The 72089-nt window shown below is 36.6% G+C and overlaps 3 protein-coding genes across 4 annotated transcripts; 1 reads left to right on the top strand and 2 right to left on the bottom strand.

Annotated features, from left to right (window-relative positions):
- Positions 1-27450: 27450 nt before the first annotated feature.
- LOC132270005 (uncharacterized) lies at positions 27451-29082 on the bottom strand. The gene is made up of 4 exons (XM_059771229.1): positions 28975-29082; positions 28786-28890; positions 28087-28701; positions 27451-27849 (listed from the first exon to the last, which is right to left on the bottom strand). Exons 1-4 carry the CDS (start codon positions 29080-29082, stop codon positions 27451-27453), a joined length of 1227 nt encoding a protein of 408 aa, XP_059627212.1.
- Positions 29083-38090: 9008 nt separating this feature from the next.
- Positions 38091-39984, top strand: LOC132271156 (serine/threonine-protein kinase D6PKL2-like). The gene is made up of 2 exons (XM_059772444.1): positions 38091-38705; positions 39157-39984. The coding sequence occupies exons 1-2, from the start codon at positions 38152-38154 to the stop codon at positions 39953-39955; spliced, it is 1353 nt and encodes a 450-aa protein (XP_059628427.1). The 5' UTR covers positions 38091-38151; the 3' UTR covers positions 39956-39984.
- Positions 39985-47003: 7019 nt separating this feature from the next.
- Positions 47004-55704, bottom strand: LOC132271155 (uncharacterized). 2 transcript variants are annotated; one of them, XM_059772443.1, is made up of 5 exons: positions 55176-55704; positions 50430-51159; positions 48932-49301; positions 47405-47793; positions 47004-47287 (listed from the first exon to the last, which is right to left on the bottom strand). In XM_059772443.1, the coding sequence occupies exons 1-4, from the start codon at positions 55459-55461 to the stop codon at positions 47743-47745; spliced, it is 1437 nt and encodes a 478-aa protein (XP_059628426.1). In that variant the 5' UTR covers positions 55462-55704; the 3' UTR covers positions 47004-47287; positions 47405-47742. The 2 variants fall into 2 exon arrangements, with proteins under 2 accessions (XP_059628426.1, XP_059628425.1); XM_059772442.1 differs by having other exon boundaries at positions 47004-47259.
- Between the last annotated feature and the right edge of the window lie 16385 nt (positions 55705-72089).

The following is a 72089-nucleotide window of genomic DNA, read 5'->3' as shown; positions in this document are numbered from 1 at the left end:
AGTACTACATCGTGAGACAAAAGGAGCAATGTCCCTCTTCATACCTGCCCACCAAAATTGCCGCTTCATATCCTGATACATTTTATCGCCTCCTGGATGAACAGAGAACTCAGAGTGGTGAGTTTCAGTCATCACATCCTTCCTCAAATCATTAGCAGAAGGTACCACTAACCGTCCCTTGTACCTCAAACCTCCATCAGCCCCAACATAGTAGAATAGAACCTCTCCGAAAGCTATCTCTGTAACCTTATTAATGCATTGCTGATCGGTGAGTTGTGCTTGCAAAACCTTGCGAACGATGGAAGGTGTAACCACCATGCAAGCCATAAAAGCATCCGACAACTCATCCACATTCTTCAAAGCCTTCCACTCAGCGGTGAATAGAACAGAAAGACTACCAACAGGTCAGCAACTGAGTGCATCTGCCACCACATTCGCTTTCCCTGGATGATACTAGATAGAGAAATGATAGTCTTTCACAAACTCCAACCATCGGCGCTGTCTCATATTCAGCTCCCGTTGAGTGAACAAATACTGCAGACTCTTGTGATCACTGAATAGTCTGAAGGACTCACCCAACAGATAATACCTCCAGATCCGTAAGGCAAAGACCACTGCTGCCAACTCCAAATCATGTGTTGGGTAATTAAGCTCGTGAGGCTTAAGCTTCCAAGACCCATAAGAAATCGATCGCTCCTCCTGCATCAAAACACATCTAAGACCCTGCAACGAAGCATCCGTGTAGATAAGATACTCTATCCCTCTCTGTGGAGTAGCCAGAACCGGTGTAGAAGTTAACTTCCTTTTCAGCTCATCAAAAGCTCGTTGACAGTGCTCATCCCACACGAACTGTACACCCTTCTTAGTCAGATGAGTGAATGGTCCTGCTATCTTGGAGAACCCCTAGATGAACCGATAATAATATCCTGCCAAACCGAGAAAACTCCGAATCTCGGTAGGTGAAGTAGGCTGTCCCCATTCTACCACAACTGAAACCTTGGCTGGATCAACCGCTATCCCCCTTTCTGACACCACGTAACCCAGAAACTTCACTTCACGCTGCCAAAATTCACACTTCTCGAACTTGGCATATAACTTGTGCTCACGAAGCGTCTGCAAGACTATACGAAGATGTCTAGCATGGTCGTCCTCAGACTTAGAATAGATCAAGATATCATCAATAAAGACAATGACAAACTGATCCAAATAAGCCTGAAAGACTCTGTTCATTAAATCCATGAATACTGCAAGTCCATTAGTCGTCCCAAACGGCATGATACGAAACTTATAAGAACCATATCTCGTGAGAAACGTTGTCTTAGGAACATCCTACTCCCTAACCCTCAGTTGATGATACCCAGAACACAGATCAATCTTAGAAAAGTATGTGGCTCCCCACAACTGATCAAACAAATCATTGATCCTGGGTAGAGGGTACTTGTTACGAATAGTAACCTTGTTCAACTCCCTGTAATCTATACACAGGCGAAGCGAACCATCCTTCTTCTTCACAAATAGAACCGGTGCTCCCCAAGGTGATGTACTCCTATGTATAAAACCCTGACTGAGTAACTACTGAATCTGATCCCTCAGCTCTCTCATCTCCACTGGTGCTATCCTATAGGGTGCCTTAGCAATAGGCGCAGTGCCTGGATCTAAGTCTATCACAAAATCGATCTCGCGACTAGGTGGCAACCCTAGAATCTCCTAAAATACATCTGGGAATTCTTGTACAATCGGTATGTTATCCAATGGCACAGTAGTCCCCTCCTCCGTTTCCTCCTCCACATGGAACAAATAGGTGTTAATGCCTCCGCTAGAACGCGATATAACGATAACATACATGTCCTAACCAGGTATGGTAAACACAATAGACCTATCAAAACAATTAACTTGGGTATGGTAGTGAGACAACTAATCCATCCCAAGTATCACATCATAAGTGTGCATGTCCAGGACCAATAGGTTGGCTAGAAATCTGAGTCTACCAATATCTAGTGTCACAGGCCCATCACTCTCATGTATAAAAGCTGTATCGCCCAATGGTGTAGAAATACCCTGAGGTTTAGTGCATACCATCGTCCTCATCCTAGATAGAACAACAAAAGTCCTAACTACAAATGAGTGTGTAACACCCGTATCAAATAAAACACGTCCATGAAAACCATGTATAGGAAACTTACCCTCAACAGCCTAAGGTGCCTGCATATCCTGTGGTTTAGGGTTGTACACCCTGCCATAATGTAGCTGCTGCGGTGCCTGTTCCTGAAGCTGCGGTGGTGCCGGTAATGCCGGATAAGTCTGTCCTTGAATCCGAGGAACCTGTGGAGCTGGTAGAGGCACTGGCGCCCTTTACCCCTGCTGCACATGCTGTCCCTGCCCCTATCTTTGTCCCTGTCCTTGTCTAAATGTAGGACACTGCCTAGAAGTGTGATACCCCCGGATTTCCGGATACAAGTTGGCCAGGCCCACGCCCGACTACCCGAGGATATCAAACAAATTAGCAATAAACAAACACAGAATACAATTAAGGAAACAGGAATAAATAAAAAAAAAATTGCTGAAAAGAAACTAGAATGATAAACCAAATATTGAAACCTCAGAATAAAATTAAATTAATAAAGAATTATTCTGATACATCCAAATTCTCCATTTCTAATACAACTCGGCAATCCATCTGGTGGACCCCTAATAAAAACATCACTGAGAAATGAACCACCGAAAAAGAATCCAATGCTAAACCATACAGGAATCGTTTATGTCGTTGGAAGAATGAGAAGTCATCTCTGCTCAGCATGAACAAGATCTAAGACTTGGAACCATCCGTTACCTGAAAAATAATAGTGGGTCAGGCCCACGAATAAGTTCTATCCTAACTACAATCCAAACAGAGACCCGATACGCAGATACATCATAGATGTCTCAACCATATCTATATAGTCCGTAAATAGATATATACATATAACCACACTACAGGACTCTCATTAGACTATGCTGAGGGTCTCAACCTGAATAGAAGGCAACATGCAAAAACGCACCTGAGTGGGCATGACTACCTAAGCCTAACAGGGTATACCTCAACCAACATAGCTAGCTATGCATTCTACTGCATATACGCTCCCTAACCGTCGACTATGAGACTCAAGCTCAAATCGCGGTACCATAATTATATATATAAAGTCCGATCCTATCCAACCATAAGAAATCCAGCTAGTCGTTCAGCTTGTTCAGTCGCACAGACTAACATAAATTAAGCGTATATACATCCCATCCAAATATAATGTTGAGCCGGTCAACTATTCGTCGCCAAAACACAACATATAATTAGGATCTAAATGTTTTAATTAAATCCCTATCATTCCTATTAACTGAAAATATAAACAACCATCCAATATGTCGTTCAACTGTTTTAGTTTACAGGACATGAAACCATGTAGGATTCAACTGTTTTAGTTAATCCATTCCGTATGTATGAATGGGTTGGAATTAGCGTTTTGATCTAATCCGTCCCTCCGTATGTCACCGTCCCATACCGGTACATACCATGCATATGATCCGTAAATGATGCATTAAATCAATCAGTACACCAAATACAATCCATATAAATCCATGTAGCTGATAAAACAAAATTGGAACAGTTTATCAACTAAATATCCATGACAATATCCATGAAATTGACGAGACAAAACTTAATCGTTCGTCAACTTAAAATCCAGAATCCATTCATATAATTGACAGAAAATATGCAATTAATTCTTCAATTAAGTCCAAGTTAACTCCTATGTAAATTACAAAACCTTTGTTTTAGTTTAGCAATTTAAGTCCAAAACCATCATCCAGTTGAAAACCATCATCCAATTAATTATAGATAAGTGTATCTAATAATTCAGCAATTTAAAGCAAACCTTTTACTCATGTAATTGCAGGAAAATTGATGTTTCAGTAATATAAAAATCCAAAGCATGCACAGGTCCAATCTGTTAACTAAAAGACTCTACTGTGCATTTAAAACAAAAATTAGAAACATGTTATAATTCATTAAATTGCCATAATAGAACAAGCAAGTAATTTCCTATCCTTAATCTACATAATTGCAGAACGGGTTTATTAATTCAGCAATTATATTCCCGAGTGTGCACAGATCAAATTTATTAATTAAATGACCCTAACGTGCACTTAAAACAAGATTAAAATCATGTTATAATTACTTAAGTCACCCATTTAAAAATTTAACAACTACTTCCCTTCCAACCGTTAACAGTATGTGAATTGTCTAATTTTCACACTGATCATTCCCTTCCTATAATAGGCTAACTTATGCAATTAGAGAGCTTAAGATCTCTTGAAATTACTTTTAAAATTGTTAGTTCACTCCCTAAAACAATTTAGAACTCCAAACATAGCCCAAACAGTTCCCGGACAGCTCCAGATTGCAACCAAACGTAACCTAACCAAAGAGCCTTCTCTTGAAAATCATAAAGCAGGCTCTTTACACCATGGAGCCTGCTTTATAAAAACTTAGAGCCTGCTCTAGAAACTTAGAGCTTACTCCATAAAAACTTAGAGCCTGCTCTTAAAGGCTTAGAGCCTCCTCTGTCCAGTTTTGCTCCGTTTCGCCTTTCAGCTTCGTCTCCGGCTATTCCCAACCTTCGGTTCATCTTTAATACTGAGTTTAAGAATCCTATTTACACCTAAAATCATCCCCATGACTGGTTTTATAATCCGTCAATCACTAAATTAAACTACGCAATTTAACTTTCCTCCAACCGTTAACAGTACTGAAAAGTTGTCTATTTTCCTACTGTTTAACACTTTAGCGTAAATGTATAAACTATGCAATAAGAGGTTTAAATACACTTGATGTTTAAATTAAGAACCCAAATTCCCTCACAACATAATTCGAAAGAATTAAAATCATCCAAACGGTGCCTAGAAAATCAGAAAACACTAAAATACGTCAAAATAGGAGAGAGCCTGCTCTAAAATGCAAGAGCAGGCTCTTGCAAGCATGGAGCCGGCTCCATGTCTTCTTGGAGCCGGCTCTTGAATGATGGGAGCCGGCTCTTCAATCTCCAGAGCCGGCTCTTCATCCCTCTGAGCCTCTGTTCTCCTCCAGCTACGTTTTTTCGACCATCTGCTTTAGCACTGGCCACTTCCACTCCCTTTGTTGGTTTTTAAAATTGTTCCTAGGAGTCCTAAGTATATATAAAACCATCCTAAATCCTAACTTAAGTCAATTTGCATCAAATTAAAACTTAAAACATTTACCGATCCAACATGCTTAGAAAGAGCAAGCACTGTAACCAAACCAAACTTGCATGAACTGTAACAAAATTAATTCACGCCTACATACAGAAAATTGATTAAACAAATACTAAGCATCTAAGATTCAATTTATTAGTCCATTAAAGCCCTAGAGACTATCTACAGATGCACAGAACACAGGCAACGGGAGAGAGAAAGGAAAGAACTTGCCTTTGCGGTTTTGGAATCAAAACCTTGTCGCCGTCTTCCTAGGTTTTTTTCCGACGATCATGACTGCTGTCAAGCCTCCTACTGCTCAATCTTCCCTTCTCCTTTGACCAATCCTTTATCCACAGTTGAAACTCTCACCAAAGATGGTCTGTTATTGTCTCACAATTTACGCTCTGTTCCTCTCTATCTCTCTGGTACGTGAAAAGGGTTTACATATTTTTTTTTTTAAAACCCTAAGTCAACATAATGATATATTTATAGGTTTAGAAAAACTAAAACCCTAATTCTAATTTTAATCCGACAAAGAAAAACAACCATAAAAGTTATAATGTAAGTCGGCTAAAAACGTGAGAATATATGTAACCCTAAAATTATAACCTATATTAAATTATGATTAATACCTCAAGTTTAATTATTAATAAATACCAGTAATTAAAACTAACTCTATATACATATATACCCATATATATACATGTATATACTTCCATGGGTAAAACGGTACCCATTTACACTATCCAAATAGTCCGTTAATCATATCCAAGCCCAAGTTCAATTAAAAATAAAATAAAATAAAAACAATACATTTAATTTAACATTCAAATGCCACTTCATCACGCACACTTATAATTAAATAGTAAAATAAAAACAATACATTTAATTTAACATTCAAATGCCACTTCATCACGCACGCTTATAATTAAATAGTTAATTCATTTAAACAACAAAACAGGAAGCCACGTAACAAAAGTCATGAAAACACCTAAGAATAATAAAATAAAAAATAAAATTCCAATTATGTCCTTTTTAAATTTAGGGGTATTACAAGAAGTATGACCATACTCTCCACAAGTGTAACAACTACCCTGGAAAGTACCAAATGGCCTCCTCTATCGGTTAGCCTGTGGCTGACCCTGTCCTGCCTGTGGTCCCCCATTCTGTTGACGCTGAGTAAGTACCACATCCTTGGGAGCATCTGAACCACCCTTGTGCTTCTTCCAAGGCTGTTGTCCCTGGAATCTGCCCTTGTCGTTCTGTCGGTGTCCGTTCCCATTCCCTTTCTCAGCTGACTGATTAGTAGAGTCTCTGTCACCCCGCTTCTCACCCTTGGCCTATCTGAAGTCCACGGTCAAATGATATTGTTGTAGAGCAGCATCTACCACCTGAGCATATGTAGTATAAGCTGGACTACCTGTAATAGCACTCTTGATAGACCACATCAGTCCCTTAACGAAACTGTTGCGCTTCTTCTCCTCCGTATCCACCTCTTCCGCTACAAAAAGAGATAAGCGCGTGAACTGCTGCTCATACTCCGTCACTGTCATGTTCCCCTGTTACAGATTAAGAAACTCAATCTTCATGGCTGCCCTGACTGCATAAGGGAAGTACTTCTCATCAAAGCATGCACTGAACTGATCGTAAGTCAACGACATCCTCTCCTCTGCGGTGGTAACTGACTCCCACCACTGTAGTGCATCCCCAACCAGCTTGAAGGTAGCAAGCATCTGCTTCTGAACCTCCGTGTACTGAACCAAACGAAGATGTCGCTTCATATCCTGTTTCCACTGGTGAGCTACTTTCGCATCGGTAGAGCCCGAGAACTCAAGTGGACTCCCCTTTGTGAAAGAACTCCTAGCCTTCTCCCAAGTATCAGTCTGAACAACCGGTGCTAGTAACGGTGCCAGCTGTACCTGAGGCTGATTCCAAAAAGCAGCTATTACCCCTGCTTCTATAGCACGAGCAATAAGGTCATTAATGTGAGGAGGAAACTCTGGATCTCTGACCTGATCCTGAGCCTGCTGAACCTCCTCCTGCTCCTCCTAAAACCCTGGCATTTGCTGTTTTTCCTCCCTTTGCTGACGTTGTAGGCGTTCCTGCTGCCTACGTGCCACTCTCCTCTGTCGATTGTTCATGTTCTGTCCTCTTCCAGTGTTAACCATGCTGTTAACATAGAAAGACAGACATCAGTACGAGTTTAAATGAACCGTCAAGAAATTCAATGAATCCTAAACTTAAGCTCTAATAAAGAGAAAACGCTACGCAGAAGACTTAATACGAAACACCCTAGAGACACTTGAACCTGGAGTGCTCTGATACCAACTGCGATACCCCTCGGATCCGAGACGCGGGTTGATCAAACCCAGGCCCAAACCCGAGGGATATCAGACAATTAAAGTAATTTAAAACTAACACGGATTACAAAATAATGAAGAAAATAAATAATAACGCTGAAAGAATTTTAAATTAAAAATCCTCAAACTATAATTATTAAAAATCCAATAATCCAAAACTTCATAAGTTTAACAACTCGGGAATCCATCCTTGTCGACCCCTAATAAAATCCAAAACTGAAACTGAAATAACTGAAATGAAACATAAAGCTAAACATAGAGAGTAGTCCTACCTAAACGGATGAGTGAGTGTCTGTATCTGCTCTGCACGTCCAAGCTCTAACCCTGGAACTGACGAACAACTGGAAAATAAAGAGTGAGTCAGGCCCACATGCAAGTCCTATTCTACTACGATCCAAACAGTAATCCGATACGCAGATACATCCTAGATAGCTCAACAATATCTATCTAGTCAATACATATATATATCCACACTACGGGACATTCACTGGACTATAGTAGGGGTCTCAACCTGAATAGAAGGCAACATGCGAAAACGCACCCAAAGGTGGGCATGAGTACCTAGACCTAACAGGGTACACCTTAACCTACTTTAACCAGCTACGTATCCACTGCATATACGCACCCTAACCAACGATTCTGAGACTCAAGCTCATCTCGTGGTACCATAAACATATATATAAAGTCCGTCCAAAACAAGAGTATGTCATTCAAATACTTATTAAGATGACATACAATAGTCACTCAACTTATTCAGTTGATATGACTTAACTACCATCCATTAATTCAGGAAGCCATTCAACTTAGTTGCAGTTGATCTGACTTAGTCACAATTAGGATTCAATATTTTTCAATCCATTCCTTTAAACTGATAGGTTAGGTTTAAGCGTTTTGAGCTAAACCATCCCTAGTATGTTACCGTCCCATACCGGTGCATACAATCCTCCTTATCCTTGTAAATTACAACACATGTATAGTAAGCTAGTAATTTACAATCCAAACCATTATCCATATCATTGCAGAAAAGTATTTAAAATTTCAGCAATATACATCCCAGCATTAATTCATGTAATTGCACTAGAGAATTTGATATTCTAACAATTAACATCCAGAGCATGCATAGTTCAAACTTTAAACATAAAATGATCTATCATGTGTAATACCTCTAATTTAAAAGGATAGTCTCGGCATTTATTTATTATTTTTGTTGTATTTTTGCATGATTATTTGGTTTAATTATTTTATTTAATTGTTTACCTGTGTGACGTGTATTTGATTGGTATCTATTTATTTGTTTAAATTGCATTTTATTTTATTTAATTGATTATTAAAGGTTTTAATTTAGGAAGTAATTTAGGGGCCGGTTAGGATTTAGTTTCTTTAGCCGACACAGGATTTAATTAAGTTCTATGGGCCGGTTAGGATTTAGTTAGGGCTTTAAATTAATTTAGGGTTTTGGTATAACTCTATAAATATATGGGTATACGTCTGCCGAGGGTTTCTAAAACCCTATTCACCATATTCCCGTATACAGTAAAGAGAGAAGTTGAGAGAACAGAGCATCGTAACGGTCTGTCAAGGAGAATAACAGAGAGGACCAAGTGAGGTGTTTGGTGGATTAGATCAGAACCAGAGGAGGCTAGAAGGTAGTCAGTGGTTGCCGGAAAGCTTAGAACAACGGCGACAAGGTTCTGTTTATAAAACTGTACAAGCAAGTTCTTCTCTTTCTCCTTCCCTTTGGCTCGTGTTCTGTGCACCTAGATAGTCTCTAGGGATTAACTAATTGGTAAATGAAACTTATGTGTTTAATGTATGCTTGTTGATGATTCGTTTCCATTGAATTCAAATCTGTTTACAGTTCGTGTATTGTTGCTCCCAGTTCTGTTTATTTAAGCATATTAAAGTCTTTGAGATTTTAGTTACGATTCTTGCCTCTATCTTCTGTAAACAAACCCTGGGGATATTAATGGGTTGATATAAGACTCCTAAGATCAGTTTGTGAAGAGAAACAGAGAGGTTGGAATAGAATTATAGTTTCAGTTTTGTTCCTAACGCGAGTTAGTTCGGTAGCAAATTTAATCTCTGTAATTGTTTTTAATTGTTGTTATCAAGCCATTGGGATGCTACTGGGGGTTAATATGACACCTAAGTTTGGTTTTAAAAACTAACAGAGGGTTAAGAATAAGCCGGAGAAGGAGCACAAGAGCTGAAACGACGCACCGGGGATGAAGGCTCTCAGAGTAGGTGAGAGCCGGCTCCATAGAAGTGGGAGCCGGCTCCCACAACAAAGTAGAGCCGGCTCTAAGAAGTCCTAGAGCCGGCTCTAGGATGGAAAAGAGCCTGCTCCAAATTCTGGAGCAGGCTCCCTTGTTCTTTTTGGTTTATTTTAATTTTTTTAAGTTTTTCTACGTACTATGTTCACTGTTTGGGCAACCTGGGTTATTAATCAGTTTTAAAATTTTAGTTAGGTGTAAAATAATAATTTTAACTTGTAACTAAGGTCTTGAATTGCATAAATTTACCCCTTAGTTTAAATGGAATTAACAGTACGCTATTTGACAACTTTGCGTACAGTTAACGGCTGGAAGGAGATTTGTTGATTAATTTTAATCTGATGATTTAGGGTGCTATAAAATGATTTTAAATTTATTTTTAGATGCACGATGAAGTCTTTAAAGTAATATATTGGACTGGTGGCATAGAGGGGGGCTCTGTGCTAAAGGATACAACACAATATAAGTATATGATTTAGTGTTCTGTTACCGGATGGAGGAAACTAGATCGCTTAGTTTAATTTAGCGATTTATTGGACTATAATATTATTATAGAACTAATTTTAAATACATGATAGGGTCATTGTTTATTAAATTTGAGCTATGCATGTGTTGGATGTAAATTGTTAGAATAGTTTATTCTCCGATGCAATTACATGGATTATTACTGGATTTTATTTGCTAGATTGTTAAGATTCCTTCTACAAGTATTGGATGGTGGTTTTTTGGACTGTAAATTATTGAACTGTTATATATGTTGTAATTTACATGGATATGGAGGATTGTATGTACCGGTATGGGATGGTGACATACTAGGGACGGATTAGCTCAAAACGCATAAACCTAACCTAATGGATTAATAGAATGAATTGAAAGATATCGAATCCTAATTGTGGCTAAGTCAGATTAGCTGTAACCAAGTTGGATGACTTCCTTGATTAACGGATGGTAGTTAAGTCATATCAACTGAATAAGTTGAGTGACTAACTAGTTGGTTTATTGTAGGTCAGTTTAATAAATAGTTGAACTGCTTACCCTGGATTTGGACGGACTTTATATATATGTTTATGGTGCCACGAGTTGAGCTTGAGTCTCAGACTCGTTGGTTAGGGTGCGTATATGCAGTGGATGCGTAGCTGGTTATAATAGGTTGAGGTGTACCCTGTTAGGTCTAAGTACTCATGCCCACCTTTGGGTGCGTATTCGCATGTTGCCTTCTATTCAGGTTGAAACCCCTATTATAGACTAGTGAATGTCCTTTAGTGTGGATATATTTATACGTATGGACTAGATAGATATTGTGAGGTGTCTACGGTGTATCTGCGTATCGGGTCACTGTATGGATTGCAGTTAGATTAGAACTTGCTTGTGGGTCTGACCCACTCCTTTATTATTTTTTTCAGGTACAGGACGGTTCCAGCCTTAGAGCTTGATCGTGCTTGTCGAGGACAGTCTCACATCCATCTGACTACGTAGGACTTCCCTCGATGTTTCTAGTATTATTTATTTTCAGTTTTCAGTTTCAGTTGAACTTTTAGTTAGGGGTCCATCAGTGGATTCCCAAGTTGAAACTTTGAAGTTTTGGAGGATTGGAGTTTCAATTTTTCAGTTACACATGGAGGATTCTATTATTGTTATTTCTTTCAGTTTTATTCTATCTTTGTTGTTCTTTTTGTCATCTATGTTCGTTTTAAAATACTTTAATTGTTTGATATTCCCTCGGGTTTGGGCCTAGGCCTGATCAACCCGTGTCTCGGATCCGAGGGGTATCACATCATGCATCCAAATATAAGATTTATAATCTTATTATAATCCATTATGTTGCCCAAAATTTAACTAAGCAATTTGGTTCTTTCCATCCCTTATCAGTATGCTAAGCGGTATGTTTTTATACTGATTCATCCTTTAAATAATTTATAAAATTATTTTCAAATCCATTTTGTCCAATTCCTTAGGCCTAAGAGATGTATTATACACTCTAGAACCTTCCCTAGTCCATTTAACCCATTTGATTTAATTAAAATAGATTTTAAAACAAATCTGGGCGTTTGAAACCAAAAATCCCAACTCAGCCGCCTAAGTTACAACTAAGCAGCCTAAGTTACCAACTCAGCCCCCTAAGTTACCAACTCAGCCCCCTAAGTTACAAACTCAGCTGCCTAAGTTAGTGCAGAGGTCGTCTTCTTCGTCTGTTCAGCCTCTGTAACCCTAAAACTCCATTGTTAAGGTCTCCAAACTTCAACCTATGTCCCATACGTCCGTAATAAATTATTTTAAATGATTTAGCAGACAAAGATTCAAATTAAACCACAATTCATGCATAAAGATCTAAGAAATAAAGAAATCATGAAGAAGCATATAAAATCTGAAACTCTCTATTTTAATCTAATTAAACATGCATGATTATTATGTTTTAGCATTAATTAAGCTCCTGGAGTCTAGTTAGGCATGCACAGAACACAGATTATAGGGAAAGAGAAGAACAAAAACTTGCCTTTGAGTTTCAGATTCTAAACTCTAATCCACGTCTCTGAACTTTCCATCAATGTCCTAGGTTGTAGTTCTATACCTCCAGTGCTTTGGTTCCACCCAGAAACAACCACGTTCCTTCCTCCTTGAATTGCTTTGTTAATTACCCAAGTTCCACTCTCGGTTCCTCTCTGCCTCTCACAACCTTACTCTGTTTTCTCTCAATATACTAAGTACGTGAATAGAATTTTCTCTAACCCTAGCAGACTTATACAAGCTTATATATAAGCCCCAATGAAAACCTAATCCTAATCCCAAGCTAATTAAAAGTCGGCTATACAAAAACGTGATATCTAAAACAAAACCCTAAAACAATTAAAACATTTAATTCATCTAAATTAAATAAAGAATATAATAAACCATTAACTAAAAAAAAACACATAATTTAATTAAATAACACAAATACCATTAAGCAAATAAATTATTCAATTAACTAACACAATTAACACAATTCACTCAACTAAGCAAATAAATAAGCAAATACACAATTAAACAATTAAAACAAAACAATTAAACAATTAAAAATACAATTAAACAATTAATTAAATACCAGGACTATCCTTTTAAAATTAGAGGTATTATAATAAATCCCTTACCCTTATCTCATCTCTCATTTGAATTTGAGTTGTTCCTTATCTATACCATTTGAGTCTCCATGTCACTTGAAATTCTTATCTAGTAGAATATTTCGTATCAGTAGCCCCCCATTCCTGAAATCTTGCTTGTCAAGTTTCAAGAATGCCAAGTCCTTCCAAGGTAAGCATGCTTGATGATTACTTTCTTACCCCTGTTAATAAGGGAGTGGATTTGCTCGAACTTTATGAGCTCACCCTTTAATAAGGGAGTAGTTAACCTCTCGTCTCTTTACCAAGGGAAGAAGTTGAAGTTGATCATTCGCTCCTTTACGGAGGAAAGAGGTGTAGTCTTAATGAGGGTGACCCTTTTAATACGAGAGGTAGTCGTCTCGTCTCTCTAGTAAATGAAAAAGCTTTAATTATCTCACCCTTCTGTGTAGAGGGAGTAGTCGTTTTCTCGTCCCTTTAATGATGAAAGAATGTGTTGTCAACCTCTTGTCCCTTTAATAAGGGAAGAAGGTGTAGTCGGTCTCTCATCCTTTTAATGGAGGAATGAGGTGTAGTCAGCCTCTCGCTTTTTAATGAAGGAATGAGGTGTAGTCGGCCTTTCATCCTTTTAATAAGGAAACCAATAATAAGGTGTAGTCGGCCTCTCGTCCCTTTAGTAAGGGAAGTAGATTAATACGAGTTTCATTCAGCTCGTCTCTTTAATAAGGTAAGTAGATTAATACGAGCTTCACTCAGCTCACCCTTTAACAAGGGAAGTAGATTACTATGAGTTTCACCCATCTCATCCATTTAACATGAATATCTTAACATATCAAAATGATAATGAATTATTTGGTCCTTGTCGGCCTCTCGTCCCTTTAATAAGGGAAGAAAGTGTTGTCGGTCTCTCATCCTTTTAATAGAGGAATGAGGTGTAGTCGACCTCTCGCCTTTTAATGAAGGAATGAGGTGTAGTCGGCCTTTCATCCTTTTAATAAGGAAACCTTTAATAAGGTGTAGTCGGCCTCTCGTCCTTTTAATAAGGGAAATAGATTAATACGAGTTTCATTCAACTCGTCTCTTTAATAAGGTAAGTAGATTAATACAAACTTCACTCAGCTCACCCTTTAACAAGGGAAGTAGATTACTATGAGTTTCACCCATCTCATCCATTTAGCATGAATATCTTAACATATCAAAATGATAATGAATTATTTGAAACAACGGATCCAAGTAGGAAATACTTTACTATTGAAACGAGATTCTGCACGATCCAAAATGACATCATTTCCTACAAAGAGAGTCAATGAACCTTGATAACACCGGTGTGGTGCTTATCAAGAGCTCTCCGACGTTCAAGCTAGTCACCGGAGATCTGAAATAATAGCAAGATTTAATATATTAATTATCTCATACCTTTCAAGTCAATTATTTTCCTTCTTATAGAAGATGGTAACTGTCGTTACATATCAGAACCGTCAGAGAGATTTTTTATGATTCCACATAGATTTTGGGGAAGATAAATCCCTGACCGTTATCTCATCTCTCATTTGAATTTAAGTTGCTCATTATCCACATTCAAATTGCCTATTATTTTTGTCCTTATCATGTGTTTGATTTTTCTAAGAGAGAGGGTAGTAAGCGCTTCTACCTCTATTAAGATTGAATTATGTTTGCCATCCCAACTGCCTTTTTGATTTGAGATTGTGATAATGTAACGGAGAAAAGGTATTGCTCCCATTTATATGTCTCTGTTAAGATGGTGTCCTGCCCTGAACCAGCATGAGTTGGTTTGAGTTGTGCCCCTTTGAGTAGTGTTGCTCACTGTTACCATTTCAGTAAAATCACTGCACATAAGAGTTTTTGTGGTTTTGTTGGACTCCAAAAATTACTTGCAACCATTTAATCAGATGCATGGTCGACCATAACATATTAGAAGCCCTTGGATCTCTGACAATATCAGGAACAATATTGTTTAAACATTATATCCACTGCTTGCTCAGGAAAGCCAAACAGCCCCTTTGAGCCAGCTATATTGTAAGTAGGTTTGTGGGAGCCTTTAATTTTAAATTCCCATCGAGAGACTTCTCGCTGGTAAGGCACATGCACGGGAATGGTTGATTACCTACATTATAAGAATTAACAAACTACCCTTGTTGGGGCTATATTAGTTTTTGCCAAGCGTATGTAATGTGTCACGTTGTCATTCACAACAGACCTGAACTGATCAGGTTCTAATACATTTTGGCTCTTATACTTGTGTGTTCTCAAGAGACTCTTCAAATTATTGAAGTTGCAGTAGAAAAAACTATCTTAGTGAGACCAAATACATCACAGATCATTAATCTATATCAAATTTGCATGATATAAGCTTCAACTTGTAATTTCAAGTGAATGGAAACCAATTACTTAAGGCAGATTACAGTAGAGCAGTTTTAAAAAATTAAACTCCTACTGCATGTCAATTAAATGCACAAGTAACTCTATTACAGGTGCTACTGATATTACAATAATACTAACTAAAAATCCAAGAAAGATTAATTGTGCTATATTTTTTCTCTAAAAGTACCCATCAACTACAAGGGTACATAAAACCAATCTCCAGAGAAGTATAATGAATGAATTACGCAAACGATAAGTTGATAAATCTTCCAGTACTGTAAGGTATAATAAGCATATAAGTTCTTATCTGGTGAAAGGCCTGGACATTTAATTGGTCATGATGCAAAGAGAGACTCCCGATGACATGGAACTTGTCCATTTTGTTAGATTTTCTACTGATACAAATAAAATAATAATAATATTCAAGTTTTGGAGGCCAGGGTTAGAAACCAATTTAATTTGAAGAACATGTATAAAACTAGTGTCATTGTGTGATATACAAAACTTCTTGATTTATATTGACGACTTAGTTTGAGCAATTACCCAAATCATCCTTTAAAGATAAGGATGCATAGAAATCCCATGTATCACACATCAGTTGGTGTGTCATAAAAGTATGTTTAATTAACACCCACTATCCCATAACCATGATGTGGCAAGGCTCATTATATTGAAATCACATTTAAGTGTTTTTTTATTGTCACTTAGTGACTACAATTTCTTATTTGTAGACAGATGTACTCAGCTCACATCACAAAATATTATTTTTAAGTCACTTAAATGATATCATACTCTAGATCATAATAATAGATACAAAGCACAAGATCTTTTCTCCAGGTAAATAAATAACACATTAAAATCAAAAGGAGTACGATCAGTGTTTAAAATAAAGGCAAACTAATAACCCTATTAGTTTAATAAATCCATTCCTATAATTATTATTTTTTAAATTCAGAATACATAAAATAATTAGCATTCTAAGACACATTAATTTTTGCATTAGGGAGAAGTAGACTTATACCAACGATACGCAATTCAAAATAAAATTCATACTCTAAGTCTCTAATGCATAATTTAGTGATTTTAGAGTGAACATACCTGTTCAATTGACAATAGATATTTCGTTTGAAACTTTCTATAAAAACGTCTCACCTTGATAGTGAGAGTCAGCCAGCTCCAAACTCCTTTTATAAGTAGTTTCTTGTGTCAATCATATTGGCTCATTATAAACAGGGATCATTTGTTTGACTGTTGCACTCCAACAGAGATGATAGATTTACACTAGAAACATCTCATGGGACTAATCAACCACTCCAATTTAAATTGAAGGAAAGTTCGCGTAGCTTATGACCCAATCATGTTCTCTGGTGAGGGGTATTATCTTGTTTGCCTAAACTAGCAGATGATGGGATATTTCTTTTATTTCTGAGACCCATTAAGTCTGCACGGTCGATCGTGTTTTTAACAATTTCGAATCGTTTCCCATAGACGGCACCTGCTGTTGATGCAAAAATTCTCGCGACTCGAAACGACAGCGTTTACTTGCAAAACAAAGGGACGTCACCTTGAATGGCACCGGTGAGGTACCAGCCAAGGACCCTCCGACGATCAAGTTAGTACTTGTAATCGTATCACATAATAATTATGTATATCATGTTTAGGGGTTTTTTTACGTACCTTCTTTAACGGCTTGGTGCCTTATTTATGGCTTTCGATTAGAATCAAATTGGTCCCGCGGGAGATCCTCTTGTGCGAGATCAGAGAGATCATTTGCTGCCAGATTTGTCGGGGATATGATTTACTCCTTTGACTTTTTCAAATTGTGCCAAGGTTATCCTCACCCTGTTAAACTACGTCGTCATTTATTATCCTGGATAAGAAATGTCATCATTCTTATCCGATGGAAATCTTTATCTCTGATAACGAAATATATCGAAGAGGTCTGGCGGCTGGTCAAGGTAGGTTATTTTTCCCTATCAGTTGCCCCCCATTCCTAAGCTTGCTCATCTAGCTTTGGGAATGTAAATTTTTTTTTTTTTTGCCCCCCGCACTGTTCCTTAGGGAACAGTACCCGCAGGTACTATTCACTGGAATAGTATTTTTTTTTTTTTTTTTTTTTTGCCCTGGGTATTGTTCCCCTGGTACTCTTCCCTTAAGTAATTTTTTCCCTTGGGTACTATTTTTGGTACCCTTAGGTAATCTTCCCTCGGGTACTATTTTTAGTACCTCCGGGTACAATTTTGGTACCCTTGCATACTCTACCCCTGGGTACTATTTTTGGTACCCTTGCGTACTTTGCCCCTAGGTACTATTTTTAGTACCATTGGGTATTCTGTCCCTGGGTACTATTTTTCGTAGTACTATTTTTCGTACCCTTAGGTACTCTGCCCCTAGGTACTATTTTTTGAACCCTTGGGTACTTTGCCCCTGGGTACTATTTTTGGTACCCTTTGGTAATCTTCCCTTGGTAACTATTTTGAGTACTCTTGGGTAATCTTCCTTTGGTAAGGGAATAAATTATACGAGCTTCACTCAGGTCGTCACTCATTTAATAAGGGAATTAAATTTTACGAGCTTTACTCAGCTCGTCCCTTTAGTAAGGGATTTTTATTTACTATCCCTTATAATAAGGGGATATTGATTACGGGATTCATTCCCGGGTCCTTATAGTATAGGACATTTATTTACTATCCCTTATAATACGGGGATATTAATTACGAGATTCATTCAGCCCAAGTCCTTTTAGTACAGGATATTTATTTACTATCCCTTATAATACGGGGATATTAATTACGGGATTCAGTCAGCCCGTCCCTTTAGCAAAGGAATAAATTTTATGAGCTTCACTCAACTCGTCCCTTTAGTAAGAGAATTATGTTTTACGAGCTTCACTCAGCTCGTCCCTTTAGTAAGGGAATTAAGTTTTACGAGCTTCATTCAGCTCGTCCCTTTAATAAGGGAATTAATTACCACATAGGTATAATACGTGAGGGGGAGGATCGCTTTTTGACCTAACCTTTGTAGGTTAAGTCCTGATCTCTGATGACCATACTTTTGTCAGTTAGGCCCTAGTCTTGGTTTTTGATGACCAGACTTGGGGTGACCGGGCACTGATCTTGGATGACCAAGCGTTTATAGACTTTGGGCAATCAATTCTTAATCTTGGTTAACTAGGCCTTGGTTTCGGATAACCAAGCCTTGATTTATGATAACCAAGGGTTGTACCCTTCCCGGTGTGTAGAGACTTACCAGGTTATGGTTTCGGAGGATCGGGCACTGTGATACCCTTCGGATCCGAGACATGGGTTGATCAGGCCCAAGCCCAAACCCGAGGGAAATATCAAACAATTAATATTTTAAAACGAACACAGATTACAAAACGAATTAAGAAATAAATGTTAAAAGCTGAAAGATCTCTAAATATAAAATCCTCAAATATTAAAGATTAATAAAATCTAAATCCTTCCAAAACCTCCAACAGTTTAAACAACTCAGAAATCCATCTCTAGTGGACCCCTAATAACAATCAAAACTGAAATGTAAATAACTGAAAGAACATCCAAAGCTAAACCACGGAGAGAAGTCCTACATCGTCGGAAGAGTGAGTGATGATCTCTGCTCAGCACGATTAAGCCTACAACTAGAACTGTTGAACACCTAAAAAATAGAAGTAGGTCGGCCCACGAACAAGTTCTATCCTACTATAATCCAAACAGAGACCCGATACGCATGTACATCCTAACCAACTCAACAATAACTTTATAGTCTATAAATAAATATATATATATATATATATATTCATATTAAAGGACTCTCACTGGACTACAGGCCGGTCTCAACCTGAATAGAGGCAACATGCAAAACGCACATAAAGTGGGCATGTATACCTAAGCCTAACAGGGTACACCTCCAACCATCATAGCTAGCTATGCATCCCAATGCATATACGCGCCCTAACCATCGATCCTGAAACTCAAGCTCATATCGAGGTACCATAACAATATATTTAAAATCCATCCAGAATCCATAGTAGTGCCGTTCAACTATTCGTTGCCTTGACACTACAAATCAATAGGATTTAACTTTTAATTAATCCATTCCTTAATTCCAGAGTAGGTAGGACTTAACATTTTTTGAGCTAATCCCCCTAGTATGCTACCGTCCCATACCGGTGCATACAATCCATCCATCCAGCAGTTAATAATACAGACAATGAATGTAAATATCAACTAATCCATAAATCCAACAATTGATAATAAAAATATTGAATATAACCATCAACTGTTCCATAATAAGCATACTAAAATTATGTATTTTAACATGCTGATTTTACACTACTCAACCAAAATCCAACAATTGACAGTACAACAGTATATGTAAATATCAATTTATCCCTAAAATCCGTATAAAGAGAACATAATAAATGTACACCTCAATTAATTTCATGGCGAGCATAATAAACATAGGCGAACTATCATGCTTCTAATACCAATCCAACAATTTATGCAATAATTGCTAAAATTGAAACATTAAATAATCCTAAGCAAGCATAATTAAAATATATATTTTAATATGCTTAACTTATTCCACTGTCACATGATTAGAATTGGATAATCATGTACAGAAAAATTGCTAGAACAACATAAGCAATCGCATCCCCTAACAGTTTGCAACTTTGTTAAGAACTGTTTACTGTTCAACCTATAAACCTTAGGTGGTTTATTATCCATTCCCACATCCTCTGGAGCTTTAATACAACCTCAGATCTCATATAAGTCCCCATGTACAGTCCCTAAATACTCCAGAAAGTTCAAAAACCAAACCCAAAAGCAAAAATACGCCAAAAATGCATCAAAAGGGGGTAGAGCAACTTCCCTCACATGGGGAGCCGCTTCCCCCTTGAGTGGAGCCGGCTCCACACCGTGTGGAGCCGCCTCTACTCACCTTGGAGCTGGCTCCACCAGTGTGGGGAGCCGCCTTTACTCACAGGAACCCACACTGCTTGTTTCCTTCACCCGTTTCACCTCCGGCAACTTCCATTCCTTCTATACTCCATAGTTAAGGTTCCTAATGGTTAATACTAAGTCCCAGTGTGTTATAGAGATTGTTGAGGTTGAAATTCACCATGGTCTAGTACGACACCGTTTCTTGCAAAACAAGGATGGCAAAGTCAAACACTGGTGTGGTGCCAGCCGTTGACCCTCCGACGATCAAGTTAGTAAGGGTTCTTGATAGAGAATTTTAATTGTAATTCGCTTAGTAGGAGTTTTTTTTTTGTGTACCTTGTTCCCGAGTCGTCTTTGTATTTATAGTCACTTCCCTTATTCTTGATAAGGGAATTTCATCGTCCTTAGCCCATGGAGCCTATCTCGTGGAAATCTTATCCTTGATAAGATTTGAACTTACCCCATGACAAATCCTATCCTAAATACGATTTGTCATCATTCTTATCTAATAGAAATGGTTATCCTTGGTAACGAGATATTATCGTCTGAGAGTTGGAGAAATCTGGTGGCCGGTCAATATTTAATTACCTTTTTTGTTAAGTCAAGATAGGCTAGGGTTATTTTTTCCTATCAGTTGCCCCCTATTTCCTGGTATGTGGTGGACCAAGGAAATACTTTTTATATTCCATTTGTCTCCTTTTTACTACAGGCCCCTTCCATATTGTAGTAGGATTCCTTTACAAGAACTTCACTGTTACTTGAAAAAGGATTTTCCTATAAATAAATAAATAAATAATTTACCTTCCTTTTCTTTTTGGTTTGAAATCCTCTAAACTAGATCCTAACTGTGAGTTTCTTGTGGATCGTTGCAGATACGTAATTGGGTTAAGTTGTCTCTACCGGGTTATTGGTGTAATTCCAAAGTGGTTTCGCTATTTTCGCGATATCCGATACCTCATCATGTTCGTGCAGAAAAATAACTTGAATACTAAATCTCAATCCAAGGACTCAGCCTCTGAAAATGTTGAAGAACTCGATCCTGACTATGCTGATGAATCTGGTGTCGATTACTCCTCAAGACCAAGGACTGCTTTTTCCGAGCAACCTCCTCGTGAAGGAGATTCCTTAATTAAGGATGAGAATTTACAGAATTGTAGAGTTAAATATTCCATTCCTTCATCTATTCGTCTTCACAAACCCAAACTAGAAGATAGATGTTCTTCAATTTGTTTGGGTGAGGTATGCTTTTTCGAGTCAACTTTTGCTGCGGGCTTGCGTTTTCCGATTGATCCATTTGTAGAAGAAATTCTTTCTCATCTAAAGATAGCTCATTCTCAAATTGCTCCTAATTCATGGAGAATTATTATAGGTTGTTTGATTGTTTGGGGAAAGTGTGGCAATGGCCGTCTAACAGTAAATCAATTCCTACATTTTTATTATCCCGAGAAGAAAAAAGACAATTTTTGGTACTTCCAGTGTAGATCAAAGAAGATATTCCTCCTTGTTGCAACCCCTGAAAATAATAAAGGTTGGAAGAGTCGTTTCTTTTTATTTCCGGCGCATACGAGAAATTTTCAACTGTTTGGAATAATTCAGATCCAACAGGTAAGATTTATATGTATATAGTTTATAAAAATTTCACCTGAGGGAATAGTATCCTCGGGTACTGTTCATGAATAGTAAAATAACAATGTTTTTTTTTTTTTTTTTTGCACCCGTGGGAATAGTACCCTCGGGTACTGTTCATAAATAGTACCGCGAGTACTATTCATGAATAGGAAATTTTTTTTTTTTTTTTAAATGCAACATACCATTTTTTTTCCCAGAATTTAAGGACAAACCAACCCTCTCCATTCAAGAAGCCAAGTATGTTGGTAATGCCTCTTCTTACCCAGTGAAGACCTTTAGTGATCTCATGACTGACGAGGCTTTAGATTTGTATGTACGAGCTCATAGCTCAAAGGAAACCTCCACCCACTCAGAGAAATGTAAGAAAAACAAAGGTACTTATATGTGAACTTACTGATTTTAGTTAATATCTCATTAAGTATTTCCCTTATTACTCTTTATGTAAGCAAGAAGCTCAGTAAAAGGCTCCTAGCCCAAGTCCGGTCAAGTAATCTTCCTTCTACTCCTGCTTCCAAAAAATTACGAAGGGTAGGAGAAGGGAATCATGGTACATACGCAAGCCCTGAAGTGTTATTAGGTCCTACTCCTGTACCTCTAGGTTTCAGCGGATTTGGTGAGGTTCCTACGAGTTTCGAAAGTTTTGGTTCGGTATCAACCAACCAAGCCTTTTCCCACGGGGAATCGGCTCTCGATGACGCGAATGACAGGTTACATAAAATGGTAGTAAAAGATGACACTGCCAGATTGCAGAGTTTGCCAGCATCTGAGCTTTCAAAGAAATTTCTTCATCTAATCAGCCAGGTGAGATTTTTCCCTTATTATGTGCATCTATTTTTCTTTTATTTATTTATTTATTTTAACTGTTCGCCACTATTTATTTATTTATAGGGCACTACATACTCTATTGTTATCGCCAAAGAATACGAGAAGCTTTCCCTAGAGATGGCTTCCCTCAAGGCTAAATATGAAGATGTTACTTCTACACTCAAAATAAAAGAAGATGACTTGACTAATGCAGAATTAAACTTTCAAGATGAGAAAGTGAAACTTACCAGAGAATACTCTGATAAGCTGGAACTCGAGAAGCTAGCTGCCGTGGAGAGTTTTATAAATTCTGATGAATTCAAGGTGCTCATAGGCAAGGCTTGCTGTGATGGTTTTGACCAGTTCAAAGCTCTTGTCGGCAAAGATCGTCCAGACATAGACTTTTCTATGTATGACATTCTAAGTGAGAGCGAAGAGAAAGATTGAATTCCATAGTAGTAGTCATATATATATATATATATTAGGTTTTTTGATTTCTCAGTATGTTGTTCATTTAGAACTTTTCAGAATATCTCTGAATCCAGAGAATAGTTGCTCTACTTTTGTCTTTCATGGTATTGTTTCATACTTGTTGTTTCCTTATGCAGAACTCATTTTACTTTTCCAGGCTTCACTCAGCCCGTCCTTCTTCCGAAGGAACGTATTTTTACGAGCTTCACCTAGCTCGTCCCTTTAGTAAAGGAAAGTCACTTATTTCTGTTAATAAAGAAGTGGACTTAATGTGTCACTAGTCCTTGTGTGACTTATAAAATTCAGTAGAAACACGTGCAATAAATACGAATAACCATTTTATTAAAGACCTATTGAAAATAATAATCGATAGTCGAGTATTAGCATCCGTTACACACTGGTCTGCTTTATTGAAGTTAAAAAGATTCTATCACTTTTAAAAGTGAGATAATAAAATAAAACACAGCCTGGCATGAGTACCTACTGGTAATATTTCCTCAAATGTTCTGCATTCTACGGGTGGGGAAGCTAGCTCCCACCAAATGACTCTAACCAGTATGCCCCCGGTCTGTTGCTCTGGGTTACTCGATATGGGCCCTCCCAATTGGGAGCTAACTTTCCTTCCCCCTTTTCCTTAGTAGCCGGGGTAACCTCGCGAAGCACCAGGTCTCCTGGCACGAACCTCCTTGGCTTGACCCGGGCATTGTAGTACTTGGATATCATCCGCTGGTAAGCTGCAACCCTAACCTGGGCCTGCTCCCTTTTCTCTTCTACCAGGTTTAGGTTTAATCGTAGTTCCACCCTGTTCTGCTGAGGTTCAAAATACTTGGTTCTGAAAGTAGCAACCTTTGTTTCTACCGGGATCACAGCTTCACTTCCAAAAGCTAACCCAAAAGGGGTCTCCCCAGTGGGGGTTCTTACAGTAATGCAATAGGCCCATAAAACTCCGGGTAGTTGTTCAGGCCACAAGCCCTTGGCCTTTTCTAGGCGTGTCTTGATCATCTTCAATATTGTCCTATTCATGACCTTAACTTACCCATTAGCTTGGGGATGGGCAGGAAAGGAGAAATGAACTTTGATCCCAAGTTCATTACAAAAATCAAGGAACTGCTCACTTTCAAAATGTTTCCCATTATCGGTCACAATTACCCTTGGTGCTCTGAACCTGCAGATTATTATCTTCCAGAAAAAAATTTTTACTTCATTCGCTCCAATATGAGCTAATGGCTTAGCTTCTACCCATTTGGTGAAATAATCGATAGCCACAATTGCGTATTTAGTTTGTCCCTTTCCTTGGGGTAAGGGGCCGATGAGGTCCATCCCCCATTGGGCAAAAGGCTATGGCCCTGTAAGAGGGGTTAACTTTTCTGCTGGTTGTTTTGGGACATTGGTGAATCTCTGACACTTGTCACATTTCTTCACAAACTCAAGTGCATCTGTCCTCATAGTAGGCCAAAAGTATCCTTGTCGGATAACATTATGCGCTAGTGATCTGCCCCCAGCATGATTTCCACAAAGGCCTTCATGTATGTCTTTTAGAATGTAATTTGCCTCATCAATGGAGACACAATGCAAGTAGGGTAGAGAAAATCCCTTCTTGTAGAGAACCCCATCAATGAGGGAATATTTTGCCGCACGCATCCTGATCTTTCGTGCTTCCATGCAGTCCTGGGGTAGCTCTTCGTTCTCAATGTACCTAATAATGGGTTCTGCCTACTCCATGCCGTGTGCTACCTGGTGTATTTTCTGTGGCCAATCCCCGACCGTGCTAGGCTCATCCAAATATCCCACGGGTATGGCTTTATCTTCCTCTGTGGTTGCCAGTCAAGCTAGGGCATCTGCTTGCGCATTCTCTTCTCGAGGAATCCTGTGAATAGAAAACTTCTTAAAAAAACCCTTGATATCCTTTATCTTATGTAAATAGGTCTTCATCTTCTCATCCTTGGCTTCATATTCCCCCTGGACTTGTCCAGTTATTAGTTGAGAATCAGTATATGCTATTAGTCGTTCAACTTCCAAAGCTTTCACCATCCTGAGGCCTGCTAAGAGGGCTTCATACTCTGCCTCATTGTTGGTTGCTTTAAAACCAAACCTGAGTGCATATTTGATGCATTCCCCATTTGGGGAGATAATTACTAGCCCTGCCCCACTTGCACGGGCGTTGACGGACCCATCCACATATAACGTCCAAGTAGATTCGACTTCTTCCTGCTCATTTGCAGCATGCTCGGGCCTATCTTCTGGTGTGAATTCCGCTATAACATCTGCCAGTACCTGGGCTTTTAAGGCCGTTCGGGGTTTGTATTGGATATCAAACTCTCCAAGTTCTACCGACCACTTCATGAGTCGCCCTGAAGTATCAGGTTTGCGGAGAACCTGCCTAAGTGGTTGGTCCGTCAATACTATTATTGTATGAGCTTGGAAGTAAGGCCTGAGTTTCCTCGTAGAGATAACTAGAGCAAATGCCAACTTTTCTATCCTTGGGTACCTTTCTTCCGCCCCCCTGAATGCACGGCTAGTATAATATACCGGTTTCTGGTTTCCATTCTCTTCGCGGACCAAGGCTGAGCTTACTGCCGACGGAGAAACCTCCAAGTACAAATACAACTGTTCTCCTTATATCGGCCGCCACAATAATAGTGGTGAAGTGAGATACTCATTTAGCTCTGTAAAAGCTTGCTCGCACTCAGGGGTACATGAAAAAGCTTTCCAAAGCACACGGAAAAAAGGCAAACACCTATCGGTCGCCTTGGAAATCAACTTGTTCAGAGCTGCGATCCTTCCTATCAATCTTTGAAGTTCCTTGGTCGATGCTAGAGACTGCATGTTGAGAATCGCCTGAACCTTCTCAGGGTTAGCTTCTATCCCTCTTCTACTTACCATGTAACCTAGTAATTTCCCAGAGGAGACTCCGAAGGCACATTTACTTGGGTTGAGCTTCATCTGGTGTTTCCTGAGGACATGGAACGTTTCCTGTAGATCAACCAGATGGTCTTGAGCTTTCAAGCTTTTCACGAGCATGTCATCCACATACACTTCCATATTCCTTCTGATTTGGTCCTTAAACATTAGGTTTACTAGCCGCTGATATGTGGCACCAGCATTTTTTAGCCCAAAAGGCATCACCTTATAGCAATATAAACCTCTGTCCGTGATGAAAGAGGTCTTATCTCTATCTGGTGTGTGCATTGGGATTTGGTTATACCCTGAGTATGCATCCATAAAACTGAGCAGCTCATGGCCAGCTGTCCCTTTTACCAACATATTAATTCTTGGCAGAGGGAAACTGTCTTTGGGGCACGCCTTATTTAAATCGGTAAAGTCTACGCACAACCTCCATTTTCCATTGGCCTTTTTTACCAAAACAACATTGGCCAACCAGTCGGGATAATGAACCTCTTGGATGAAATCAGCTTTCATAAGCTTATTCACCTCTTCTGATATAGCCATGTTCCTTTCCGCTGCAAATGTTCTTCGTTTTTGCCTGATAGGTTTGAATGTAGGATCTATATTTAATCGATGCTCAATCGTAGTTGGATTAATACCGGGCATGTCTTCATGTGACCAAGCAAATACATCTTGATTCTGTCTGAGGAACTGTATAAGAATATTTGTGAAATCTGAGGGGAGCAAAGACCCTATCCTCACCTTTTTTGTTATGTCAGTGTCATTCAAGCATATCTCCACCAAGTCCTCGATTGGCTTAGCCCAGTCTTGCTCTTTCTCTTCAACGTCATCGACAATCAAAGCCTCCTGCTGCCTCTTTTCTTTGAGAGAGGCAACATAGCATTCTTTGGCAATGGACTGATCTCCTCTTAGTTTGCCTACGCCATGCTCGGTAATGAAGCGCATTAATAAGTGATGAGTCGAAGTGATGGCCCTCATTGAATTTAAGGTCGCTCTTCCTAGGATGACATTGTAAGCAGATGGACAATCCACCACCAGGAAGTTTACCATGACAGTGACTTGTTTTGGGCTGGTTCCTGCAGTGACAGGAAGGATGACCGCTCCTAGAGGATAGACCTTGTCTCCCGTGAATCCCACCAATGGTGATCTAGTAGGTCTGAGTTTCTCCTTACCAATCTTCATCTTGCTGAATGCATCAAGAAAAATGATATCAGTTGAACTTCCATTATCTACCAAGATTCGCCGAGTATTATAGTTAGCGATCATCATGGTGACGACAAAAGAGTCGTCATGAGGTTGCTGCACATCCTTCATGTTTTCATCTGAGAATGTAATAATTGAATCACCTAAACGAGGCATCTTTGGATGTTGAATCTGTACTCCTACTTTGCACACCAGATGAGCTTCGCATTCTCCTAGCATAGGCCTTACGGGCTGAGCTCGATTCTCCACCTCCTGCACACCCCCCGGCTATGACCCTGATCTCTCCTATTGGTTGTTGATCAGGAAGGCGGTTGTCTCGGCATGCTCTTAGTGGGTTAATGTCGGTTCTGTCATTCCTCATAATAAACTTTCGCATGTGCCCCCTTCGGATCAGAGTCTCAATCTGATCCTTAAGGTCGAAGCAATCCTCTGTAGCGTGCCCATGGTCTTTATGGAACCTGCAATACTTATCACGAGGTCTCCTTGCAGGATCTGACTTCAACTTCGGTGGCCATTTCAAATATGGCTCATCCTGGATCTGCAGGAAAACTTAATCTATTGGCATATTTAAAGGAGTGTAATTTGTATACATCTCCGCGTTCTTATAACGAGACGCCCTTTCATTCTGGTTGACCATGGGTTTCTTATACTTGGTTTCTTTTTCATCTTTGATCGTCAGGGCCGGCCTTTTCTTATCTGACTTTTTATCCTCCCCTTCTTTTCACTTTCTCGCAATCATTGCATCTTCAGCATTCATATGTCTTTTAGCTCGAACCAATAACTCGGCCATACTGGTAGAAGGTTCCTCTGATAAGGAGAAGAGGAATCTTGAGGTTTGGAGTCCTCCTATGAAGGCGGCTAGGGCCACCTTGTCATCCGCTTCCTCCACCTGTAATATCTCCGTGTTAAAACGACTAATATAATCTCGCAGTGACTCTCCCTTCTGTTGCTTCACAATGAGGAGGTGGGTAGTCGGCCTTCTATGCCTCTGGCCAGCAATGAAATGGCCCATAAAGCCCTTACTCAATTCTTCAAAGGTTTCGATGGTTCCTGGCTTTAGTTTGTTGAACCATACCCGTGCTGATCCTTTGAGAGTCGTTGGGAAAGCCTTGCACATGATCTCATCCGGCATCGCGTGTAGGTGCATAAGCGCCTGAAAAGTCTCCAACTGGTCAAGGGGATCTTTAGTTCCGTCGAAACTCTCAATTGTGGGCATTCTAAATTTGCTTGGCAAAGGGCATTTCATAACCGAGGGGCTGAACGGCAAATTGGTCTTCTGCACCAAACCATCTATGGCTGCAATACCTTTTCCCTTCATGGCCTGCATCACACCCTCCATCTTTGCCTTGAGATCCTGCATCTCTAGGTCAACGTGGGAAATCTCCTCGGTCTTTTCAATGACAATCGTGTCTTCATGGGGTCAGGAACTCCGTGGAAGAGAGGGGTGGATCACCTCTCTATGTCGGTTTCCCACCTGGCTTTGTTCTACTTCGGTCTCATGTCGGGGAGGATGAGTATCCTGCTCTTCCAGATTCCCATTACCCCTGTTTGGATTCGAGAGGTCTTGGCGTGGCAAGCTCTGTTAAATCGGTGGAACAAGGTGTTGCAGGAGTACTGCATTTTGTTGTATCAACTGGTCCATACCCTGATTCAGAGTTTGGACCTGTAGTTCCAACGCTGCAAACCGCGTCTGGTCATTTGGGACGTCTAGGTTTTCACCCGACTCTTCCCTTTGACCAGATCCTTGCGACGGTGTTCCTTCAGTAACCATACCAGACCGCAAACGTCTATACCCAACGAGTAATAAATCAATTCAAGGGAATCGTCGTTCCCACAGACGGCGCCAACTGTTGAGGTTGAAATTCGCCACGGTCTAGTACGACACCGTTTCCTGCAAAACAAGGATGGCTAAGTCAAACACCGGTGTGGTGCCGGTCGTTGACCCTCTGACGATCAAGTTAGTAAGGGTTCTCGATAGAGAATTTTAATCATAATTCGCTTAGTAGGAGTTTTTTTTTTTTGTACCTTGTTCCCGAGTTGTCTTTGTATTTATAGTCACTTCCCTTATTCTTGATAAGGGAATTTCATCGTCCTTTGCCCATGGAGCCTATCTCGTGGAAATCTTATCCTTGATAAGATTTGAACTTACCCCATGACAAATCCTATCCTAGATACGATTTGTCATCATTCTTATCTAATAGAAATGGTTATCCTTGATAACGAGATATTATCGTCTGAGAGTTGGAGAAATCTGGTGGCCGGTCAATATTTAATTACCTTTTTCGTTAAGTCAAGATAGGCTAGGGTTATTTTTCCCTATCAGAGATTATAAAATTCATTATTTGATAAACAACATCAATTACAACAAGAATTATGCAAAGAAGATTTTAAATCAAACAAATACCACATCGCGAACACCTACTGTTTTAATCATATAAAACATGCGAACCAGTTTTAATTTTACTGTTATTTAATCCTGGAATTGTGTTAGGCATGTAAAGAACGCAAGTCAAAGGGAAAGAGAGTCAGGAATAGAACTTGCCTTTGAGATTTGGTTCAAAACCTCAACGTCGTGTTCCTAAATTCTCCGGCAATTTCTACTATATACAACTCCTCTGCTTCTTCCGCCTCCCGTACGTGCTTAGGGTTCTAACACCATCGCCAAACTTATACCCATAATTATATAGGCACATAAGTTTACCCTAATTCTAGACCTAATACAAGACGAGAAAACTAAGTCGGCTATAACGTGAAAAAAAATAATAATAATAACAAAAATCTACATTAATCCCATTAACTAATTTACACAATTAACCAATTATAATAAATCAATTCGCATAATAACACAGTTGAAATCCAACAATTTAATTAATGCAAATAATTCAAATAATTACCATTAAGTCAATTAAACAAATAATTCAATTAATTCAAATAACAAGCAAATAAACAGTTAAACAATTAAAAATGCAACTTAAACAATTAAAATTAGGGATATTATAGGCACTGGTCTTGGATGTCTAGTGCCCCCGAGGGGTCGCTAAAGGAGAGAGACTAGAAACCCGACTAGCTTGATGTACCAAGGTTGGTACGTCAATCTTCTAAACCTTGTCATCATATGTAACTGATAGGGAAAAATAACCTACCTTGACCAACCGCCAGACCTCTACGACATATTTCTTTATCAGAGATAAAGATTTCTATCGGATAAGAATGATGACATTTCTTATCCAGAATAATGAATGACGACGTGATTCAACAGAGTGAGGATAACCTTGGCACAATTTAAGAAAGTCAAAGGAGTAAATCATATCCCCGACAAATCTGGCAATAAACGATCTCCTCTGATCTCGCACAAGCGGATCTCCCGCGGGACCAATTTGATTCCAATCGACAGCCGTAAATAGGGCACCAAGCCGTTAAAGAAGGTACGAGAAAAAACCCCTAAACAGAATATTACATAATTATTATGTGATACAATTACAAGGACTAACTTGATCGTCGGAGGGTCCTCGGCTGGCACCCCACCGATGCCATTCGAGGTGACGTCCCTTTGTTTTGCAGATAAACGCCGTCGTTTCGAGTCACAGGGATTTTCACATCAACAGCTGGTACCGTCTGTGGGAACGATTAATTCTCTAAAGAAATAATAATCCTGACGCGACTTGGCTCGGACGGCAAGACGAAAGTTTCCGATCATGGAAACCATCCCAAAGTCATCAGTTGACAACGGGTTTCCATGTACTTATATAAGGACGGGTCTCTACATCATGATTACCCGTCCATCATATTGGGGGCAAAACGGTAGGTTACGTGATGTCACCCAGTGTACGTCGACAATAATCAAAATTTGGCCCGTCGACCCAGGCAGTCCAATGTGGTATTTTCGGACTAGCGATACTTAGTCCCTTCACTACTGAGGTTTGATCGTCTAAGACCAAACTCTATCTCATATCTGGCAGCAGTCAACTACCAAGGCCTGATCATTGAAGGCTAAAGCCTGGACCTTTTGCGCCTGCATAATTGAGTAAGCCTCCACTTACCATACGACAATCGTCACCTCTCTTCCTTTGCAGGAATTGCATATCGACTTCAGATTATGTAGAATTTTGGATTGATAATCCATAGCAGGTTAATTTTCAGTAATTATTTCTAACACAATCCAATATTTTTAGACAACTGTAAATTGTTGCAACACCAAGCACCCCGTCCGCTGTATAAACGTCTATAGAATGGGTCATCACCCAAGATCCCATCATCGGGGGCAGAATAGTGGATCATACGATATTAATCGTCGAATTACATATTAAGGGAAGTAGGTTTTATCATCGCGGTGTTGTATATAATTAAAACTTCCTTCATTTATTAGAGAGACACGACTACCTCTCGTATTAAAGGGGTCACCCTCCTTCAGACTACACATCTTTCCCCCATAAGGGTTATAAGGGATGATAATGAGTGTCATGTACTACAAGGACCCGGGCTGAATGAATCCCGTAATCAATATCCCCATACTATAAGGGATAGTAAATGAGTGTCCTGTATTAAAAGGACCCAGGCTGAATGAATCCCGTAATCAATATTTCCGTACTATAAGGGATAGTAAATGAGTGTCATGTATTAAAAGGACCCGGGCTGAATGAATCCCGTAATTAATATCCCCGTATTATAAGGGATAGTAAATAAATGTCTTGTACTACAAGGACCCGAGCTGAATGAATTCCGTAATCAATATCCCCTTACTATAAGGGATAGTAAATAAAAATCCCTTACTAAAGGGACGAGTTGAGTAAAGCTCGTAAAATTTAATTACCTTATTAAATGAGTGGCGACCTGAGTGAAGCTCATACAATTTATTCCCTTACCAAGGAAAGATTACCCAATGGAAAAGTACCCAAGGGAATATTGCCCAAGGGAAGAGTACCCAAAAGTATTAAAAATAGTACCCATGGGAAGATTACCCAAGGGCACCAAAAATAGTATCCAGTGACAGAGTACCTAAGGGTACTAAAAATAGTATCCAGGGGCAGAGTACCCAAGGGTACCAAAAATAGTACCCAGGGGCAGAATACCCAAGAGTACTAAAAATAATACCCAGAGATAGAGTGCGCAAGGGTACCAAAAATAGTACCCAGGGGCAGAGTACCCAAAGGTACTAAAAATAGTACCCGATGGAAGATTATCCAAGGGTACCAAAAATAGTACCCAAGGGAAAAAATTACCTAAGGGAAGAGTACCCAGAGCAAAAAAAAAAAAAAAAAAAAAAAAAAAAACTATTCCCACGAGCACTATTCCCGAGGGAACAGTGCCTGGGGCAAATTTTTTTTTTAAATACTATTCCAGTGAACAGTACCTGCGAGTACTGTTCCCTAGGGAACAGTGCCGGGGGCAAAAAAATAAAAATAAAAATTACATTTCCAAAGCTAGACGAGCAAGCGTGAGAATGGGGGGCAACTGATAGGTTAAAATAACCTACCTTGACCAGCCGCCAAACCTCTTCGACATATTTCGTTATCAGAGATAAAGATTTCCATCGAATAAAAAATGATGACATTTCTTATCCAGGATAATGAATGACGACGTGATTCAACAGTGTGAGGATAACCTTGACACAATTTGAGAAAGTCAAATTAGTAAATCATATCCCCGACAAATCTGGCAACAAACGATCTCCTCTGATCTCGCACAAGCAGATCTCCAGCGGGACCAATTTGATTCCAATCGACAGCCATAAATAGAGCACCAAGCCGTTGATACGAGAAAAAAACCCCTAAACATGATATACATAATTGTTATGTGATACGATTACAAGTACTAACTTAATCGTTGGAGGGTCCTTGGCTGGCACCCCACCGGTGCCATTCGAGGCGACGTCCCTTTGTTTTGCAGGCAAATACCGTCGTTCCAAGTCACGAGGATTTTTGCATCAACAATATATATATATATATATATATATATATATATATATATATATATAATTAGTTTTGTGAATTTATTTTTCTTAATTTCAATTGACCTATTATTTATTTGTTGTAGTTGCTTACTAGGTTTTATTTGTAGTTTATATATATATATATATATATATATAATTTCACAATATTGCTTGAATAAATGTTTTCTTTCTTGATTCAACTGTTAGATTTTTTATTATTATTATTATTTTTAAGGTAGCCTTAAAAAATATATATGCTTCCCAAATCTAGATATTTTGTAGTTTTCGATATTACTGTCTTACATTTTTTTATGAGTTAATTCCACCTACACCCCCTAATCTTTGACCATATCCCACTGACACCCCCTCTAAGTTTTAATATTCCATGCACACCCCCTCTATGTGATCACCGTTTACTTTACTAACAAAATAGGGTGATTTTACAATTTTACCTATCAATTATATATTAATATTTATAAAATTTTGGAACTAAAGACAAAAACACCATTCTATAAACATAGATAGACAAATATACACATATTGCGCAAAAAACAAACACAGCTTTACACAGACACACCATTCTACCTTCGCGTCCCTCCTCCGCGCGTCGCCATCAGCACGATCGGATTACAGCCTCGACGGCCATCACCATCGTCGCCGTCCACCTAGTCGAGCTCATCGGTTGCTCGTCCGCGGTGGTCAACATCAACGACACCAAAAAATTCGGCATCAAAAACCCAAATCACATCAAGCCCAAACTATAACCAGATCATCACTGCCTTCGAGCTTCGAATGAAGATCCAACTCCGTCACCATCAACTGCTCCTCGCCCGGTCATCGTAATCCGCCATGGACGAAGACATCTGCAGAATTGCTGAGTAGTCATCAACCGGGGTGAAATCGGAATACCAATCTGCAGAATTGATGAGGACTAATTAATCATCTGAGGACTGTGACATGCTTTTTATGTCCATAGTGAAAAAGAAAGATGGCCTATCCTTGCCAAAAAATGAAAAAAGAAAATAAAGACATACGATCATTAAATTAAAAAAGGGCTAAAACATATCAAAATTAATGAACAGAGTTTAATCAGGGAGTACACTGCTTTCTTTCATTTATTCATGCTTACATGGTGATACATACAGTTCTATTAATAGTGGAACAACATGCATCTACGGAGCACGAAAATAAATAGTCATAGAAAATAGAAGCAGGGCATGGTACAAGAGTTTAGAAAATCAAACGGCGAAGCTGGGTGACCTAAAAAAAAAAATCAACTATCTTACTTGCTTCTCTCTCAGATATACAGAGCATGAATAAATATAAGGTGACAACATGAAAAGAATCTTTTAATATAAACTCAAAAGGGGCTATTTGACCACATACCAAGTTAGAAAAAACACGCAGTGGTGAAGGTTATATGTCATTTGAGTTGGTAAGGAGGAACCTGATTTGCACAATGAGCTTCTATGGATTTTAGTTTATTACTTGTCTAGATCTGAGAATGTCGACTGCTTGGAAAGTAGTCTCTTCTCAAGATTTTCATCAAGTAGAGAGAGAGTGTGTGTGTTCTAAGCCATGGTCGCCGAGAGTGTGTGTATATATATATGTATATATATATGCATTGGTATATAAAGAAATTACATTATCATTTATATTAAGTATAGGGTAGTTTTGTAATTCCTCATTAGTCAATGAGGTTAAAGATGTCATTTTAGTACTAAAAAAAAGGGTAAAATTGACTTACAAAAATTTCCTCATGCTGACATCAGCTCACACCGTTAGTTGCTTAACGGTAAAGGGTAAGTTGGTACATAATCAAAGGTTAGGTGGTGTGCGTAAAATATTGAAATTTAGAGGAGGTGTTAGTGGGATATGATTAAAGGTCGGGGGTGTAGGTAGAATTAGCCCCTTTTTTTTATTGACGTATAATTTACACATTTTATTAATCACGTGCAGGCACGTGATTGAATATGTTCTTTTGCTGATCCATATACTGTGCTGCGCAATATATTACAGTAGTTAAAAAGAAATACTATATAAAAGTTTCTTCTTGACCCATTCAAACATCTCAGCATGTTCAGTGTGTCATCTTTAAAATAAAAAGGCCTTATTCAATATATAAATAAGTATTTAAATACAAAATAAGAAGGAATTGGCAACATTCTGTTTAGGACAGCATAAAATTAACTAGCAACATAAATATTTTAAAAGGCACTTTTCACAACTATTAAAACAATTTTTTTTGTAACATTAAATTAAGAAACCATTAATGTGACAATGAAGTAGTCAACAAAAAAACCAAGTCTCCCTACCAGTGACATTCTAAGAAGACAAACTTTAAGACAATTGGTTATATCAACATATATGAGTGAGACATAAATCTTAGAATTAGATACAGCACAATACACAAGCAAGCTAACGAGTAAGATAGAAACAATTAAGCTGATTAATAAATTTGGTCCAAGTCCAAAGGAAAATAAACTTAAGATTTTGAAACACTATAGTCTGCCCCTATTTGGATGTACTTTTGTGGTTGTTACTTTCTCATAACAGTTGCTATTCTCTTTTATTGATGGTTTATTTTATAACATTTGCTTTTAAGCAAAATTAAAAACATTAATATTTCCATCGTGGTTTTTAGTCGCGGTATCAGTCATTATTATGGTGTAATTGATTCAGACAAATATAAGTATAAATCGGCCGAACTAACCGATTCATGTATGTGTGTAACAGTATCAAACCCTTAAAAAAAGGTTATGAATCAAAGGAACTTGTTGGTTTGAGAGGTATGATTAAAAATGGAAGGGATTGTTAGGTTGGCAATAGAAGAACTTGAGCAATGATCCCTGCTGTGATGGGGTGGATTGACATAACTTTTTTTTATTTTTGGTATTCGAATTTTGAAGATGTATTTTATTTATAGATTATATTTTTATTAGTTTGCAGATGCCTTGATAGTCTAATGGGTTAGTGTTTTATGTGAATTTAGAATGGCAGATTTCGACTCTCTCGTAACTTCTAACACATTTTGCCTTGTAAGAAAAAATAATTTTTTTTTATTAGTTTGGATGAAATTTCATGAAAAGAATAAAACAGACTAATATTATGTTTGGAAGTATCAAACTGGATAAAGAAACATACATAACATATAAATACACACATATTTGTAATTTTTTTTTTTTTTTTTTTTTTTTTTGGTGTGTAAAGATGTTATATAATTGTCTCAAAACATGATATTCTCAAAATTTGCTACTGTGAATAATAGGGTTATATAGTCCGAAATGGTTTGCTTAGTCCACTCAATAATAGAAAGTAAAAGTTATAGAAATGAGTGAGATAAAGTGAAAAAAAAAAAAAAAAAAAAAAAAAAAATTAGTAAATGTGGACAAATACAGCTCCTTGAATTGAAGTCAATTCAACTTTTTGATCAATCAACCAAAAAAGACCCTAATTATTATTATTTTTTATCTAAATTAGATATGGTTGCAAAATTACAATGAGACTTTCTTTATTAACCAATAGAATTGGGATAAAATTATTTTGATCATGTGAACCCAATAAATCACAAATTGTCCCATAATCTCCGATAACAATGAGTATTTTAATAACAATGAGTATTTTACTTCTATATATTTAAAAGTAAAATGACAAAAATAATCTTAAACTATCCAAAAACATCTTATTTTTTCTCGATTCTCTCCAGATTCTAAATATATAAAAAGAAATATATTATGTATAATTATGGTATATCATATGAGCATACCATCTAAATACTAGAAGGAAGAGATCACTTAAGAGTCAAACTTGGAAACTCTGAAACTTTAACCAAATATATAAAAAGTATATAGGCATGTAATTGTGGTACATTCTATGAACATGTATACAATCTGAAATACTTGGAAGAGAGATCAATTAGAATTCAAATTCAATAATTTTAAAAAATTTTGAAGCTTCGCCGTCAACTTTGTTTCTCAATTTCACTATAAGTTGTGAATTCAAGGTTCACAATAAGATGAACAATGCCAAGAATTTTTTAGTTTTGCCATTAATTGATTTTTTTTTTTTAAATAAAAAATTCAATTAAACCTTTGCTCATATGGGTTCAATCAATATACCGTCATTGTTCTTTTAGTTGAAAAATGTTAGATTCTAACATTTTTACAAATATTCGCCTTCATCTATTTGATTTGCTTTTTGTTTGTATTTATTTATCTACTATAATAGAGATGCAATGAGAATTTATAGCAGCGCTTTCAATTTCATTGAAGTTTACAAAAAGATGAGAAATTCCGATATTTTCTTACTTAGTTTTGATAGGCAAATGAGTCAGATAAGATAAGGATGGGAGAGCTACAAAAGAAAAAAGAGAAGACGTTGAGGTAATAATTTAGTAAAGAGTTATTTTTATCATTTTATTAGTAAATATATAGAAGTGAAAAGCTTACTAGGATTTTGGATAATTTCTCATATTATCAAATCTCGAATATTTGGTTTGCTAATATAGAAAGCTCACGTTGGTCGTCAATAGGACAATCTATTGACAGTATTATTCAGACTGAAATTAACCTTATTGATTAAAAATAAAAAAATCTAGATATATTGCATTTAATAATTTAGCAGCACCCCACCACCATCTTAACAATAATCAAACAAAGCCTATAAAAAGAAGAGGCAGAAAATTCAACCCTAGATATACAAATCTCGTTTTTGGGCCATTAATGGGCCCAGACACCATACCAAGTGCCGGCCATATGACCCCGCCCCATTTTGCCGTCCCAAACCCAAACTCCACCCTTCAAAACCTCTACTCCTCCCACTTTCTCCCATTCCACACCTACTCTCACACTTTCTCTCACTAGAAAATCTGCTCCCCCTCCTCCTCACCACCACCACCGCCGTCTCATAATTATGCAACAATGCGTAGATGATATAGCTGATGACCTCGAGGGCCTCAGCTTCGAATCATCCACCACCACCACCACCACCACCACTGGTGTTGACACCGAGGCGAGTTCGGGGTCCGAAACCACCACGTGGGCCGCCTCGAGCCTCGGCTCCTCCACCAAGCCCCACACACCCTCTAGTGACCCACGATGGGACGCGCTCCGCCACGTCCAGTCCGGGACCACCACGCCCGGCATCCGGGACCTAAGGTTCCTCCAGCGGCTCGGGAGCGGCGACATCGGCAGCGTGTACCTGGTGGAGCTAAAAGGCGCCGTGGGGTGCGTGTTTGCAGCTAAGGTGATGGATAAGAATGAATTGGTTAGTAGGAAAAAGGAAGGTAGGGCGAGGATAGAGAGGGAAATATTGGATTTGTTGGACCACCCATTTTTGCCCACACTTTATGCCACGTTGGACTCTCCTAGGTGGTCTTGCTTGTTGACTGAGTTCTGTCCAGGCGGGGACCTCCACGTTCTCCGGCAACGGCAGCCGGAAAGAAGGTTTGATGAACCTACTGTCCGGTGAGTATTTATACGTGTTAATTTGCATGATTTTCTCTTTTCTAGAAATAACATTACCTTACCTTACCTTTTCATGCGTGATTGAATGTATACACGCCGGGTAATGTGATACAATATCAACTAGGCCCTTCATAATGAAAGTGAGGCATAATCATATGCGGGTCCACCGCATGATCAATTTTGTTCATTTTGTGGGGTCCATTGATCTGGTTCTATGGCCCAGATATGAATCAGTCTAGCTTTGTTTTTATGTATATCATATACATTTGAACAATTACCTCTTCACGAATAAGGGCAATTTGGGTAATTTGACACTTTAATTATAAAAGTCAACTTAAAAATTTGGGCAAGTTCTCAGACTAATCACCATTGATTTAGCAATCAGTAACGCTTAAATAAGATATGCTTGCACTATATAGATTATTGAAAGAGTTTGTGTTGGGTGTGACAGGTTCTATGCATCAGAAGTGGTAGCTGCTCTAGAATACCTTCACATGATGGGAATAATCTACCGTGATTTGAAGCCCGAAAATGTGCTTGTAAGATCAGACGGTCACATAATGTTGACGGATTTTGATCTCTCACTAAAATGTGACAGTTCTACATCATTGGCTCAGGTTGTTTTTGATCAATACCCGCTTGTTAGAAGTCCATCTAATGACTACCCTAATGACCAAGCTCCACCTGCCACATCATCATGCATCATCCCGAATTGTATTGTGCCAGCTGTTTCGTGCTTTCACCCAAAACGTAAGCGTCGGAGGAGGCTCGGCCATCGCGGGGCCCTCGAGATAGTATTGGAGCCTATTGACGCTCGATCGATGTCATTTGTGGGGACGTTCGAATATTTGGCTCCGGAGATTGTTTCGAACGAAGGACATGGCAATGCAGTGGACTGGTGGACCTTAGGAATCTTTCTTTTCGAATTGTTTTATGGTGTGACACCATTCAAGGGAATCGACAATGAGCTAACCCTAGCCAACATTGTGGCTCGGGCCCTTGAATTTCCCAAGGACCCACCCGTGGCAGGTCCCGCTAGAGATTTGATCGGTCAACTCTTGGTCAAGGATCCAACGAAGCGAATGGGATCCATAATGGGTGCCACGGCGATCAAGCGCCACCCTTTCTTCAACGGAGTCAATTGGGCACTGCTGAGATGCACAACCCCTCCTTACACTCCCCGACCAGTCTCTTTCCGAGACATTGGCTTGGGTGATGATAATTGTGATTCTTCAGTGGAGTATTATTAAAAAGTTGAGGCATAAGTTGTGATGTACACATTGGTATTAATTAAGTTATAAAATTGTTTTACTATATTAAGAAGTGCATCATCATTTTATGAGTAAAATGAAATAGTTATTATAATTTTGTTTATGTAATTATAACAAATCTAAAGGTAGGTCAATGAAAATCAATTGTGAAAAAATATAAAAAATAAAAGTAAATCAGTTAATAATTGTCATTGCTTGTGGCAATCTATGCATGTGTCGTGGGCTATTATTTATGATATTTTGACCCGAAAATGGGACCGATATGGAGTTAGTGTTGGTCATGGAAAGCATGTCCCACCATTGGCATTATTAGAGTAAGTGGGGGAAGATACTTAGAAGTTTATGAGAATTATTAGTCTTAATTCTGTATCCATGAGTGCTTTAAAGTGGTCGACCAATCTTGCGCCCAAGATGAACGGAGGTAAGCGATTTATTAGTTATAGGATATAATATGTCGGTAGGGGAGAGTGTGTTATATTCAACTTAAAAAATTACTTTATTCTTTTTTTTGACAGTTAAATTGAGAATAAATATAGTCTCTAAGGACATAGCTTTGTTGACAGTGATTCCAAAGATAAATTCTTAATCTTAATTTTGAAAGAAGGGGTGCCCCTCCACAAAAGAGTGTCGCAATGACCAGGCCTGGACGACTTTGTTTACTAAAAGCATAGGTCTCTTGCAAAGTCGTAAGACCGTGTATGAGGCTTGACCCTTGTCTAGTGCCGAAAGGTCAACAAAGCTGGTGACCTAATGACGGAGGAGTCGGCGATCAAAGTCTCGGTGAACGGCTGCCGTAACTATAACACGATATGAGAATCGCACTCCTAATTGATAAACTTGCTATAAGAAAAAAAAAAAAAAATTAAAAAAAAAAATTAAAAATAAATATATTAAATGTCTTGAAGTCTAATGGCCAATACTTTCTCATCACGTTGATATAAATTGTCTACAATCGCACTAATGCGGCCCATGCCCCCACTAATCCAAATTCAAAACTCTAAAAATCATTTTCCTACATTTAAATTCTTACAACATTAAATAAAAAGAAGGATAACATGTTAGTGACTTGTTTATAAAATTTAAATAAAAGAAGGATAATATATAGAAAAATTAATTTATATAAAACAAATTTCATTTTCCCTTCTTACGTATATAATTTTTTAATACACAAAGTTTACTTCTATTTAGCAAGGCTATAATTGAACAGATTTAGTGATTTAAAACTTAAATGGTAAAAATAAATAAAAAATTCAAAAGCGTAACTTATGGGTCCTGAAATAAAATCTATAGGAGTTGATAATTTTTTCTTTTTTTTAAGGTTGTACTATTCAATAAAATAAGGGAAGAATATCAAATTTATTTATAATCGTCTTGTAGACAACCATTGCATGCAAATTAGACCCTGATTGTAGGACTATGAAATACAAATCTCACTAGGACCGTAAATTGCTCATAAATAGTTTGATTTAATAGTTGAGTAAAAAAGTTACTTCTGAACATAGTTAGGCTAGACTAATTCATGTAAGATCATGAACACCAAGCTTCTATAGAAATACTTATATTCATGAACGTCACTAGGCTCATTTAACACAAGCCATTTATAATCTGTAATATCTTTGTGGAATTTAAAAATAAATAAAATAAAATATAATGATTCACTATATTTGTGATTTGCTACTTCAAATATTATGTTACTAATGATCCGTATCCTTTGTTGTAGCCCCATTACAGGGCTGATTTTACATTATTCTCACCACTTATGTAATCCAATGAAAAGAAAATATATTCTCTTTTATTAAACAGGTTGGAAAAATAAAATAAATCGTATCTACCTGAATGAAATTGGGTTAAAAAAATTAGTTACCCATGTTACTTGATCTCATTCGAGTATCATCCGATTTATTTTATTTTTCTGACCTCTTTAATAAAAGAGGACGTTTTATTTTTTTTATTTTTTGTTTTTACTGAACCACATAAGTGGTGAGAATAGTGTAGATGAGAACCTAAGTATTGTCCTATTTCTCATAAACTTCTAAATGTCCTCCCCAACTTACTCTAAGTCCTCACTAGTGAGGATTTACATTATTCTCACCGTGTATGTGGTCTAATGATGAAAAAAAAAAAAAAAACAAACAAACAAACAAACGTTATCTTTTATTAAAAAAATGTCAAAAAATTAAAATAAATCGGATCTATCTGAATGAGATCAGGTAAAGTGGGTATTAGTAATATTTTTTTTTTTTTTTCAATGGAGTTCAAGGTTGCTCTCTGGTTCTCTCTTTCCAGCACTGCCTTAAGCCATCTCTCTCCACCATCTTCCTCTCAAGCTTTTCATCTTGGACATCATCATTCAATTGGCAAGAATATTTGAAGGAGATATGATCTGTTATTATTATTATTATTTTTTCATACATTTAGAGTTTTTTTTCTAGAAGGGGGCTTTCCATGAAAGATTATGTGCTAGATTTAAGGATCCACATATATATTAACACAAAACTCAAAAACCTTCCCCCACACACACCCCCCCCCCCCCCTTCCCCCCCACGCCCGGGCGCGGCCGCTCTTTTTAGTTATGTAAATGAATTACGATATGTGAAAAAATAATAATAATAAAAAATAAATAAATAAGTCATACCTTTTTCAAATTAATATTTTTGCTAATTGAATGATGATGTTCAGGACTAGAACCTTGAGGAAAAAGATGGTGGAAAGAGAGGGCTGAAGGCCATGCTCTAAAGAGAGAGAATCAGAGAGCGACGAATAACTCAACCCACTTTACCCGATCTCATTCGGGTATGATCTAATTTATTTTATTTTTCTGACTTCTTTTAACTTTACCCGATCTCATTCGGGTATGATCTGATTTATTTTATTTTTCTGACTTTTTTAATAAAAGAAGACGTGTTTTCTTTCCATTGGACCACATAAGTGGTGAGAATAGTGTAATTCCTCACTAATGAGGACTAAGAGCATTCTAGCGGTATGTTAAAAAATCCTTTTGTGTAAAATATATAGTCACATATGATTTGTAATTTTTTTTCATCTCCAGCAATCTGTTAAGATACACTGCCACATCACTAATGTGTAAAAGGGTTGTGTATTTTACACAGCCCTTTTACACTGCCACGTCAGCATATTTTCTCTCTCCTCCCCCTTTTCCACCCGTGATTATCTTTCTTCTCTCTCATTCCTTTACGCCTCTTTGTTTTCCACTTTTCTAAAGCGCCATAGAGAAAAATCTGCAATTGATAGCAAGGTAAGAACTGTTGGACCATTTTTTATTTTATTATTATTATTTTTTAATAAACATAGTTTGATTTATCACTTTCGTTTGATCTTATTTTCTGCAATCATCACTGTAGATTTTAGGGTTTTTTTAAATTTTTTTATCTTTTTACATTCTATTCAAATGAAATAAATATGTACTAGTTAGCTAAAGATTAGATATATATTTTAATTACTTTTTTTATATATAATTGTTGATATAAAACTTGGAATCCTACTTTTGCTCCTCAGCCTACAGGGTATTAGCAGTCGTTTCTAGCTGTTGCTCCCTTCCTAAGGGTAGGTTCTTACGCGTTACTCACCCGTCCGCCACTGGAAACACCACTTCCCATCCGACTTGCATGTGTTAAGCATGCCACCAGCGTTCATCTTGAGCCAATCTCGAACCCTCCATGAGATTCATAGTTCGGTCTTATACATACACGAGGAAGGTAATCACAAAAGAAAGAAGAACTCATCTTCTTTCCTTTATCACTTAGGAGCCGTGTGAGATGAAAGTTGGTGGTTTAGTTTTTACATACTTGAATCTTATTTAATTATTTTGGTGGCAGCAGGAAAGGTTTGCTATTGGCGGGATGGGAAAATGAAATATAGGGGAAAATTATTATTACTTTCCTAATTGAGGAGGATTGGGACGTAAGATTTAATTGCGAAAAAGTAAAGTGAATTAAGTAGATTTATAAAAGTTATGTAGAGTCTTGGGTATGACACATGATTGGTTGTTATTGGAGGATTTTTTTTTACACAAAAGTTATAAAATAACCCCTGGAGTTAAAAATAGGTAGTACAAAATTTTTGTGTAAATCTACTTTGACACATCAGATTTACACAAAAATATATACGCAACAATTGGAGATGTGACACTCGAGAGTTTTTATTTTCTCATCCACCACTTGTCTTGACTGACGTCCCCGACGACTGGTTTTTTGGGCCGACCGCGAATTGGCAGTGCACGGGGGCCATTGTCCGCCCCCATCACACAATATGTGCGAGGGGCAACACGATGTGAGACACCTAAGCAGACGTGCCCTCGACCGGATGGCTTCGGGTATAACTTGTATTCAAAGCTATCTGGCCGAAGGCACGTCTGCATGGGCGTCTCACATCGCGTCGCTCATATTGTCCTTTAATATTTAGTGCGAGTATAACTTACCAAAAAAAATTAATGTTGTTGTAAAAATTTTGAAAAAAAAAAAAAAGTGAATATAAATCTTCGGGACCACAAGGAGAGAGAGGAGATAGATAGGAAAAAAAAAAAAAAAAAAAGAGTCATTTAAAGATATAAATCTTTGGAACTTAATATTTCTATATTAGTTAGAATTTAATTAAAAAATGTGAATGAGAAGGTGAGGAGAGAAAAGAAAAAAAATAAAAATTATTTTAGGCTATAAATTTTTGATGCCCTTGATTAGTTTTTTAATAATATTAGCATATAATTATAATATAATAGAAAATTTTAAAATTTGGAGGCCTTGGTAACCGTCTGTCTGGCTTGCCTGCCGGCCCTGTATACCCATTGCAGATGCTCATATATTTGAAGAGAGGGGGAGATCTAGTGAGAGAAATGGTGTAAATTAAAGATACTTTATATATACGCACACTTTTTTGTTCCTCAATCCTCATACATGTATGTAATTCATAACTTAGATTTTCCCTTCAGAGTTGAAGCTTACAGAAAGATGGTCTCATGGGTTGGTAACAATTTACAAAACCACGGTGGAACAAACGATATCATAAACTTGAATTAATATATATATATATATATATATATATATAGTATTACACAGAACAGAATAATCATAACCCTTTAATGACCCATTGATTGTTTTGTATTGCACAGAACAAGAGGAGGTGTTTTAAGTAGCTAAATAAATTCACATATGTGAACATGGTTTACTGGAATTCTTCATTGGCTTTGAAGCAGTACAAGTAGTGGAGCTGAGGTTGACGTGATTTGAAGCCGATTCGGCTTCGGCGAGTTTCTGCTTGAGCTGGTACAGAAGAGCTTGATTCTCCTGGTCCAGCAGTTGAGCTTGCTTCCTTAGCCTCTCGTTTTCCTGCATAATCTGGCAGTTCTCTATGTACAGTTTTGTGTTCATCTTCTCCATATCAAATTATCAACTTTTCTATATATATATATTGATCCTGAAACCAAACACAAGAAATAAAAAAAATCAAGCTGTCAATTGAGTATGAGTGAAGTGATTGTAAGTTCTCTCTTCATGTGTGAGTGAGTGTGTGTGTGTGAAATTAATACTAGTCTAATCAAGAAGAGCTGCATGAGAGAGAGAGAGAGAGAAAGATGGCACGCACAGCATCAATACATCTTCCTAGTAACTGAAAGTTGAGAATTGTGAACTTGTTTAATTACCTTCAATCTATAGGAAGCAGAGAGGATCGAGAAGCTAGCGAAGCTCGTCAATGAGGTATGTGATTTATGGTCTGTTTGTACTCTGTATGTATGTATTTATAGAGAAAGATGTATATGCATATATGGATAAGTAGATACGTGTAATAGTAGAGAACAAGAAGTGGGCACTGAAACAACGTGAATCCACTGAAAAAGACAATCATGAAATTGCCAATTAATCGACCTTTAACCGTCGAGTATAGAGAGAGAAAGAGAGAGATGCACGTGGAATTTGCCTGTGTGTTGGATTAAGAAGCTACTAAACGAATTCAAGATTAATTGTGGGAAAAAACAGGGGGCAGTGGGAATGTTAACGTACATGGGGAGAGAGAGAGAGAGAGAGAGAGAGAGAGAAATGCTGCAGCTTCTGCCAGCGTAAACATTTTTGCAAGGCCGTAACACGGGAGACAGCTGAAGGAAAAGCAAGGATTTTATGTTCATTTCATACCAAATTCAAATAATTTATTGTTTGTTTTTTTTCCTTGCCTTAGCAAAAAACTCACACGATAATAATTTGATTCAAGTCATGATTATTGACTCACATGAGACATGCCAAAACACTATTTTCAACTGTTACAAGAGGGGCATGCCGTGTGGCTAAAAAGAGGGACGGAGCCATTTATAGCCAATTGCCCCACTGAAATTTAACTATTATATTCTACTATTTTTTCTTATTTTTAATTATATACTTATAAAATTTTCACCTTACTTCTTTAAAAAAAATAATAATAATAAAATAAAATAAAATAAATACACTAAATTCACTTGTACTATCCGCACAACTTCCTAGATCGTCCCTGTGTTCAACCCATCCCAACAACAGGTTTGAAGAAGTTAAACCCGGGCAGGGAAAACCCGTGTAAATTCGGGTATGGAATAAATTTACAACAATACCCTTATGCTCACATATATATATATACATATATATAGAGAGACAAAAAAACACTACGGAGATGGTTGCTTCCTCTCTCGTTCCATTTTCTTCAAGTTCTTTTATTTTATTTTTTTATTTTTTTTTGTGTCTGCAAACCTACTCCATCCAGTCAGTTGAATGAACAACCTATCAATCTAACTTATTTATTTATCGTCTCCCATTAACGATTACATCTTATTCATACACAAACTGGCAATTCACGGTACAATATGGAAAGCTTAGGTTGATGACCTACCAAACACAGGCAAAGCTTAGACATGCAGATGTTCATGCACGCTCAAATGCATACATGAATTCCCACAAAATCATAACCTGTCTGGTCCAGAAGACCATTTAAGGTTAATCTTGATTACTCTTCTCATGCAAATCATTCTCAAAACCTTGGAATGCATTAGTACTTCATCCAAACGAACTGCTACAGTGACAAATTAGATATAAACCAGCAAGTATTTGTATGGTACATCAAGTAATTTACTATTTTATTTTTCTAGACAAATGTTTCAGTAGATAAGAAACCACAGATTATCAAAGCTCTGTTAAAACATGAACTTCCGTCCTGCACCAACGTTTTCCACAGCCAAAAGAGCGAATGAATGGCCACCACCTCATTCTCAAATATTCTCCAATCCATATTTCCTTTGACGCTTTATGGTGCTGTAAAAGGACCAGTAATGCATATTAACTGTACTCAAATTTTGGAAAAGAACCGAAAAAAAAAAAAACAGAGAAACTATGAAGAGACAATTATTTCAGAAAGAAGAAAATGAATAAATAAAATAACAAAAAGATTGAGAGATACCTTCTCCGAAGGAAGAAGATGTATTCCCAGCTCTGGTAAATTCTTTTTCTACTTCCATTGTTCATCGTCATCATCATCAGTGGCAAATCAGAGATCTCAGGGAGCTCGTCTAAAGTGTTGAATTGCCGAGACTAATGGGCTTCATCAAATGTGCGAGAAGCGCCGAGTGAAACCGAGGTTCGTGCGGGGTCTGAGGATTAATGCAAGACTGATATGTCCACTCCGCCCCACCTCGGTTGTTTATGCCTGCATCCTTGCCGGTGGGAGTTATCATGTGCCTCTTAACCTCCTTACATTTCAAAATCGCACTGGCAGGATGCAGGCACGGCCCACGCCCCTTATCGGGGCCGGGCTAAACCAAAACTTGTGTCAGGTTGCTGCTGATGAGACTGCATGGAGACGTGCAATAAAATAACAGTTGTCGGAAGTAATTCAGAATCTAAAAGAATAGTATGGAGCCAAGGACTTGAAATGTAACATGCATATTTGTTCAGTACATGTGTATATTCATTAATTTTTATAAAACAAATAAAATGCCATCTAAATACAGAGGGAGAGTAATTTCTATATCGAACTTTTTTGTACAATGTTTTACAAGATGATACATACAACATAATCAATGCATACAAGCAGTGCACATGAAACCATTCAAACCATCCATCGATCCAATTCAACAGTTTGGTTCTGGTTTTAAAAATATTGGTTCAAGATCAATTTAGTTCTCGACTTAAGGGGAAAAATAAATAAAAAATTGAGCCAAGCCATGAAATTTATTAATACACGCATGCATGCGCACACATACACACATATATATATTTGTTTTGATTTGATTGGGTCAGTAAGACTTTGTTATCTTAGGCTTGGATTACAAAACCAAAGCTAGATATAGTCTTTTTCAAAAGTTAACTCTCATTTACATAAATATATCAATTAAGGTATGTTCTAATTCTTGTTACAATATTACATTAATGCTGTGTTCTTAAATGATTTTAGAAACTACAAATGCACTCTTGAATACGTAATAGAGGAAAATTTATCTACGTCACATAAAATTGGGACAAATAAGATCTGATTTCCGCTAATTAATGTAGTTGACATTATACTATATATAACCTTAATCAAAAAAATCAAACCCATACAAACCATTCTTGTACGGTTCTGAATGGTTCAGTTTAAGCAGTTCGATTGGTTTAGTGTAGTTCCAACTTTTAATGGAACCGTTAGAATTTAGTTTGGTTCTAATTTACCCTCTAACCGAACCAAACCGATCTGCGTGCACCAATAATGCATTCCATTTTTTTAGCTCATCACTAATAGTTGTCTCTAATTAGTAGATTATCAGGACCCTATCACTGATAGTTGTCTCTAATTAGTAGAAATTTAGCTTTACATCGTCCCTCTTCTCAATTACATAAAAGGCATCTAGTGTGTAAAAAGTTGGTAAGGACGTATGTTCTATATGATAATAAAAAGTAAAAAAAAATTCAGAAAAGGGAGCTCTAAAGAAAGCCAAGACAATTACCATACCTGTGGAAAAGGTTGGTGAACTTGTTCATGAGGATGCATGAAAGGCATTCCAGGGCGATGACAAGGATACTGAGGAGTGTGCAAGTATAGAGCAGAAGTGGAGTGTGCACCAACATGATTGGGACTAAATGGTGTCATCATGGTATCTGGATGACCATACCCAATACCTGCGGGAGTCGATGGCGCAGGCCATGGCCCCGGTAGATGTTGAGGGAGTGGCCTAGGTTGGTGTTCAGTAGAAATTGGGGGCCTATGAACTGTTCCAAGCTGCGGGAATTCAGTGTTATAGTTCAATGCTGGTGAGTACATAGGTTGAATGCTGTACGGTCCTCCATTAAACCCAAACCCAGGATCAAATCTTTGCATATATCTGGGGGAAAAGCATAATATAATTTATATATCATTACTTTCAGTTTACTAATATAAACAATAAATAACGTTCACTATTGTTGAGTTACTCAGTATCGCAATCACTACAAATACAAAATTTTCAATTTCAGAAGGATCTGACAGGCAATTTCAAAACATTAGAACAGCAAATAGTACATATATGAACAAGCATCCGTACATTTACAAAAAAAAAAAAATTGGAAAAGAACTAAAAAAGGTAAGATTATGTGAAATTGTGAATAACTGAATATGCGTCATATACTTTCCATTTTAGCATGTGTTGTCCTTTAAGATTTTTATTCAATAATTGAGTTTTTATTTTTTTTTTTTATGGAGGAATGGACTGTCCATCAGTATATCCAAAACCACGAACTTGACCCTTTTATGGATAGCCAAAAAATTTAGGTTTAAAACAAAGCAGGAAAAGCTGGCCTTTATTTGCATCTACTATAGCCAGTAGTTCTTCCAGAAATATGGAAAAACATGACATTACCAGCAAAAGAGTGAATTCAGAAATGTTTGAGCATTACTATTAGAAGAGAAATGATATTCACACCACAGTGAGGGGAAGCTGTATGGCCCATCCCTGTATTGGGATAGGCATATCCCAGGAGCGAGAGTGGAGAGCCACCAAACTATGATCTGAATATGTCTCCAGTGGTAGCAAAATTACAGACCCAAAATCTATAACCAATAGGAATGGCCAGCAAATTTAGATAGACAGCCAACCATAGGAAATGTAAAAAAACGGAATTCTTTAGGAGAATGCGATTAAAAGTTAAATAAATTGGATTTTTAGACCATGCATAAACAATAAGCCAAGATTGGTCACAACATAACAATTAAAGGACCGTGGCCTCTTACCATCCCTAATGACAAAATAATGACATGCCAATATGAAAGAAAGACGGTAAAGTTTTAAGCCTTCATTGTCCAAGATAATATGGATATTGTATTCTTCTCAGAAGGGGAAAAAATGTATATCATTCTAAAAGAATATTATTCTATACTTTTTTGGGGGGTCTGTGTGTGTGTGTGTGGGGGGGGGGGGGGGGGGGGGGGGGGTGGGGGTTGGGGTGGTTGAGAGAGAGAGGAACAAACAGCATACCTGTCATAGTTCCGGTCATAATCAGGATCCTTGCGGTCAACTTCACGATCCCGAAAGATGGCCCTATTATTTGTTCTAAACCTACCAACTGGAACCGGAACTGGAACTGGCTCCTTCTCTGTCCTACTTCTAGCTGATCTACTGCTACCTGCTGAAGAATCAATCAAACCCCTGCCAATATTCACATCAGGTCCTCCTGGAACAGGTTTCTCTTCCATCTTTGATATACCCAACGAACCATGCTGAAAACTATCCTGCGTCCTTGGTTCACTTTCCAGTTTCCCAATAGCACCTCCACTAAAACTACCAGTGCTAGAGTTAAATATCCGTGCACGAGCCCTGTTGTATTCCTCTTTTCTTTCCTCCACACTCTTAGAACTATTGGACTTCGAGGATTGTGCATTTGAATTGATGACAATCTGTGACCTTTTCTGCGGCCTTTGTTTAATTGCAACCTTAACAGCACCACTCTCTTCCGTCGGTAAGTTTACAGGAATGTCAGCCAGACGAATCAAAGGGAGTCGATAATCAGAAGTCTTGCGGACAATAATTCTAGAACCAGAACCATCAGGGAAATTACTGTCCAGTAAAACCATGGACTGCAGCGAATAGTGTTGGGCTACGCGGTGTGCAGCCAACCGCAGATAGGAAGTAGGCAGCTGCTGGAACTCCAATTGTTGTTGAGTAGGATCCCGAATGAACTTCTCAACATCTTGCTCCATCCGTAGAACTGAACGACCAAAAATTTAAAATTTACATTTGTATGAAAAGAGAGAGTAAAAAAAAAGCTCATCAGATGCTTTACAGCAATACACATTTGCATCTTAGTTAAGATATTCTAGCAGTAACAATTTTGATTGATCATGATAGTGTTAATGACGAAAGAAGATGATGACAGGAACTCTTACAGGTTAGTGAACTGCACTTAACGAAATTGACAATGTTATGACAAATTCCATGGGCTCCTGAGTACAATAACAAGCACATGTACATGCGTATCCAAATACAATGACATAATTCCCAAGAACAGTAAAAATGAAAAGTAGAAAGAAAAAAAACATCTCTTTCCCACAATAAAAGACCTCAAGAAGATTTACAATTGGATAAGATTTCATCAGTGTCCAACCTCTACCCAATCAGAATTTAAAAAGTCTGGATCAACAATTTTTTGTCAAAAAGTTCAGGTTTAGAAGAGTCCTAGTCCATCTTGGAATTAGGTCAGTCGTCAGATTGACAATTTGAACAAGTCAAATGTTCTTTTAACTATCAGAATACCATCATTCAAGAGGAGGGGGTGAACAAAGTCAACAAACTGAAGTCTGATGTAGAAGCAGAATATCCACAGAAAAGCAAAAACAAAGCCAGAAAAGCTAAAATTTAAAAATCTATCTAATCACAGAAGATCTCTACCGCTATCACTCCCAAAATTCTTCCAGAGAAGCCTCCTAACCAAGTTAAATTTAGTTTTACAATTGGCATCCTAGCATTGCCAAAATGGAGGAGTCAAATTGCAATAAGCACATTGAAACTTAAAATCCTAACGCACCTGAATTTTTGAGTTAATCAACTCAAATGGTACAAACTCATTTAAGGCAACTCATCTCAATTCATGTCTCACTTTAACCATGTATTAAGAGTGAAGACTCGTGCCAAGAATTGTTACCCATCTCAATTTATGACTCAAACCCCCAAACACTACCCAAATATTAAGTTGTTATAATAAAACCTCATGTAAGGTCAACTCACATCACTTCATGTTTGGATTCATTCATGCTCTTAGAGTCTTGTCAAGAATTTTCATCCCCAAGGAAAAGAAATCAACACTCTAAAAAAAAGGAGAGGATAATGTAATCCTTTTGGGGTAATATTAGATTTCTTATGGTCTGCCTCATATTTTGCTTATATAAAGGCCATCTATTAGCAATTTTTTATGCAAATTCAGCAAGTCATCCCCCTTCCTACTGGTGCCCCCACCAACCAGGTCACTATGTAATGAAACAATTCAATTTTTTATTATTGGAATATTATTTTAGTTTCGAAATTCTCTCGTGTTCTTCTCCCTCCATTATTCTTGATCTTATCAACCCTTCAGTTTGTCTAGCCTCAACTTTAGCCTGAATTTCATCACCATTGTCTATTCTCTCCGCTTTTCTTCTAGCCTCATCTCATCTTCATATTCTTGTCTCATTTCTTTATGGTCTTATGGTCATGCATCAAAGAAGAAGCGGAAGGATAGAAAAGAGACGAAAGAGAGAGAAATTCAGAAACGAAACTACTCAATAATCTCTAATAAAACCACAATTATTCATTGTATTAGAGACTTATATAGACATTCCCGATGCAAATATATAAAAATAATAATAATAAGAAACCCTAAAAAGTATAGGAACTAAAACTGGCAACCTTAAAGATTCTCTGGCGGCCTAGCTGCACCCTCTCAATCCTAGTATCAAAAGTTCACAATCAGCGGAAAAGGCAAAAGGGAAGGGAATCTTCCTTTCGGATGGTTTTATCGAAAACATTCAGAAAGATTGAAAAAGGATGAAATCCAGCCTAGCCCGAGTTCCAATTTATGTTTCCCGCTTGGAGATGGAGTCGTCGTTTTGGTTTTACTGCCGTTGACCCAATGCTCTAACCTCTGAGCTACTGAAAATACACCTATGGTGTGGAGGGAAAATATTCCCCCACCAATAATAAGTTGACATATCAGCACAAGGGGGATACCAAAGGTTATATTGACTATTCAACAGTCAACTTGGGCACAAGCCCGAAAATTGGGCCACATTAAGAGTATCCGGATCTAATAACTTTGGACCCACCTCCGTACGCATGGGCAAAGCCCGTCATAATTGTAATTTGATTAGGAGAAGGATTGTTATTCATGGTAACCATATTATGTAAATCTCTACTATAAGGAAACAAATACTGTAATTGATATTCTTGTAGGACAAGCAATGCGAGTCCTAGAAGGATTCAACCATTATAAATAGAGGCTAGTCCTCCCAATAAAAGTACACAAGCTATCTGCTAAACATTAGCTTTGATTAGTTACTTTATTTTTGAGTGTTATAAAGATTCATCGACTTTTCTAACTTAACGAATTTTGGCACATACGTATGGTTATTTGCGCGGCTCTTTCTGACCTCGTCTTTTGCCGCATTTCGCTCAAAGGATTGAAGGGAGATAGTGCATCAAGTTGTTCGCAAGGGCCAACTTGATCCTCTTCCCCAGGAATCCTAGATGAGGGAACCCTAGGAGAGCCGCCGATTCCAACTACCGTCCATGGACTTACCAAGTAATCAAAAATAGATGTTACCAAAAGATAAATACCAAATATAAAATTAATAACTAATTCCTTAAATTAGAGAAAGAAATACAAATTTATATTTCTCGCTTCTACGCATGCCATAGGAATGAATCATGTGTGGCACGTTTGTCTGGGTTCCACCTTGATCTTCATCAATAATCCCTGATCAATATCCCTGATTGAAAAGAAATCAATTTCTAAAAACTCACTTACAAAACATTACGTCAGTGGTAAACTCTGGAATAGTCATTAGATGTATTATCTTCCTTAGTATACTTGCTCTTTCTTTCTAAAAAACAAATGATTTCTCACCGTCCTTACTAAAATGAAAATCATATACTTTACACTTATTTTCCGAATGGATAATTAAAAAATAACATCGTTGCAATTTTTGGATTGATGCAAAAGAACTAAATCAAAACTAACTTAGTGATCCAAAGTTGTAAACATGTTACTTTTTCATTCATACAAGTTCAACCGCTGAAAAATATATGCGATTCTAGATTTTTCCATTAGATGGGATCCAAAAAGGGTAAGTAATTCTAGATACTAGATCTTTCACATTTTAGTAAGGAGGAGTGCAAGAGAATTCTAGTTTCTTTTAAAGAACAATAGCAAGTATATTCAGAAAGATGTTCCATCATCTGAAAACTCCTACATTGATCCTAGTCCTTCAAAGCCATGCCACCATCATAACTTTCCGGCAATGGAGGCAGCTTCTTCCTATTGAATGATTGTAGCTTATCAATCAAGCAGTGATAAAAGGTAGTAGACTAGGGAACGTGATACAATTTGAAGTCATTAAGAGGAAGTATTTATTATTACTAATCTTCTCTAGGAATCACAGTTTCCTCTGAATTAAGTGGGGCCTAAAACCTTAAGGTTTAGGAAGCAACTGCGAATGTAAATTGCTTTCATAGGAGGCCATAGAAGCAAAATCTCATACTTGCAGAGATTGATAATTTGGCAGAGAAAATGAAGCTTAAGTGGAGACACCATAATGTAGAAGGCAGAAAGAAAGTACCTAAAATACTTGATCTTGATGTGTCACCCCCAAAAAGTTTACTAGATGAAAACCTTCCTCTATCCATTATTCCATTATTTTATCGTCGTATATTTGCAATTACTTCAATTTTCCCTCCTGGGTTGAATTAAATTTTGTGCATCTAATAACTTTTTCATATCAGTCAACATATAACACTCCCGATGTTTTTATAGACAATTAGTAAGTAATGCAATATCACAAATGGAATAATATAAACAACACGACTATGCAAAGAATATTCTTAATATACAACCAGCATATGAAATAATTCAAACTCCGTTCCACAGTTTGCAAACAGAATAAGATGCATTCCTCACAATTCCTAGTAAACAATAAACTAACAGAGCAAATCAAATACAGAACCCAAAAATTAATAGAAATAACAGAAACTTGCCGGAAAGCCGCTCGCGAGGGTTTTGCAAAGCTTCACGAAGGAACTGATCCACCGAATTGACAAGATCCTCCGGGACACCGCCATCCGAAGCCAAACTAGCCAGGGACGACGAAGCCGAAGCCGATGCCGAAGCTGAAAGATCGGCGAGCTCAGGAGGAGAAGACGACGATGCATTCGAAGAAGAGTCCTTCTTAGATGAGAGCATGAGCCTGCTCATAGTCGCGTCCAGGTCCGCCACCTCCCATGAATCTGGTGGGGCTCCGAGATCCTCCACAGAGCCCTCCATGGATCGAGCGAATTCTAGGGTCTATGTATCGAAGAAATCATCAAATACAATTGAGCTTCGAGATTGAATAAACCCTAGGTTGGGCCAATTCGTTAAATTTCATGAGAAGACGACAACGAATTTGATAGTCGATGAGCAGAGATTAGGGCACACGGAAGGAACGAGAGAGAGAGAAAGAGATAGGGTTTGACGATGAGTGCGTGAGAGGAGAAGCGCGTGCTTTCGTATCCCACGTGTCATGCACTTGCTCGTATATTTATATATACTCCGTATATTTGCTTCCATTTGTCTATTGGTGACGTGACTTATAAGAGAGTGACTGAACACGACAGCTGGGAATCTATTTGATACGTGTTCAAACAAGTTGCAATCGTGGGACCAACATGTGTGACAGGTAGGGATTTTGCAAACTTTTATTTTCTTTTCAATTTTTGGAGGTCAATTTAATGATTTTAGGGGATGACTTATGTTATATACACAAAATTATCTTTACAATAATATTTTTATTGTCAAGAAGTATGTTAATGTTTGGTTAATTGATTTTAAAAGTACGTTTGTTTGTTTTATATTTTTAAATATGAATTCTTAAATTTTTATTGAAAGAATTAAAGAAAATATTAGTTCAAATTTGAACGAAACGGGTATGAAACTTAAATGGATGCAGAGGTAAGTTACCAAAATTTGTTTGCTAAGGGCATCTTCAATAGACTTTTCGAACTCAGGCTCTTCGAATTTACCACATCAGCATTTTTTTATAGCCACGTCAGCATTTTCCACAGTCACGTCAGCGTTTTAGAATCTCTAAATTTTTTGCTATCGGATGTACTCCAATGGTGCATTTTGGCTCTCCAAAAATTTTAATATTTTAATATTTTTAAAATTTTTAATAAATTTTATTTTTTAACTTTTTCCTAACGGCTATATTTTTAAAACGGCTATATCATAAAATAAATATAAAAAAATTTAAACAATATAATATTTATTATTAAAAACAATACGATACGACATAAATTTAAACAATACAATAAAAATAATAAACAATATAATACGACATGAATTAAAAACATAACAACTAGGAAAAACAGAACAATCATATAGAATACTTGAGATAATCTTATGGAAAGCTTGAGTTACCGCGTGCGCGTATAAATGTTAATATTTCATTTTGGCATTCAATTAGCCATGTTTTTCCCGGTTTGTGTTGGCATCGATTCTGGATCTTTTTACATGATTAACATCTCTTCAACTCTTTTGTAACAACCCGAACCCGAGAGTCCGAATCGCTAACATGGTCCTTATCTGAACCCGATGTCAACTAAGGACACTACCGTGCTGTCCTACATCAATATATAATATACGTATCATCCTATGATTTAAAAAATAATAATAATAAATAGCAATAGCAATATTGATAAAATGAGATCATTGTTACAAAATATTTCAAAACTGTCCACTAACCTATCGAACCCTATGGAGGAGCATCGTCCGCCACTTCCCTTCTGTGTCCTGGAAAATGTTAATAATAAAGGGGTGAGCATAAGTTCAATAAGAAGTGTCTAAGACACACTTCTTATAACCCGTATAGAATAGAAATTAAGAGAACGGGATCATACTAAACCTGTTGGGGATAATTAACTCCCTACAACCCACTCAACGGTCGGCTATTGTTGAGAGTTAAATTCCTCCTTCATCACACACAGCGGAAGCATCATCACATTACATTAACACAAGCATATAAAAATATAACAATCATACACATCCACGCACAACACAATATTTTACATGGTTCACCCAACTCTAGGGTTACGTCCATGGGAGAGAGAGATTTCACTATTATGAATCAAGAAAGAGAATATACAACCACGTGTCAAAACCCCACTCACTCACTCGTCATCTCTTTTGAGGTTACATGTATACACTCGGGAATTACATATACTCTCCCCTCTCCTCACAATACTCACCCTTAAACCCCTTACATCTTTTCTCTCCTCTCTCTCTCTCACTCTAAACCCCTCATACCCATCTCTATTTATAAAGTTTTCAAAACTCAATTCTTGTTGGACAAGTATTCCTCAAATCCAATTTCTTGTTGGACAAGGATTAACTTACCTATAAGGAGTTATCATATCCATTTTCAACTCTAAAATAGAGGTATAACTTATTTCCCAAATCTTTAACCCTTTTCCCCAAGTTTTATGGATTCCAAAACCAATCAGGAAACTATTTCTTGCAGCTTCCAAAATGAAAAAAAGAAACTAATTTTCTGCGCACAAATTTTGAGCCACAAACCTAACTATCTCCACCTTGGCTCAAAAATCTATCTTCACGTGTTTCTCCATAGCTCCACCTTGAACAAAAATCTCTTCATAGCTCCACCTCAACTGAAAATTTATCCACCTCAAATAAAGCACTATGATGAACTTGAGAAACACTCTAACAATACTAGTAATCTATAACCACGATGTCAAATATAAATACAAATGTCGTCCAAATCACAATTATGCCAAAAATACCAATGAAATGCAACGTCGTGCAAATGTCGCTCCTCATTCCGAAATATTTCCATTTCAATTTCCAAACCGTTAATGTAATCCGACCCATAGCACTTCTATGGCGTCACGAGGAGAGGGTTAACTAACTATACCTCCAGGGCGTCGCATCCGGCCTAGTTAGCTCAACCAAAGGAGGATCGGCTAACCATCTACGATGATAAAGCACATCCAAGGCATCGCATCTGGCCTGGTTAGCTCAACCATACTGTGATACCCCCGGATTTTCGAATGCGGGTTGGCCAGGCCCACGCCCGAATACCCGAGGATATCAAAACAAATTGATAATAAACGAACACAGAATACAAAAGAATAAAGAAGAATAAATAAAATACTGACAAGAAACTAAAATGATAATCTAATAATAAACCTCATAATATATTTCCATTAATTAATAAACTCTTCTGATACAACTGATCATCCAAAATACAACTTGGGAATCCATACTGTGTGGACCCATAGAAAATCCAAACTAAACAAATGACAGTAATCTAAAACAGGAAACTGAATCATAAAGGAACTCCTATGTAGCATCGGAAGAATGGAGTAGACTGATCCCCGCTCAGTACAAACAACCTCTACTCGTGACGAGCACCTGAAAAATAATGGTGGGTCAGGCCCACAAACAAGTTCTACTCTACTACAGTCCAAGCAGAGATCCGATATACGTATACATCCTAGTCAATCCAACAGTAACTAGTACTCCGTATATATATATGTACACACTAAAGGAACCTCACTAGATTATAGGGTTGTCTCAACCTGAATAGTAGGCAACATGCAAAACGCACATATAGTGGGCATGAGTACCTAGACCTACCAGTGTACACAACTACACTATATCTAGCTACACATCCCTGGCGATATATGCACCCTAACCACTGATCCTGAGACTCAAGCTCATATTATGGCACCATACTTATATATATATAATCTAGTAACCATCCTATCCAGTATAAATTAATCCTCCATAAGTCATTCAACTTGTTCAGCTGACCTGAATTAAATATAAGTAGGACTTGACATTTTAGTTAATCCATTCCCTTATAAAATAAATTAATCCTCTATAAGTCAGTCAACTTGTTCAGCTGACCTGACTTGAATATAAGTAGGACTTAACATTTTAGTTAATCCATTCCCTTATATAATAAATTAATTCTTCATAAGCCATTCAACTTGTTCAACTGACCTGACTTGAATATAAGTAGGACTTAACATTTTAGTTAATCCATTCCCTTATATAAAATAGGTAGGACTTAACTGATAAGTTAATCCGTCCCTAAAATGCCACCGTCCCATACCAGTGCATTAAACCACACAATCCAACAATTGATGTAATAATTAAAGAAATATATCAAACATTCCAGAAATAACTATGATAATATGATATCAAGTTATCACATAATATGAATGACTTATTATTTATTTAAGTTTCCTATATCATATATCCTATGCAGACTGAATCTTATACATGATGATATTTTATTATATCGTCAAATAAGCATTCTCCATATCCAATTCATCCTACACATTTAATCTCAATTGCTAAAGCATTTTAAAAGATTAAATCATTCGTTTGTTTAAACATTTAAATAGCAAGCATCGTTATGATTGAGTGTATTTAAATTTATTTAAATACAAACCTAGTCCCTATTTAATGTTCAGGAATCCTAGGCATGTTTCTACGTTCCATCATTCCACAGATATGAAAAAATACATAATTCAAACATGTAAAAATTCACACCAGAAATCAAATCAAAATCATGCATTTTTTAATTTATAACACAAGAACAGATATGAACCAATTTCATAAAAACCTATGCTTTAATCCAATTAAACATGCATAATTATTTAATTTTATGTGTTTAATAAATCCTGGAATTTCCTAGGCATGTACAGAAACACGAATCAAAGGGAAAGAGATAGAAGAAGAACTTGCCTTAAACTTTCGAATTGAAAGTTAAACTTCTTCTTCCTTGATCTTCTCTCTAAAGGGTTTTCTCCTCATTCCTTCCTCTTTCTCCTTCTCTCTCTAACTCTCTCTCTTTAGAATATATTACGTAATATATTTTCACTCCTTTTTCAACCTATAGTTGTGTATTTATAGGCTAAATAATAATCCTATTCCTTTTCCTAATCCAAGTCAACTTAATAAAGAAAAATAAAAAAAATGAAAATATTAAAAAGGTAATTTAAAATATGTTACGTATATAATCTATATATATCCTTATTAATTAAATAAAATATATACATTAGATTATTTATTAATACTAAAGTTGCCATAATATTAAAAGGTAACTTAAAACATGTTACGTATATAATCTATCTATATCCTCATTAAATAAATAAAATATATATATCAAATTATTTATTTATACTAAAGTTACCATAATATTAAAAAGGTAACTTAAAACATGTTACGTATATAATCTATCTGTATTCTCATTAAATAAATAAAATATATACATCAGATTATTTATTTATACTAAAGTTACCATAATATTAAAAAGGTAACTTAAAACATGTTACGTATAAAATATATGTATATCCTTATTATATAAATATATAAAATATATACATCAGATTATTTATTAATACTAAAGTTACTATAATATTAATAAATTACTTTCCTTTTTATATATATGTATATACATATACAATTATCCATGGGTAATTATCCATACCCATCCAACCTCCTATTCAAGTAGTTCATGGGACCCAATTAGTTAGCCCATTACCACTAATCATAACCATAAAATAAAATAAAATAAAATATTTAATCATTTAATTTATAATTAATTACAATTAATCAAATACATCATTTAAGCGTACAATCTAATTAAACAAATAATACAAATAACACCTAGACAAAATACAAATAACACATAGATAAGTAGCCAATTAATCAAGTAACACTTAATTCAATTAAACACATAAACAATTAGTCAAATAATCAATTAAACAATTTAAAAAAACACAATAAAAATAAATAAATAAATACCGAGACTATCCTTTTAAAATTAGGGATATTACATTCTTCCCCCCTAACAAAAGGAATTCCGTCCTCGGAATTCGCCTTTACTTCGTTTCATTATTCTTCCATTATGCTTGGAAACTGTGAGCAAAAAACATCCTCATATTCCCAAATAGACGCAACCTCACTATAAGGGCTCCACTTAATTCCAATATACCCAGTGGTATACAGAGTTCCTATATTTTTAAGAAACACAATAATCATACAATGCGTAGGTTGTATCAAATAACAACGTAATCCTCCTATGTCGACAAATGAATGATCTACATACCTCCAAGTGCCATAAGATATACGCACAAACTCCTATGCACCCAGCGCTAATAATTTGGTAACGCTAATTCAGAGGTGACTGCCTCAATTGCGAAACACAATCGTCTATGGACATCCACATGCTATAACACCACTATCACTGAACTATATAACTACTATGAAATTCTAAAATAAGCATCACTCAAATTTATGTCCTCAAGCGATCTTTCTCAATCCACCACTCGGATTCCATATGGAAAATTGAAATTCCAAATCAATGTCGATCCTTCCTACCAACTATCACTCCTGTTTAGTTCAACTTCCATATTTGTTATAGGAAGTGGCTAAAGATTCCTATGATATCTAATGATCAACTTTCCACTTTTGTAGCAGGTTTTACACTTAGGGCAATTATATACACATCCCTATCCGTACCTGTTCACCAAAACTGACATATGATGTCGTGATGTACTTTCTAACCATCTGGGTGTACCAAGAAAAATTATAAATTTCCATCTCAGTCGCCCGACAGTCATATCACTATTTATAGAAACTACTAACTCCTCCAGTACCTTAAACTCCATCTGAGTAATGTAGCACCTTCTCTAGGGTCAGCTCCGATATTCAAAATTGACCTCCTGAACTACCTTGGTAATAGCAAATGTTATTATTCACACTTTGCATCCATCTAAGCCATCTCGTGATCCGTTATATTCGTATGAACTAATATCTTACCAGCTCGATCAAAATAGACAAAATGAAACTGATTTAATTTTATCAGTCAACCAATATCCCATCTAGAATCCTGACCCTTGCATCAAATCAGCTGTGATACCCCTCGGATCCGAGACACGGGTTGATCAGGCCCGGGCCCAAACCCGAGGGAATATCAAACAATTAAAGTATTTTAAAACGAACACAGATGACAAAACCAATAAAGATAGAATAAAACTGAAAGAAATAATAATAGTAAAATTCTCCATGTGTAACTGAAAATTTAAAACTCCAATCCTCCAAAACTTTAAAGTTACAACTTGGGAATCCACTGATGGACCCCTAACTAAAAATTCAACTAAAACTGAAACTGAAAATAGATAATACTAGAAACATCGGGGAAAGTCCTACGTAATCCGATGAAAGTGAGACTGTCCTCGACAAGCACGATCAAGATCTAAGGCTGGAACCGTCCTGTACCTGAAAAGAATAATAGAGGAGTGGGTCAGACCCACGAGCAAGTTCTAATCTAACTGCAATCCATACAGTGACCCGATACGCAGATACACCGTAGACACCTCACAATATCTATCTAGTCCATACGTATAAATATATCCACACTAAGGGACATTCACTAGTCTATAATAGGGGTCTCAACCTGAATAGAAGGCAACATGCGAATACGCACCCAAAGGTGGGCATGAGTACCTAGACCTAACAGGGTACACCTCAACCTATTATAACCAGCTACGCATCCACTGCATATACGCACCCTAACCAACGAATCTTAGACTCAAGCTCAACTCGTGGTACCATAAACACATATATAAAGTCCGTCCAAATCCAGGGTATGCAGTTCAACTATTTATTAAACTGTCATACAATAAACCAACTAGTTAGTCACTCAACTTATTCAGTTGATATGGCTTAACTACCATCCGTTAATCCAGGAAGTCATCCAACTTGGTTACAGCTGATCTAACTTAGTCACAATTAGGATTCGATATCTTACAATCCATTCCATTAATCCATTAGGTTAGGTCTTAGCGTTTTGAAGCTAAACCATCCCTAGTATGCCACCGTCCCATACCGGTGCATATAATCCTCCATATCAATGCCAATTACAATATAGAAATCATAATTTAGTAATTTACATTCCAAAACATTATCCAAATAATTGCAGGAAGATATTTGATGTTCTAGCAATTAAAAATCCAAACGATAATCCATATCATTGCAGAAAGTATTTACTATTTCAACAATTAGCCTCCAAAGCATGCATAGGTCAACTTCAATACATCAATGACCCTATAATGTATTTAGAACAATTTATAAACATATTAGATCCTACTGGAATGCTCAAAAATAAGCTTGAGCAATTAAGTCTTCTTCCATTCCTTAATCGTGTACAATGTGCATAAATTTTATACAGTTTGTTCCGTTAATTTAGAGGTAAACTTTAATCAATTAAAAGTTCTATTAATACCCAAAGTTAACTTCTTAATCACTATGGCAAGTCCCAATATTTTTTTTTTAACAGTTCAAACACACAACAGCTTCAAACAGTGCATTAAACACCTTCCCGAAGCAAACTGAGCGAGAACAGGTTATGAACAAAGGTGGAGCCGGCTCCAATTTTTATTGGAGCCTGCTCTACTTGGGTAGAGCCGGCTCTACACCTCCTAGAGCCGGTTCTACACTAGGGGGGAGCCGGCTCCCTCCTCCATGGAGCCGGCTCTCTCCCTCTCTGAGAGCCGTCTATCCGTCTGTGACTTCTGCGACCTTCTTCTTCAACGTCGGCCGCTTCCCACCCGTTCTATTTAGTTTTAGACCGTTCCCAAGGGTCCTAACTATGTCCAGTATAATCCCCATGGAGTGTTTACAACAGTTGAAATCAAAAACAAAAAACTACAAGTTCCACAGACAAATCATGCTTAGGAAAAACAACTACTGTAATGAACTTTCAAAACCCATCACCGAATTTATTCAAGGCAAAGATAAGGTTAAATTGACATATAAAAACATGCTTAATTCAATTATTGATCCATTAAAACCCTAGAGTATGTCTAGGTGCACAGAACACAGGCCAACGGGAAGGAGGAAGAAAAGAACTTGCCTGAAGTTTTGGACTCAAAACTTGTCGCCGTCTTCCCAACGTCCGGTAACCACTGCAACACTGTCTAGCCTCCTAATACCTCTGCCCTTCCCTTCTCCTAGGTCCAACCTTGAAATCCCCGTCGAATCCCACACCAAACAAAATTTGTTCTCTCAAAACCTCACTCTGTATCTCCCCGTTTTTATGTTACGCGAGTAGAGTCTTTTTTTTTCCAATCCTTAATACCAATAAGCATGTATATATATATAGGCATACAAATCCCAAACCCTAATCCTTGTTTAATAGAGACAGAGCCCTCCTTGGCCCATATACCGATCTATGATATATACATTGCCGGCTATAAACTGAAACCCTAATATAACTATATGTGTCCCATACAGTCCCGTGAAAACCAAATTAAACAAAACAAATAAATTACCACTTAAATAATTAACTATAATTAAATAAATTAAATCAAAACAATTAACTCAATTAAATTAAAACAATTAAATCAATTTACTAATTAAAACACTTAAACAATTAAATAATCAATTTACTAATTACAACACTTAAACAATTAAATAATCAAATTAATTCAACTAATCACACATAATCAAATAAAATGCAATTAACTACTAAATTAAAATCCCCGGGATATCCTTTTTAAAATTAGGGGTATTACATCAGCAATCCTTCAACTAAATCCGTGAAAATGTTCTGTCATTTCCACTTCAGTATAGAAAATAGCTGCAAGAATCCAGTGATCTCTGATGGTCCATCTCTAGTATATAATAAATATTAGACTTAGAGAAAAAAAACACTATATTCCTCTTCCTGCATGTCCTCCAAACATCTGCTTCATACTGTGAAGCATCATGTTTCTACTAGGGTGAATAAAGAACTAAGAGTTGTGAAACTCAATCCTTGCATCCTCCATCAAATTTGTCTACAGAAAGTACCGTTAGTCCGGTACCACCAGCTTTCGTCTGTACCCATTGTTTAAATTAGAGCATCTTCAAAAGCGAATTCTGTAACTAAATCTATCCACCACTGATCCGTGATAAACTTGCCGATATTAAAAATCAATCGGTAATTCAATTTATCAATAGTTAACTATGACTTTAACTCAACAAAAGTCAACAAACTACGACCTTTCCATACATACCATGCACCTCATCTTTATATAAGTATTTGGTCTCACCATCTTGTCTTTGACACACCCTGCTTCTTTAAGACAAGTTAATGACAATCCGACTTCTTTATCTAACTTCAAAAGAATATGAAATCTTCCCATACTCTACATAGGTCATCAATTTCCTTGCAACAGCTAATTGTTGCAAATTGTGACTAAAAAAATAATTCCATATTATTTATGAAAATGAAAAGACTTAGTTTCCTCTTCCATGTGCAACACCGGCAAATTCCTCCCAATGACACCCTCTTGTATAAATTCTTGATTAAGAATTTACTAATGAATATTTATTCAGTCTCCTATCCTCACTCGGTGTCATTCCAATAAGTACTTAATCTAGTACTAAATCCTCCTTCTGACTTGGTAACAACTTCTGAAATTTTCAATAAGATGTTCAGCAAATCCAGCACCTCTGATATATCATCATGGCGTTTTAGTGATCTTTATTTACCACTACCTCACGCATACCGAAACATTAATAATCACCAATATCATGACGTTGTAATATGATACGAATCCATACCTAACGTAAAGTATATCAAATTAATCGTTCTAGATTGTTTGACTCGTAGTGATGGTTTAATTATCCCATCCCAAAACACACCATAATGACACATGTCCAGGTCCAATAGATTGGTTAGATTTATGTGTATCTACCAAATCCTATGACAGTATGCTCACAAATTTAGCGTAAATAGCGCTATGACTCCATGTTATTAAAACAATAATTGGTTGATCACACACTTATGTCTCCAACTAAACCACATACCAAATCCCGAGTAATTAACAACAAAAAAAATAAAATAAAACACGTATAATAAACACAATAGAACAAAATATACTCCTACTTAGGATATCGTTTTTTCTAGAAAAAGAAAGTCTCATTTGAAATCAACTTTACTAGATTGTTTCAAAATTTCCTTTTATAGTTTCGTAAATAATCATTCAACCTCGAAACATATCCTTTAAAACATCGCTTAAAAGCATAAATGTTTTCCTAAGCAAATACCAAGGGCTTAACCTTCATCGTCCTTATATGTGGAATGTAAACTGTCTTACTTGACTTTATAAATCGAATTAGAACGTCACAACATAATACCAATGCCTTTTTGTATGTGATTTAAAAATTATGTATTTCGTTCTAATAAGAACACATCCGATCCCCAAACTCCTGAACAATACTTTTTATATACCTCTTTTAGAGATAATAAGAAAGATTTAATTATTTGTAGATTGATCAACCCCAATTCTACTAATAACATTCGCTATACTACTAGCAATTCAGATCACCTCGCGCAATCATCCCTTTTCAAGATTTAGTACCCTTTCTATTGGATACACATAAATCTCCTCCATTAGGATCCTCTTCGGCTCCTACTCCTTGCTTGTCTCCTTTTTTAGATCAACTGAAGTCGTGTTGGTCCCGATATGCGGTGACCTATCACGTACACCTAAATCCTTTCTTGGCTTATACTTTTAAAGTAACGCCAAACGAACCTAAACCATCAATCCTTAACTCTGCCTTCTGGCAACGAAATCGATAACATACTCCTCTACTCCTTTGGGTCTTTATTACTTTCGCCTTGAACCCATCCTTTTTCTAGTGCCAACCATTCTATGACTACAGAATATAATTGACATCAGCTCCTCCTAACAAACCGTAAATAAAGTACAACGAATCCTAATATGGGCTCTAAGTTTTAAGAGACGCAACGCGGAAGTCACATAACGAAAGACACTCCTAAGGACACTTGAACCTGGAGTGCTCTGATACCAACTGTGATACCCCCGGATTTCCGAATGCGGGTTGGCCAGGCCCACGCCCGAATCCCCGAGGATATCAAAACAAATTGATAATAAACAAACACAGAATACAAAAGAATAAAGAAGAATAAATAAAATGCTGACAAGAAACTAAAATGATAATCTAATAATAAACCTCATAATATATTTCCATTAATTAATAAACTCTTCCGATACAACTGATCCTCCAAAATACAACTCGGGAATCCATACTGTGTGGACCCATAGAAAATCCAAACTAAACAAATGACAGTAATCTAAAACAAGAAACTGAATCATAAAGGAACTCCTATGTAGCATCGAAAGAATGGAGTAGACTGATCCCCGCTCAGCACGAACAACCTTTACTCGTGACGAGCACCTGAAAAATAATGGTGGGTCAGGCCCACAAACAAGTTCTACTCTACTACAGTCCAAGCAGAGATCCGATACACGTATACATCCTAATCAATCCAACAGTAACTAGTACTTCGTATATATATATGTACACACTAAAGGAACCTCACTAGACTATAGGGTTGTCTCAACCTGAATAGTAGGCAACATGCAAAACGCACATATAGTGGGCATGAGTACCTAGACCTACCAGGGTACACAACTACACTATATCTAGCTACACATCCCTGGCGATATATGCACCCTAACCACTGATCCTGAGACTCAAGCTCATATTATGGCACCATACTTATATATATATAATCTAGTAACCATCCTATCCAGTATAAATTAATCCTCCATAAGTCATTCAACTTGTTCAGCTGACCTGAATTAAATATAAGTAGGACTTGATATTTTAGTTAATCCATTCCCTTATAAAATAAATTAATCCTCTATAAGTCAGTCAACTTGTTCAGCTGACATGACTTGAATATAAGTAGGACTTAACATTTTAGTTAATCCATTCCCTTATATAATAAATTAATTCTCCATAAGTCATTCAACTTGTTCAGCTGACCTGACTTGAATATAAGTAGGACTTAACATTTTAGTTAATCCATTCCCTTATATAATAAATTAATCCTCCATAAGTCATTCAACTTGTTCAGCTGACCTGACTTGAATATAAGTAGGACTTAACATTTTAGTTTAATCCATTCCCTTATATAAAATACGTAGGACTTAACTGATAAGTTAATCCGTCCCTAGAATGCCACCGTCCCATACCGGTGCATTAAACCACACAATCCAACAATTGATGTAATAATTAAAGAAATACATCAAACATTCCAGAAATAACTATGATAATATGATATCAAGTTATCATATAATATGAATGACTTATTATTTATTTAAGCTTCCTATATCATATGTCCTACGCAGACTGAATCTTATACATGATGATATTTTATTATATCGTCAAATAAGCATTCTCCACATCCAATTCATCCTACACATTTAATCTCAATTGCTAAAGCATTTTAAAAGATTAAATCATTCGTTTGTTTAAACATTTAAATAGCAAGCATCGTTATGATTGAGTGTATTTAAATTTATTTAAATACAAACCTAGTCCCTATTTAATGTTCAGGAATCCTAGGTATGTTTCTACGTTCCATCATTCCACAGATATGAAAAAATACATAATTCAAACATGTAAAAATTCACACCAGAAATCAAATCAAAATCATGCATTTTTTAATTTATAACACAAGAACAGATATGAACCAATTTCATAAAAACCTATGCTTTAATCCAATTAAACATGCATAATTATTTAATTTTATGTGTTTAATAAATCCTGGAATTTCCTAGGCATGTACAGAAACACGAATCAAAGGGAAAGAGATAGAAGAAGAACTTGCCTTAAACTTTCGGATTGAAAGTTAAACTTCTTCTTCCTTGATCTTCTCTCTAAAGGGTTTTCTCCTCATTCCTTCCTCTTTCTCCTTCTCTCTCTAACTCTCTCTCTCTTTAGAATATATTACGTAATATATTTTCACTCATTTTTCAACCTATAGTTGTGTATTTGTAGGCTAAATAATAATCCTATTCCTTTTCCTAATCCAAGTCAACTTAATAAAGAAAAATAAAAAAAAATAAAAATATTAAAAAGGTAATTTAAAATATGTTACGTATATAATCTATATATATCCTTATTAATTAAATAAAATATATACATTAGATTATTTATTAATACTAAAGTTGTCATAATATTAAAAGGTAACTTAAAACATGTTACGTATATAATCTATCTATATCCTCATTAAATAAATAAAATATATATATCAAATTATTTATTTATACTAAAGTTACCATAATATTAAAAAGGTAACTTAAAACATGTTACGTATATAATCTATCTGTATTCTCATTAAATAAATAAAATATATACATCAGATTATTTATTTATACTAAAGTTACCATAATATTAAAAAGGTAACTTAAAACATGTTACGTATAAAATATATGTATATCCTTATTATATAAATATATAAAATATATACATCAGATTATTTATTAATACTAAAGTTACTATAATATTAATAAATTACTTTCCTTTTTATATATATGTATATACATATACAACTATCCATGGGTAATTATCCATACCCATCCAACCTCCTATTCAAGTAGTTCATGGGACCCAATTAGTTAGCCCATTACCACTAACCATAACCATAAAATAAAATAAAATAAAATATATAATCATTTAATTTATAATTAATTACAATTAATCAAATACATCATTTAAGCGCACAATCTAATTAAACAAATAATACAAATAACACCTAGACAAAATACAAATAACACATAGATAAGTAGCCAATTAATTAAGTAACACTTAATTCAATTAAACATATACACAATTAGTCAAATAATCAATTAAACAATTTAAAAAAAATACAATAAAAATAAATAAATAAATACCGAGACTATCCTTTTAAAATTAGGGGTATTACACATACTCCCCTCTAGACTACACTAACATTACGGATCACTAGGCGCTTACTAGGCGTCCGGTTTTTGCAAACACTTTTAGAAAACTTTTTCCCAAAAGCAAGTTTTGATTATTTTAAAACATTTTTTTTTTCCTTCCATTTTCCCCAATAGATGCATGAATGCTTCATGCTTAATTTCGTCAAATCAACCATAAAACTTTTACACATATTATTCAAAGTAAATTTCTAAAATCCATAATTCATGCTTCACAAATTGCCGTAATCTCATAAAATTCATTCTTACATTTAGCACGCTTAACAAGGAAATTCCACTAGAATATAACATGCTTACTAACACCCAAAATTTCAGCAACTAAATATGTGGAATTAAAAACACAACCATTTTAAGCATGATCCTCAATTAAAATTTAACAACCATAAACTCACAAATCACTTTTATATGCAAGCTCACATGGATACACAATATTTATATACAACACTATAGCAATTAATCAAAGAACTACCTAAATTTTAGCATGTTATACATCAAATACAAGAACAAGAATCAAATATTGAGTGGATTAGAACACCCCTACCTCAATTTTGTAGAAAACCCTCAAATGGGTCCAAAATTTCGAAATTCCTAAGATGCACCAAATAATGAATTGCTTACGTCAATGAGTAGATCTTACCGTGCTCTCGTTTTGCCGCAAACGGCACCAAAAATTTCTCAAAGCTTGAGAAGAAATCAAGCTTTAAAGCTTGAAAAGCAAAAAATAAATAAATAGAAGACGAAGAGGAATAAAGCCTAGCAGCAGCAGAGAGAAAGAGAGAAATGAGATTCTGATTATGGCTTATGGCCATTTACAATACTAATGCCCCTATGGGGCCCACAATATATATAAATATCTCTTTATCTTCCCATTTTATTTTGGCAGCCACCTTGCTTCCTTCCATCAGTCAAGATATATACACACACACATATATATATACAAAAACTATCCATCCACTAGAAGTAAACATAAAGAAATTATAATAATAATTTAATCAAATACGCATTCCAACGTCATTCGGCCTTTTGTCCTTATCTTCTTTCATCACAATTATCAACATCACACAAACTTACGTGACGAGCCCACTTTATCCTTCCATAATATATATATATATATATATATATATATAGATATATATATATATATATGTTATGCAACAAAGAAACCAAATCAGTAAACTGTCTCCAATTAAAATAAAAAATATCAATCTCCAATTGATAAATCACCAACATTATTAAATTATGACAAAAAAAAAAAAATCATGAAATAAAATTTAAACTCTTAAAAATTCGAGTTGTCATATCTTTGTTTGTTTTCAATCTCTCTTAGTTTGCTTTGAAGCTCGAGTTGTCTGGTTTTTTCTTTATCTGCTTTGCGTGCCTCTCGTGCTATTTAAACTGCCTCAAGAGTTTCAGATTGTTTTTGATAAAAGGCTGTTGCATGATCGAATTTGCTAATGAAATCATTCTAACTTTCAGATTGTCTTTTATCCTTATTTCGACTCTGTTTCGCTGTTTTTCGTCCTTCTGGTTGTTGATATTCTTCAACATTCGTCGGATCATTTTTGCCTATGTGCGCCGATCCTTCAACCAAACTTGGTGTCATTGCTACATTACTTGATGGAGTAGATAGGTTTGAGTAACCAATAGACTCACTATCATCAATGTGGATTCCATTCCTCTTCTTCGGTTGTTGTTTTTATTTTTTTATTTTTTTATGTCAATTCTTTTTGACAATGTAAAAGCCACTTATTGTTGCTTTTTAAAATGTTCCAACAACTGTCAAACTTAAATTTGGTGCTATTTTGACAAGAAAACAACTCTTTAGCTGCTATCATCTAAAAAAATAAAAATCAATAATTATTAGAAAACAAATCTTTAAAATATCTAACAATTAAATTTAATATAATAAATAGCTTACCTTGTATTCATTGTCTTGCCCACTGGGGTAATTCCTTTCGATCTGGGCATGCATCCAGAAAATTTGGTAATCATTTATTGTATGATGGACCAACGATTCAAGCAGGCGATATAATTTCTTTTAGGTGTACCAGCACCACT

This window comes from Cornus florida, unplaced genomic scaffold (assembly GCF_030987335.1).
Source record: "Cornus florida cultivar Cherokee Brave unplaced genomic scaffold, ASM3098733v1 CherokeeBrave_3.0.0_Hap2_Chr08, whole genome shotgun sequence".
NCBI lineage: Eukaryota > Viridiplantae > Streptophyta > Magnoliopsida > Cornales > Cornaceae > Cornus > Cornus florida.
The sequence above is the reverse complement of the archived record's forward strand: the minus strand, read 5'-3'. Positions and strand labels throughout refer to the sequence as shown.

What these genes read in the sequence shown, in the direction of transcription:
- LOC132271156 (XM_059772444.1), top strand. Translation starts at nt 38,152, where the DNA reads ATGCAACAATGCGTAGATGATATAGCTGATGACCTCGAGGGCCTCAGC. An exon ending in TTTGATGAACCTACTGTCCG is followed by an intron (nt 38,706 to 39,156) that starts GTGAGTATTTAT and finishes TGGGTGTGACAG; the next exon opens with GTTCTATGCATCAGAAGTGG.
- LOC132270005 (XM_059771229.1), bottom strand. Translation starts at nt 29,082, where the DNA reads ATGGTTACTGAAGGAACACCGTCGCAAGGATCTGGTCAAAGGGAAGAG. An exon ending in TTGCAGCGTTGGAACTACAG is followed by an intron (nt 28,891 to 28,974) that starts GTCCAAACTCTG and finishes CCGATTTAACAG; the next exon opens with AGCTTGCCACGCCAAGACCT. An exon ending in CCAGTATGGCCGAGTTATTG is followed by an intron (nt 27,850 to 28,086) that starts GTTCGAGCTAAA and finishes GTTTTCCTGCAG; the next exon opens with ATCCAGGATGAGCCATATTT.
- LOC132271155 (XM_059772443.1), bottom strand. Translation starts at nt 55,461, where the DNA reads ATGGAGGGCTCTGTGGAGGATCTCGGAGCCCCACCAGATTCATGGGAG. An exon ending in CCCTCGCGAGCGGCTTTCCG is followed by an intron (nt 51,160 to 55,175) that starts GCAAGTTTCTGT and finishes TTGGTCGTTCAG; the next exon opens with TTCTACGGATGGAGCAAGAT. An exon ending in TTCACCAACCTTTTCCACAG is followed by an intron (nt 47,794 to 48,931) that starts GTATGGTAATTG and finishes GTCTCCATGCAG; the next exon opens with TCTCATCAGCAGCAACCTGA.